General features: G+C 38.2%; 1 protein-coding gene across 1 annotated transcript; it reads left to right on the top strand.

Moving 5' to 3' along the window:
• Positions 1–51,186: 51,186 nt before the first annotated feature.
• On the top strand, positions 51,187–65,577 carry LOC104216325 (vacuolar protein sorting-associated protein 35B-like). Its single transcript, XM_009766345.2, has 22 exons — positions 51,187–51,383; positions 51,474–51,570; positions 52,502–52,625; positions 54,941–55,126; positions 55,423–55,510; positions 55,705–55,761; positions 55,858–55,947; positions 56,025–56,147; positions 56,926–57,000; positions 57,085–57,144; positions 57,307–57,423; positions 57,714–57,953; positions 58,035–58,100; positions 58,286–58,375; positions 59,869–59,958; positions 60,631–60,720; positions 61,145–61,213; positions 64,018–64,098; positions 64,202–64,309; positions 64,391–64,494; positions 64,699–64,812; positions 64,908–65,577. The coding sequence occupies exons 1-22, from the start codon at positions 51,288–51,290 to the stop codon at positions 65,116–65,118; spliced, it is 2,376 nt and encodes a 791-aa protein (XP_009764647.1). The 5' UTR covers positions 51,187–51,287; the 3' UTR covers positions 65,119–65,577.
• The last annotated feature ends 6,512 nt before the right edge of the window (positions 65,578–72,089 follow it).

The raw sequence follows: 72,089 nt of genomic DNA, 5'->3' as shown, positions 1-72,089 counted from the left end.
ATATATCTCGTTAAGATATTAACTGAAAAAGTTATGTTAGGCCTTGTAGTATTAGCAAGATACATTCATGCACCAATTGTACTAAGATATGACATTTCAGGATCAAGAAGTTCTTCATTCTTTTCTAGAGGTCGGAACGGGTCCTTATTCACATCAAGTGGCCTAACAACCATCAGAGTACTTAACGGAGGTGCTTCATCCATGTAAAATTATTTCAATACCTTTTCTATGTAGGCAGATTGATAACAAAAATCCAGTTTGTCAAATGTTCAATTTGCATATCAAGACATCATTTTGTCTTTCCGAAATTTTTCATCTTGAATTCCTTCTTTAAAAAATTAATTGTCTTTTGGAGTTCTGTAGGAGTTCCAATAAGGTTTAAGTCATCGACATATATGAAAAGTACAACAAATTTTGATGTTGTTTTTTTTATAAAAATACATGGACAAATGACATCATTCATATAACCTTCCTTTAATAAATACTCACAAAGACGGTTATACCACATTCGTCTTGATTTCTTTAAACCATACAAAATCTTTGCAATTTAGTTGAAAACATTTTTCGAGACTTTGAATGAGGTGCCTTATACATTTTAAATACTTCGTAAATTTTCATGTATATCTCATTATCAAGGGAGCCATAATGGTAGGGTGTAACCACATCCATTAAATGCATGTCAAGTTTTTCATGGACAACAAAGAGATAACGGAGTGTTATTGCATCCACAACAGGTGAATATATCTCTAAATAATCGACACCGGGCTTTTATGAAAATCCATGTGCAACAAGGCATGCATTATATCTTTGTAACTCATTTTTATCATTCCTCTATGTACAAAGACTCATTTATAGCCAACAAGTTTAACACCATTAGGTGTTTGGACTACATGCCCAAAAACTTCATGTTTCGCACGTGAATCTAACTCTGATTGGATTGCTTCTTGCTATTGATGACGTCCACAACACACTTCAATAAGAGATATGGTATGGTCGTATATAATAATAATTACCTAACTATAAGTCGAGGTCGAATCCACTGGGAGTTATGAAGGGTGTTAGGAGTATATATTTTAAGCAAGCTAGTAAACTACCTAAAATTTCACTTCCACAATAGAGTTTTGTTTTCTACTTCTACTGTTACTTTAATGAATGAAAGCTAAAGAAAATAAACTAGAAATAAATATTTTTGAGGTTTTTTCAAATAGTTTAAAGGCCTAGGAATGTGACCATAACCTAGGTGTTTGCTAATGGGATAAAGACGTTAATGCTTGTTTTGTTGATTGGGATGCATTATAACTCTCAATTCTACATTACCCACTCTATACCTCTCGGTCAGAGAATGATTTTGCCCAATTTATCTTTCTCAAGTCCAAATGGGTATCAATTAGAACAGTTGACATGAGCTCAAGTCGGGTCCTTACTATCGCTAGTTTGAACCTTTTAATTAGGTTAATCAATCTCTCAATTAACCCAGTTCCTTATAGCCAAGTTATCCTAAACTAGGTCCATCTTTCTCAAGTAGAGACTAAGTCAAATAGGCATGAATTAATATTTGCAACCATTAATTCTAAAATTGAAGCATGAACTAAGCTAAATAATAGTCACCCAATCATAAACTAGCACTAAATTAAATACCCATAAGGTTTATACACTGAGGTTGGGTCACAACCCTAGTAAAAATCTAACTACTCATAATGAAAATTGCAGAAAATAAAGAAGAAAAGCTAATAAAACTCATAATGGAAGATTAAAATGATGAAATCTAATGTTAAAACACTCAAATAAGCTAAAACTTCTTAGAATAGCAAAAAGAAACGGCTACAGCAGCTTTGAATTTTCAAACTTAACCTAATTTTGTGAAACTCGTCTATTTATACTAGACTAAAAATCACTAAAAAATGCCCCTTGGGAGGTTCTGCAGTTGCACAATTCCATGTGCGGTCCACAGATTTCTTGAGTTGGTAGGCAGGCGAAATTTGCAGCCGCACATTTTTGGACTGCGATTGCGAAGCAACTTCTGCGGTCGCACAATTCTTGTGCGGTATGCACTTCTGCAAGGCGTCAGGATTTGGACTTCTACACATTCTATGAACTTGAAAATATTAGTTAGTGCAAGACTAGTTCTGAGGCCGCACAATTCAAGTGCACTCTGCATATTTGATAATTTCCTGTTGGGCTATTTGACTTGGGTTGCGGCCGCAGACAAAATTCTGCGGTCTACAATTTTTCTGCGGTCGTAGAATTCCTTCTACGGACCGCACATCTATGCATCTATGCCCTTTATTGCCTTGTGCTGCGGAACACTCCTTTTTGAGTCGGAATTCATCATAGGAGACCAAACTTCCAGCATTCCTGCAATTTGCACAATTTCATTAGTTTCGGAACACAATTCGATACTTTCGGACTAAGATAAGAGCAAAAAGGTACTAATAATGTCACGATCCTAAACCCAGACACAGTCGTGATGGTGCCTCTCGTGAAGACAAGGCCAGCTGACACAACACCCAATTCATTTTTAAATAATTAAATAACACAATTTAAGTCATTATCATGTGAATAGTCCCAAAATAAAAGTGAACTAGTACAATTTGCGGAAACCGAAGCTACCTAAGATAAGATAAGATAAGATAAGAGGGAGAAGCACTAAGCTGCGAACGCCGAGCAACTACCTAGTGATCTCTGAACCGCCTGCTGGAAGCAATCAGCACTCGCTAGCAGGACTCAAAGCTCCTGAATCTGCACAGAGGGTGCAGAGAGTAAAGTAAGTACTCCAACTCAATGAGTAATAAAAATAAATAAAGACTAAGCGATAAGAAATCACGTAAAACACAGGAAAATGCTACAAGAGGCAGTGAAAAATCAATACACTGCAATAAAACCGTGAGATCTTATAAAATCCTCTTAGTTCAGTATAAACTTCTTTAAAACACCTATTTAGCAGTTAAACAAGTAAATGAAAAACAGCGAGAAAGATAAACACATAAATCTGCCCCTTGGGCAATAACATGGAACAACACCAGCCCCTCGGGCTATATCACATATCACACTGGGTACTCGCGCTCACTGGGAGTGTACAGACTACGGGAGGGGCCCCTTACGGCCCAAGCGCAATATCAAGCCATCTCGTGGCATAATCAATAGGTTCTCTGCCTCATATCAAGCCACCTTGTGGCATACAACTCAAACCCTCTCCCTCATAATCATAATCAGAACAACACTACTGCGGCGTGTAGCCCAACCCCATAATAATCCTTGCAACACAAGCTCTCGGCCCTACTCAGTCAGAAATCTCTAAAAGCCACTTGGGCACAGTAAAATATGATGTTCAGCCCAAAATATTATTTAAAGTGTTAAAATAGAGTAAACATAGCTGAGTTATAAAAATAACATAATATAGCATGACTGAGTACAGATATAAAATTAAAACAGTAAGGAAATAGTAGTAAAAATCTCCTAAGAGTCCAAATAGTTGGCATGAGGCCCAAATATGGTATTCAGCCCAAAACATGATGATAACAAGCAATTTTCAATCAAATACGTGGTAAAACAGTCATACGGGATGGACTAAGTCACAATCCCCAATGGTGCACGACCCCACGCTCGTCATCTAGTGTGTGTCACCTCAATATAGCACAACGATGTGAAATCTGGGGTTTCATACCCTCAGGACAACATTTACAATCATTACTCACCTCAATCCGGTCCAAACTCTAGCCCGTGATGCCTTTGCCCCTCGAATCGGCCTTCGGATGCTCCAAATCTAACCAAAATCAGAATCACGACGTCAAAATATGCTAAGGGAACAAAACTCATGCGAAAATAATCAATTTACAACATAATCCCGAAATTAACCAAAACCCGACCCCCGGGCCTACGTCTCGGAATTCGAAAAAATTTCCATCAATAGATTCCTTATATCCCCACGAGTTCATACATGTCAAAAGTCCCAAAATCCTACCACAAATGGCCCATCAAATCCTCAAGTCAAGGTCTCCAATACCAAGCCCTAATTCCCAATTTTTAACCCTTAATTTCCATTAATTTCAAGCCAAATCAGTGAAATAATGCCATAGGATTGATTATTAGGTTCGAAAATCTTACTAAAGACATTATCCCTTCAATCCCTCTTCAAAATGCCTCCCCCAAGCTCAAACCCGAATAAAAATGGTGAAGAACAACTCAAAATTCATGAAGGGAGTCTTTTATACCTTCTGGCCCATGCTTTTTGCACCTGCAACCCAAATCCCGCTCCTGCAGTCCCACTTCTGCGATCTAGAGGACCGCACCTGCGATTTTCACTAAGTCCCCAACTTCCGCATCTGCGATGCACAATCCGCACCTGCGCTATCGCAGGTGCAGTTCCTTAACCGCTTCTGCAATTTTTGCCTTCCTTGGCTCCTTCCGCTTCTACGACTGATCTTCCGCATCTGTGGGGGTCGCACCTGCGGCCTCCCAACAACAGATGTGGTTATGAAAGCAGTCCTACAACTTCAGCTGCCATTTCCAAATTTCTATCTTTCCATCAACCACCCGAAATCATCCCGAGGCCCCCAGGACCTTAACCAAAAGCACAAACAAGTCACATACCACCATCCAAACTTATACCACTCTTCAAAACACCTCAAACAACATCGAATCAACCAAAACACATCGAATTCAAGCCTAAGGTTCCAAAATCTTCCAAATTAAGCTTTTGATCAAGAATTCTACCAAACCATGCCCGAATGACCTGAAATTTTGCACACATATCCAAAATGACACAACGAACCTACTTCAACTTCCGGAATTCCATTCCGACCCCTATATCAAAATCTCACTTATCAACCGGAAAATGCCAAAAATCCAATTTTGCCAATTCAAGCCTAAATCTACTTCGTACCTCTAAAACACATTCCGATCACACTCCTAAATCCCAAATCACCTCCCGAAGCTATCCGAACCATCGAAATTTACATCCGAGCCCTTTAACACATAAGTCAACCTCCGATTGACTTTTCCAACTTAAGCTTACTCAAAAGAGACTAAGTGTCTCAAACTTTATCAAAACCTTTCTGAACCCGAGCCAACCAACCCCATAACATATGTAAGCACGTGATTTTTGCCCTATATGAGAATTACTCCAAAAAAATTCAAAATAAAATGATTTTACTTGGTGTGCAATTTTGAGAATTTTTGTGACAATTTTGGATAATTATTTGTATTTGTCTGTGCATGTTTATTTGTTAAATTAATAAAAAATACCAAAATATGTCGCATTTTTTCATGTAGGATTTAATTCTACAATTGTTAGTAATTAAATTTGTTTTACAAAAATTAAAAATTACAAAAATAGGCATCTTTTGTATTTTTAGCATTTAATGTCCAAATGTACAATTTTATGCTTAATTATTACTTAATTGTGCGTTAATTGTTATTGGGAGTTAATTTGCGCTTTTATAACTTAATTTTAGTTCTTAATAATAATTTAAGGATTTTTAGAATTTAGTTTTAGGAAAATAAAAGAAGAAAAGAGAGCAAAAATACAAAGAAAAATCGAATTGGGCCACTTCTTCAATTGTAAGCCACATGCCCAAAAAATTGTCCAACCTTCCCCACGACCCGGTCCATTTCAAACCGGGTCAACCCAATCCATAACCCAAATACCCAACACCCCCTACCTTGCATTTCAAAAAAAAAACAAAAAAAAAACCCAAACCCTAAAGCTAGACTAACCATCCGCCCCCCCCCCCCTTCCTTATCTTCTTCTCCAAAATCCAAAACCACCCACCTCCCATGGCTTCCCCTTGCAGCTTCGTCCAAACGACCATGGTTGCCCGTACCAACCTCCATAGCCACACCAAACGACCCTGCTGCCATTGCTTCGTCATCTTCGTCGCCAAGCTCAAGCTTGAGCTCCGATGGCGATTTTCCTTCTCGACGACCCGCGTTGTCCCCAGTTGCTTCACTACTACACAACCATGGTGAGCTGCTTCACTCAAGCTTCATCACTGCTGCATCTTCATCTTCTCCATGGCGAGCTCAGGCTCGTCCATGGCTGACCCTCCTACTTCTGTCGCTGCTTCGTCTCCAAATGACCACCATCTTGCTAAACAAAATAGTCCCCAATGCTCGTCGTAGTCTCACCGAAACCAAACAACCCCAGTCCTTAAAAACCCTATCTCCATCATCGATGACCATCGTCGCACCCCACCAACCAACTGAAAATCAGTAGCGACAGCCACCTAGCCCGCCGGAAATCCATCCCTTCAACAATCATCGACCTTCTTCGTCCCGAGCAGTGACCAGCTATTTCTGCTTTCTTCTTCCTCAACCTCACGTCCAAACTACCAGATGTTTCTACTGCTGCTGCCCGTCGAGCAGCTGGTTCGAACCCACCCCGTCGTCGCTGCTTCGTCGTCAACCAAGCAGACTGCTATGGCTGCTTTCATCTTCTTCGTACAAACAAACCAAACACACCCCAGCTGCTTCTGTTTCTGCTTCATCGCTGCTTCAGTTGCTTCTTAAATTCATCTTCGTCGTCGTTTGTTCGAGTTTTGGTTGGCGTCGTCAAAACAGTCCATACGAGTTCGTCGTTGGTTAGTCGTTGTTCGTCGTTTCAATCCGGTTAGTAGATTTTGAGTTTTATTTTTGTCCGTATTTTGTTTTGATATTTCTCGAATCTAAAATCGGTAGATGTTTGATTTTTGTTTTGTTCATGTTCATTGTTTTGTTAATTTTTCAGTTGTTCATGTGAAAATGTTTGTTTAATGTTTGTTAGATTCAAATTAAAGTTTAATTAATTATTTCTTCAGTTTGTTTCATGTGTTATTGAATCCGTCATGTTTGTTATTGAATATGGATTTAATTCATGTTCATCTTTGTTTGAAATTCATTTTTAATCCAATGATTTAATGTGAGTTTATGTTTTTGATTTGTTGATTTAGTTTGAATCATGTATTTTGTTGTTTGTATTATTGTCTCTTTGCTCATTCATTTTTGGTCTAAGTTAACTAGGATTGGTTCCCAATATGGTTAATTTATTTCCATTAATTTTAATTTGTTGTTCATCTGTGTTCATATGATTTGTTGTTGAAGTTGTTGAGAAATTGGTCATATTGGCTATATTTTGGTTAAGTTTGATTAATTGTTTGTTTAGAGCTGATGGGGGTAGTTTGGTAAATTGCAGTACGTTCAGGGGTAAAATGGTAATTGCAATAAGGTCGGAGGGGTAGTTTGGTAATTGAACATTTTGAATAATTCTTTGTGTAAGTATGGGGGACAAAATGTAATGGGGTGGGGTTTGATATGATTATTTAGTTTAATGGGGGACAAGACATAATGTAGTGGGGGGAATATTGTAATTGTTTATGTTAGGCATGAGGGACAAAATGTAATGGGTTGAGATTAATATATTTATTTAATGTAGTGGGAGACAAAGCATGTAGGCATGGGGGACAAATGTTTAAAATAAAGAAAACATTAATTTGTGGGGACAAAGCATGCCATTGGGGGAATATTTTGGGCTAGAGGTTCAAGACAAGAGTCTTGCTATAAATAAGAGTCATTCTTGACATAAGAAGAGAAGATTATGAGGATTATTTTCTAGAGAGATTTTTGGGGAGAATATTTTTTGAGAGTAATACATTCTAAAAATCTGAAGAAGTGTGGTAGAGTTTTGAAAAGAGAAAGACAATTTGAACTTTCACTTGAATAATTTTCGTTTGCCTTTCCTCGAGTGTTATTCAAAATCAGTAAACTACTGCATCTTGTATCCGTCTCTCTTCTGCTTTGACTGCGATTGCACTTTGGTACTGCTGATTTTTCAATCTGTTACTGGGTTATTCTACTGGTCGTTATTGGTTTTGCGGTGTTGCTGAATCTGCTGCTGTTGTGTTATTATTGTTGCTGACTTCTCCTTCTTTTGTTCTTGTACTGCCATTTCCAAGTACATATTTGTACACTCTCGGCTTGAAGCGAAATGAAATATTAATCAGACTTTGTTCCTGTTGAATTCCTCCTGTTTAGATTTGTGTTTGAATATAATTTTCCTTTCTTTGTATAAAAATGTAGTTGATTGATTAATGAGTAATGATGTTGCATATGTATAACTTCTTCATCTAATAATGTTAGTTTAAATTAATCAAAGAATAGTTAATCTGTTTTGATATTATTGTGCGTCAATCTCATGTTCCAGTGTTATTAAATAATAGAATATAGAACGGAAGCAATCTCTCTTTGTACAAACTCGATTGCAATTTTCCATTTGCATTAGCCGTAAATTAATAACTAATAAGTTTGACTTTTTCAGCATATAATTAATTGAGGGATTTCCTTTTATTTTTAGAGACGAACTTAATAGAAAAATGTAGTCACTATAGGTTTATCCTTTAAAATAAAAATGAGACGAGCCTCGCCAAATAAATCACACATCGCTGGGGCCCTCAATAAATACATAACCATTGACTAGACTTTGGATTTGGCCGTTTAATGAACCTTCACGGCCTCTTCCTAAAATAACAATACGTTAGTCTCTTTAGGACGCGCCTTAATAAATCTTACCTTCTTAAACTCGGGTGCACATTTATGTGACCCAAATCCAAATCCCAACGGAGTCGAAATGTGTCTCTAATCACGGGTACATTGATTGTGACGTGGTTCGAGATGCGTGTCCATGACGTTGCAAATTCCTTTCAAAAAATAAGAATGAGATGAGCCTCGCCAAATAAAAATACAAAATTGTGGGGCCCTCAGTAAATATTTTCTTTAAAATTGCTTAGACTTCGGGATGGACCGTTTAGTAAAATTCCACGGCCCTACCCAAAGTAAATGATACGCTAGTCACTTTAGGCGCGTATTAAATAATGTTATCTTCCTAAACTCGGGTGCACATTTATGTGACCTAAATCCCGATCTCAATAGAGTTCAAATGTAGCTCTAACCACGGGTACATTGATTGTGACGTGGTTCGAGATGTGTTTCCACGATGTTGCAATTCTTGATAAAATAACAGTAAATGATAAAAGCGGTTAAAAGTTAAATTTTGCACATAGGTTCAACATGTATTAAATCAGATAATCAAGCCAAATATGACAGTTGAGCGACCGTGCTAGAACCACGGAACTCGGGAATGCCTAACACCTTCTCCCGGGTTAACAGAATTCCTTATCCGGATTTCTGGTGCGCGGACTGTAATATAGAGTCATTCTTTTCCTCGATTCGGGATTAAATTGGTGACTTGGGACACCCTAAATCTCCCAAGTGGCGACTCTGAAATAAATAAATAAATCCCGTTTCGATTGTCCTTTAATTGGAAAAAACTCTTTCACCCCTTGCGGGGGCGGAAAAAGGAGGTGTGACAGCTCTGGCGACTCTGCTGGGGAATAGTACCCAGAACCACTGGTTCAGGGTTAAGAATTCGAGCTTAGAATAATTGTTATTATTTGGCTTTATTTATTATCTGATTTTATTACATATTTTAGCCTAAATGTGCAAAATGTTGCTCTTACCGCTTTGATATTACTTGGACTGTATATATAAACTGTGCTGGAACCCCTCTCTTCTCTCTCTTGAGGAGTGCACGTTGGTCGTGACTTCTTTATGTTAGTGTCATATACCAAAATAGAACGAGGATTCGGAGGAGTCGCAAAGCCGGATGGCCTTTTGGTTACCGGTACGCAGCTCCCATCCTCGACTCGAGTTGTCCGCTCGGGTAAGCCAGGTCTAGAACAAACACCCAGGTTCTGAACCTAGAATAACTCAACTTCATGCCGGATCCCTAGTAGGAACGCTTATCTGCATCACGTTGCAGTTGACTTAAGGGACTCAACACAGGGGTTGGGTTCGTCTAGGACAAGCAACCTGAAAATAATAGACCATCCTAAGGCATCCTATGTGCTACATGTTGTATTTATTCAAGGGTAAAAGGATCATTTGGCGGACCAATGATGGTTGAGGACAAATGGCACTCCTTATCATGCTGATCACGTTAAATAAAAAAGTTGCACGATTTTTTAGATAAGCATGATATTATGTTAATTAAGCACATGGGGAACATTTGTGGAATTCAAGAAGCCTTGGTATTCCATATGTCCCCCACACTTCATTTTTGGGAAAAGCACATGGAGAACATTTGTGGAATCCAAGAAGTCTTGGAATCCCCTATGTCCCCCATGCTTCATTTTTGGGAAAAGCACACGGGGACCATTTGTGGAATCCAAGAAGTCTTGGATATCCCTATGTCCCCCACGCTTCATTTTTTAGAAAAGCACATGGGGAACATTTGTGGAATTCAAGAAGTCTTGGAATTCCCTATGCCCCCCAATGACACATTTTTGAAAATAATAATAAATAAAAAGGATCATTGAAAATTCAAAAAGATTTTGTATGTTGTCATCATTTTCCACAAATTAGAAAATCGTGAAAAAGAGGAGAAAATAACACTGTAGAGATATAACTACTTATTTTTAGAAAAAAAACCAGTGTCCAAGTAGTGTCGAAACTCTGCCGGAAAAAAAAGGAAAAGAAGGAATGTTTTATGTTTTACGTTTGTTTGTTTGTTTGTTATGAATGAAAAATAATAGTTTGTTTGTTGTGAAAAAAATAGAAAATGGAAAAGGGTCTTCTCAAAAATAGTTTATTTGCCCGAACTACGCGGGTTTGATTCTCACCGGATGTGAGATACGTAGGCAACCCTCATCGGGTCCAACCCCCCTTTTTGCTAAAATAGCCAAAAAAAATATGTCAAATTTTAATTTTGTCATAAAGAAGTCGGGTGACGCTGTTTTATCAAGACATAGCCGAATGTTCCCGAAGAGGACGCCGGAAGGCTGACTTTGCATAAACAGCCACCTTTGGGTCATTTTTTAAGATTTGGTCCAGTTGACCCACACAGCCTTAAAAATTTTCGTCCCTGAGACGTTGAAAGGCCGTGTTTACAATATTGAGTTTGCTAATTTGAAAAACGATAAAAAGAATCATAAATAAGTCAGGTGATGTTGTTTTGTCATAAATAGCCGAATGTTCCCGAAAGGGATGCCGGAAGGCTGACTTTGCATAAACAGCCACCTTTAGGTCTTTTTTTTTTAGGATTTTGATCCAGTTGACCCACACAGCCTTAAAAATCTTCGTCCCCGAGGCGCTGAAGGGCCGTGTTTGCAACACCAAGTTTTTATTGTAATTTGAAATAAAAAAACAAAGAGTCAGCGGTCAGGTGAATACCATTTGGATTTTAGTCAAAAATAAGCCAAAGCCAGCTTCGGCAGTGTCTTAAACCGTTCTTGCCGAAATAGCCTTAGAGTATCTTTCAATTGTCAAAAGGTTATTTTTGTAAAAGAATGGACAAGTTTGTAAAGTGTCAAAATAATCCTCCTCGGCCTCAAAATTCATGTGAAAGTTGGAAGGGGCCACGTTTGCAAAAACAACCATTTGGTTAAAATTAGCAAACGGAGGAAGGAAGTTGGCCATTTGTTTTAAAGTTTGTAAATCTTTTAATTAGAATATGTGGGTTGTTTGATTTTCGAGTTTGTAGGTCATCTTCAAACCTTTGAAACCCAGTTTGTTCTAATATGAAAATTGAAAAAAATATTTATTATTGTTTATCTTTTATTGCACGAACTACGCTCGGTCTGATTCATGCGGGGTCATGATACGTAGGCAATCTCCATAAGATTCGACCACCACTGATAGAACGGTCTAACTGCTTTGGTGCATTCCATCTCTGATATATGATTATCTGTCAAATGACCTAGCACTAACGTAATGGCTTCCCTTTGCTGTGTTCATATATAGAAAAGTGGTTGGTTGTGGTCACTCCTCCCTGCAAAGCAAATGACACAGAACCTCATAACATAGTGGGTCGGTACCAATGACCGACAAAAATTGGTCGAACGGAACAACGGGTTGGTAGAAGAAGTGAAGATGCTGAGGCAGCATGTGGCAGACATGTATCAGTCATGGATAACGGGGAAAACATCGCCCCCTCCACCGCCAAGCCTCTTGAACTCTGTCATTACCCAAGCACCCAACACCATAACGGAAGATCCCCCATACTCTCCATCCCAACCCACTTATGGCAGCTTTCCCAGCTACCCGAGTAGCTCCATCACTCCTCAATGCTTCTCCGCTCCCCAACACCACTTCTTTCCCCGCCACTTTAAAAGCCATACTTCACTTTCCAGGTACCCGGCTCCACGAAATGTCTACCCACCCACACAAGCCTACCAAAAGCCATCTGGATTAGGTTTCCGGCCCTGTCAACATGCAAGAATGAAGAGGTTGCTGAAATGAGGAAAGGCTCTCACCCCTATCGGAGTATCTTATGCCAGTCTGTTTGAAAGGCTAAGGCATGTTGGCTTGATTGAGCCACTCCCCGCATGTACTCCAAATCCACGTGCAAGGAACTTTGATCCTGCAGCACGATGCTCATACCACTCCAATGTCAAAGGACATAGCATTGAAGACTATCATTCCTTGAAAAAGGAAATAGAAAGGATGATTCAGGGAGGGGCAATTGTGATCAATGACAGTGACATGGAGCACGCGAACTCGCTGACCAAGGTTGATGATGTTGAAGCTGGTAATGGTTTTGGCAGTATCGACGCAAAGCTCAGTGGCTAAGATGCCAGGTTTGATAATTGGGAGGGCGCTTCATTCCATGGTTATCAAAAGAGAAGTTTTTGATGGCTTATTTTGTTGTCATTTCTGTTGACCGGATTATTCTTAGGGTTGTGTCAAACTTTATTATCTTTCCATTTGTCATAGCGGTTCGTTTAAGTTTTGTCCAGTTTGTTTTTTGGGTTTTGTTCTGGTTTGTTTTGTTTTGTTATTCAAACCATTTCACCGGTAGTCTAATGCAAAATCCGGTCTTTTATTATTTCCAGTCATCTTTTTTAGTCCTTTTATCATTTTTGTTCAATGTCGATTCTAGTGACATGACATGCGCACACAGTTCGGGCCTAATCTTAAAAGTTAATCATAAAACCCTAGAGAGGTGATCAGAACATTTAAAGAAAATAAGGACGGTTTGAGATTATTCAGAGCTCGAGTCATATGGAACTGGGGCAAGTAAAACATAAAGAAAACCGTTAAAAGCAAGATTCGCCAAATTGACATAAGGGTCTTCATGATAATGAGAAGTGAGAGTGTCGCCCAACGGTGCTTTAGAAATGACAGATGAAAAAGCAAATGTGCGAATATAATTGTCAAGTCCAGCACCATCAGAAGAGGCTACAAATCTTTGTTTAATTGTGTTGTTTGCACTTGGCATGTTTTGAAGACTGGAATGATGAAGGCATTTTGTTCTGCTACCTAAACACTTTATCCTTCGTTACCCCTTTTGAGCCTTATTTATTTTTCTTTCATTCCCCTCATTCGGAATTGGTAACAACAGGGTAGAAACACAAAACATGGAAGATAAAAAGAAAAAAAAAAGAGAAAAAGAAAAGAAAACAACAAAACGAAAAAAAGAGAGAAAAGAAAAGAAAAATGATAACAAAAAAAGGTCAAATGAAAAAAGAGGAATTGGGAACTACGTTTGACCTGATTCCTCAAAGAGGATACGTAGGCGCTTCACGGCTCGGTCATAGGGTGCATAGTGTGCATAGTGTGCATGGTGTGCATGGTGTAATAAAAAGTAAAAAAATAAAAAATAATAGTAAATAAATAATCCCCAAGCAAGAAACTGGGGCAAGGGTTGCGCTTGTTGTAAACAAATATGATTTCGAAGGTTGTAATTTTGAACCCCAAATTTATTTTGTTTGTCGAGCCTTTAATAGCCTTTATTTCTAGCCCTATCCAAAACCCACATTACGGTCCAAAGAAAGACCTTCTGATCAGTCTTCAGAAGATGCCAAGTCAGACAAATGAGATTCTTACCGGCGAACATAACATTTTGTTCCACAGTAGAAAGGACTCTAATCTCTAGCAGAGAGAGTCATACCGGCAACACTCCGAATCCCCAGCTAGAAAGTGATACAAATGAGAGAGAGTCTTATCAGTGAAAATCTTCACAGACACCATAAGGTGATGAAAGCTGAGAGAAAAACCAAAATGAGAGAGGCTTGATAGTGAAAACCCTTCGGGCACTACAAGTCGAATAAGATTAAGAATCAGATGGGGAATTACCAATTGAAGATCTTGAAAGATGATTGACGGCAGAGGATAGGCCACATGTGCATGTCATGACCATTAGAGTCGGTATCTGCGTTTGATAGGTTTTTATTTATAGTTTCTTTTGTTAAAGAGTCATCTTTTTCCTTTGTCTTTTTATTCTGTTCCCTTTTATCTTTTCCTTTCATAGAAAAATTCCCCAGTAGAGTCTGTTTGGTCAGAACAAGTGAGAAATGACTTCAAAATATGCCATCAGCTTTACTATTATGCAAGATGAGATCTGGCTAGTACATCCAAGTGGTATAGTCAGCAAGGAACAAGCGCGAGGCCAATGTCAAGAAAGATATCCCCAGCAAAAGGGAATTGACAAAAGGATTGACAAGTGTCAAGAGGGATACCCTTGCCGAAATCAAAGGTTATAAACCTCAAGGCCAAGGCCCGTGAACAAAGCAAGGAGAGCAGTGAGCATGATTTGGGAAATTCATACTAGACTAAAAGGTCGGGGAAATGCCAGTTTCCGAGCTATGCCACAAAAGAAGAGGGATATCCCCAGCAGAAAGGGATTATCCCCAGCAAATAATATCATCCCCAACAAGTTGTGGAACGCAGAGCAAGGAAGGAGAAAGGGAAAAGCCATCCCAGTAGGAGTATCACAACCAACCACCGTGTTTTAAACTAACAAATTTTATTTGATTTGAAACAGGTAAAGGAAATGGCATTGATGATAAAAATGCATGCCACAGGGGATATTATCAAACTGGGGAAGAAAATTTTCCTTTCATTTAAAAAATTTTCTGGAAGTCAGGTACCCATTTGGGGAAGAATAAAGATAACACCAGTCTCAAGGGAAGTGGTCTTTGAACCAGTGTTGCCCCCAACCTAATAAGTTTCAATGGAGGAAGTTGTTCCCCAGCAGACAGAACAAAGGGATGACACTTGTGCTCAGAAAAGCAAAAGGCCAGTATCATTCCCAACAGCCTTCCGAAGAGTGAAGCACTAGTTCTGAAGGAGTCAGAATCCCTCAGCAGTGTTATCCTCGACAGCATTATCCCCAGCTGATAACATTTTATCCCCCAACAGGTAAGTAAATAATTCCCCAAACAGTGTTATCCCCAGCAGTTTCGAGGAGTCCAACACAAGTTTGGTGAAAATCGATATCTTCAGCGGTTCCTTTCGGGGAAGGGCAAAGCGAGTCTTAAAGGAGGTAGTCTTCGAAGCAAGAAGCTAAAAAAAAAAAAAGAAAAAAAAGGGGGGGAGGAGTAGTTTGCAGAGGAATGAAACATCCTATTTAAAAGGAAGTAGTTTTGGAAGGAGTAAGATAACATATTTACTCAGCAGAGTTATCCTCAGCAGTGTTATCCCCAGCAGGGTTACTCAGCAGTTCGCAGTGTTATCCCCAGCGGATCATCGAGATGTAGAAGCATCCTCGACAGAGTTTCGACCAAGTTTCAAGAGGGTCGGACAACCCAGAGTGGGTAAGGAAGAAAAGGAAAATTCATCCCCAGCAAAATAATCCCCAGCAGTTTCGAGGGAAGACAACACAGGTAAGTAAATAATTCAGGAATAAGGAAATGGTTCACGCATAGGAGACGCACTTCCTAAGTTTATTTTACCAATAGGAGACGCACTTCCTAAGTTTAGTTTTACCAATAGGAGACGCACTTCCTAAGTTTTGTTTTACCCATAGGAGATGCATTTCCTCCTAAAGTTTATTTTACCCATAGGAGATGCATTTCCCCCTAAGTTTGTTTTACCCATAGGAGAGGCATTTCCTCCTAAGTTTAGTTCTTACTCATAGGAGAGGCATTTCCTCCTAAGTTTATTTTTACCCATAGGAGATGCATTTCCCCCTACGTTTGTTTTACCCATAGGAGAGGCATTTCCTCATAAGTTTAGTTTTACCCATAGGAGAGGCATTTCCTCCTAAGTTGTTTTTACCAATAGGAGACGCACTTCCTAAGTTTTAGTTTTACCAATAGGAGACGCACTTCCTAAGTTCATTTTACCCATAGGAGACGCACTTCTTAAGTTTAGTTTTACCCCTAGGTGACGCACTTCCTTAGTTTAGTTTTGCCAATAGGAGACGCACTTCCTAAGTTTAGTTTTGCGCATAGGAGACGCACTTCCTAAGTTTAGTTTTACCCCTAGGAGACGCACTTCCTAAGTTTAATTTCATGCATAGGAAACGCACTTCCTGAATTAAGTTTTCATTAGTAGGAGACGCACTTCCTAGTCCGAAATCATTAAAATTCCACCCATAGGAGACGCACTTCCTAAGTTCATTTTACCCATAGGAGACGCACTTCCTAAGTTTGTTATACCCATAGGAGATGCATTTCCTCCTAAAGTTTATTTTACCCATAGGAGATGCATTCCCTCCTAAGTTTGTTTTACTCATAGGAGAGGCATTGCCTCCTAAGTTTAGTTTCACCCATAGGAGAGGCATTTCCTCCTAAGTTTAGTTTTTACCCATAGGAGAGACATTTCCTCCTAAGTTTAGTTTTTACCCATAGGAGAGGCATTTCCTCCTAAGTTTAGTTTTACCCCTAGGAGACGCACTTCCTAGTTTAGTTTTACCCCTAGGAGACGCACTTCCTAAGTTTAGATTTGCCAATATGAGACGCACTTCCTAAGTTTAGTTTTGCCCATAGGAGACGCACTTCCTAAGTTTAGTTTTACCCCTAGGAGACGCACTTCCTAAGTTTAATTTCATGCATAGGAAACGCACTTCCTGAATTAAGTTTTCATTAGTAGGAGACGCACTTCCTAGTCCGAAATCATTAAAATTCCACCCATAGGAGACGCACTTCCTAAGTTCATTTTACCCATAGGAGATGCACTTCCTAAGTTTGTTTTACCCATAGGAGATGCATTTCCTCCTAAAGTTTATTTTACCCATAGGAGATACATTTCCTCCTAAGTTTGTTTCACCCATTGGAGAGGCATTTCCTCCTAAGTTTAGTTTTTGCCCATAGGAGAGGCATTTCCTCCTAAGTTTAGTTTTACCCATAGGAGAGGCATTTCCTCCTAAGTTTAGTTTTACCCCTAGGAGACGCACTTCCTAAGTTTAGTTTTACCCCTAGGAGACGCACTTCCTAAGTTTAGTTTTGCCAATAGGAGACGCACTTCCTAAGTTTAGTTTTGCCCATATGAGACGCACTTCCTAAGTTTAGTTTTACCCCTAGGAGACGCACTTCCTAAGTTTAATTTCATGCATAGGAAACGCATTTCCTGAATTAAGTTTTCATTAGTAGGAGACGCACTTCCTAGTCCGAAATCATTAAAATTCCACCCATAGGAGATGCACTTCCTAAGTTCATTTTACCCATAGGAGACGCACTTCCTAAGTTTGTTTTACCCATAGGAGATGCATTTCCTCCTAAAGTTTATTTTACCCATAGGAGATGCATTTCCTCCTAAGTTTGTTTTACCCATAGGAGAGGCATTTCCTCCTAAGTTTAGTTTCACCCATAGGAGAGGCATTTCCTCCTAAGTTTAGTTTTTACCCATAGGAGAGGCATTTCCTCCTAAGTTTAGTTTTACCCATAGAAGAGGCATTTCCTCCTAAGTTTAGTTTTGCCCCTAGGAGACGCACTTCCTAAGTTTAGTTTTGCCAATAGGAGACACACTTTATAAGTTTAGTTTTGCCCATAGGAGATGCACTTCCTAAGTTTAGTTTTACCCCTAGGAGACGCATTTCCTAAGTTTAATTTCATGCATAGGAAACGCACTTCCTGAATTAAGTTTTCATTTGTAGGAGACGCACTTCCTATTCCGAAATCATTAAAATTTCACCCATAGGAGACGCACTTCCTAAGTTCATTTTACCCATAGGAGACGCACTTCCTAAGTTTGTTTTACCCATAGGAGATGCATTTCCTCCTAAAGTTTATTTTACCCATAGGAGATGCATTTCCTTATAAGTTTGTTTTACCCATAGGAGAGGCATTTCCTCCTAAGTTTAGTTTCACCCATAGGAGAGGCATTTCCTCCTAAGTTTAGTTTTTACCCATAGGAGAGGCATTTCCTCCTAAGTTTAGTTTTACCCATAGGAGAGGCATTTCCTCCTAAGTTTAGTTTTACTCATAGGAGAGGCATTTCCTCCTAAGTTTAGTTTTACCCATAGGAGAGGCATTTCCTCTTAAGTTGTTGTTGAAATCAGGCGCCCACCTACATAACGAGAGGAATACTTTTCAGTCTTTACATTTCATGTCTCAGGCGCCCACCTACATAACGAGAGGAATACTTTTCAGTCTTTATATTTCATGTCTCAGGCGCCCACCTACATAACGAGAGGAATACTTTTCAGTCTTTACATTTCATGTCTCAGGCGCCCACCTACATAACGAGAGGAATACTTTTCAGTCTTTACATTTCATGTCTCAGGCGCCCACCTACATAACGAGAGGAATACTTTTCAGTCTTAATTTTCATGTCCCAGGCGCCCACCTACATAACGAGAGGAATACTTTTCAGTCTTTACATTTCATGTCTCAGGCGCCCACCTACATAACGAGAGGAATACTTTTCAGTCTTTACATTTCATGTCCCAGGCGCCCACCTACATAACGAGAGGAATACTTTTCAGTCTTTACATTTCATGTATCAGGCGCCCACCTACATAACGAGAGGAATACTTTTCAGTCTTTACATTTCATGTCCCAGGTGCCCACCTACATAACGAGAGGAATACTTTTCAGTCTTTACATTTCATGTCTCAGGCGCCCACCTACATAACGAGAGGAATACTTTTCAGTCTTTACATTTTATGTCCCAGGCACCCACCTACATAACGAGAGGAATACTTTTCAGTCTTTACATTTTATGTCCCAGGCGCCCACCTACATAACGAGACGAATACTTTTCAGTCTTTACATTTCATGTCTCAGGCGCCCACCTACATAACGAGAGGAATACTTTTCAGTCTTTACATTTCATGTCCCAGGTGCCCACCTACATAATGAGAGGAATACTTTTCAGTCTTTACATTTCATGTCTCAGGCGCCCACCTACATAACGAGAGGAATACTTTTCAGTCTTTACATTTTATGTCCCAGGCGCCCACCTACATAACGAGAGGAATACTTTTCAGTCTTTAAATTTCATGTCTCAGGCGCCCACCTACATAATGAGAGGAATACTTTTCAGTATTTACATTTCATGTCCCAGGCGCCCACCTACATAACGAGAAGAATACTTTTCAGTCTTTACATTTCATGTTTCAGGCGCCCACCTGTATAACGAGAGGAATACTTTTGAGTCTTATACTGCAGATTTTGAAATCAGTAACCCCACCGAAAGGCAGAAGGTTACAACAGGAATCTCCAGCAGGAAGCAATAAAAATCCCAGCACCGGAAAGCAGAAGGTTGCAACAAGAGGTCCCAGCACAAATTCAAGCGCTTGAATCAAAAGGATGAAAAGATGCGTCTTGAAAGAAGCGGCTTGTGAACATTAAATTATGCCCAGCATAACAAATCTGATGAAGAGAGCCGTATCCTTAGAGGAACCGCCGAGAAGCTTAATGAAGAAAGCCCTATCCCCAACGGACCAAACAAAATGATGAAAACTGGTATTTAGAAAAGCAAAGGGCCAGTGTCATCCCCAAATTCACGGAAGAAAAGCACCGGAGGAAACACAATCCGACAAGAAAGCATGGCAACAAAGACAAGCTGAAAATAGATAAGATCTTGTGATCTGTAGGCTAGCCTAGCTTCTTGTTTTCTTTTAAACACGGTGTAACAAGGAGATCGGTAAGCAGTAATAACAGCATGCAACAACAGTAACATTGCAGTCCCACGGTAGTCCCAGCTACCAAAACTTCCCGAACTACATTGACCTGATTCCTGTTTAGCCTAGGATATGTAGGAAACCTTTGAAGCAAAGGTTCGGTCAAATCTTTTTCAAAAAAATGCTTCACACGGAGTACTCGGATGGGCAAAAATCGCTCACTTTATCTTTGCACGAAAACCCTTCGTGTCTTCGGGCAAAGAGGGGCAGCTGTAAGCACGTGATTTTTGCCCTATATGAGAATTACTCCCAAAAAATTCAAAATAAAATGATTTTCCTTGGTGTGCAATTTTGAGAATTTTTGTGACATTTTTGGATAATTATTTGTATTTGTCTGTGCATGTTTATTTGTTAAATTAATAAAAAATACCAAAATATGTCACATTTTTGCATGTAGGATTTAATTCTACAATTTTTAGTAATTAAATTTGTTTTACAAAAATTAAAAATTACAAAAATAGGCATCTTTTGCATTTTTAGCATTTAATGTCCAAATGTACAATTTTATGCTTAATTATTATTTAATTATGCGTTAATTGTTATTGGGAGTTAATTTGCGCTTTTGTAACTTAATTTAGTTCTTAATAATAATTTAAGGATTTTTAGAATTTAGTTTTAGGAAAATAAAAGAAGAAAAGAGAGCAAAAATACAAAGAAAAATCGGATTGGGCCACTTCTTCAATTGTAAGCCACAGACCCAAAAAATTGTCCAACCTTCCCCGCGACCCGATCCATTTCAAACCGGGTCGATCCAATCTATAACCCAAATACCCAACACCCCCTACCTTGCATTTCAAAAAATAAAAAAAAAACTAAACAAAAAAAAAACCAAACCCTAAAGCTAGACTAACCAACCCCCCCCCCTTCCTTATCTTCTTCTCCAAAATCCAAAACCACCCACCTCCCATAGCTACCCCTTGCAGCGTCGTCCAAACGACCTTGGTTGCCCGTACCAACCTCCATAGCCACACCAAACGACCCCGCTGCCATTGCTTCGTCGTCTTCGTCGCCAAGCTCAAGCTTGAGCTCCCATGGCGATTTTCCTTCTCGACGACCCGCGTTGTCCCCAGTTGCTTCACTACTGCACAACCATGGCGAGCTGCTTCACTCAAGCTCCATCATTGCTGCGTCTTCATCTTCTCCATGGCGAGCTCAGGCTCGTCCATGGCTGACCCTCCTACTTCTGTCGCTGCTTCGTCTCCAAATGACCACCATCTTGCTAAACAAAACAGTCCCCGACGCTCGTCGTCGTCTCACCGAAACCAAACAACCCCAGTCCTTAAAAACCCTATCTCCATCATCGATGACCATCGTCGCACCCCACCAGCCAACTGAAAATCAGTAGCGACAGCCACCTAGCCCGCCGAAAATCCATCCCTTCAACAATCATCGACCTTCTTCGTCCCGAGCAGTGACCAGCTATTTCTACTTTCTTCTTTCTCAACCTCACGTCCAAACGACCAGACGCTTTTACTGTTGCTGCCCGTCGAGCAGCTGGTTCGAAGCCACCTCGTCGCCGCTGCTTCGTCGTCAACCAAGCAGGTTGTTGTGGCTGCTTTCATCTTCTTCGTACAAAAAAACCAAACACACCCCAGCTGCTTCTGTTTCTGCTTTATCGCTGCTTCAGTTGCTTCTTAAATTCGTCTTCGTCGTCGTTTGTTCGAGTTTTGGTTAGCGTCGTCAAAACAGTCCATACGAGTTCGTCGTTGGTTAGTCGTTGTTCATCGTTTCAATCCGGTTAGTAGATTTTGAGTTTTATTTTTGTCCGTATTTTGTTTTGATATTTCTCGAATCTAAAATCAGTAGATGTTTGATTTTTGTTTTGTTCATGTTCATTGTTTTGTTAATTTTTCAGTTGTTCATGTGAAATTGTTAGTTTAATGTTTGTTAGATTCAAATTAAAGTTTAATTAATTATTTCTTCAGTTTGTTTCATGTGTTATTGAATCCGTCATGTTTGTTATTGAATATGGATTTAATTCATGTTCATCTTTGTTTGAAGTCATTTTTAATCCAGTGATTTAATGTGAGTTTATGTTTTTGATTTGTTGATTTAGTTTGAATCATGTATTTTGTTGTTTGTATTGTTGTCTCTTTGCTCATTCATTTTTGGTCTAAGTTAACCAGGATTGGTTCCCAATATGGTTAATTTATTTCCATTAATTTGAATTTGTTGTTCATCTGTGTTTATATGATTTGTTGTTGAAGTTGTTGAGAAATTGGTCATATTGGCTATATTTTGGTTAAGTTTGATTAATTGTTTGTTTAGAGCTGATGGGGGTAGTTTGGTAAATTGCAGTACGTTCAGGGGTAAAATGGTAATTGCAATAAGGTCGGGGGGTAGTTTGGTAATTGAATATTTTGAATAATTCTTTATGTAAGCATGGGGGACAAAATGTAATGGGGTGGGGTTTGATATGATTGTTTAGTTTAATGGGGGACAAGACATAATGTAGTGGGGGGAATATTGTAATTGTTTATGTGAGGCATGGGGGACAAAATGTAATGGGTTGGGATTGATATATTTATTTAATGTAGTGGGAGACAAAGCATGTAGGCATGGGGGACAAATGTTTAAAATAAAGAAAACATTAATTAGTGGGGACAAAGCATGTCATTGGGGGAATATTTTGGGCTAGAGGTTCAAGACAAGAGTCTTGCTATAAATAAGAGTCATTCTTGACATAAGAAGAGAAGATTAGGAGGATTATTTTCTAGAGAGATTTTTGGGGAGAATATTTTTGAGAGTAATACATTCTGAAAATCTGAAGAAGTGTGGTAGAGTTTTGAAAAGAGAAAGACAATTTGAACTTTCACTTGAATAATTTCCGTTTGCCTTTCCTCGAGTGTTATTCAAAATCAGTAAACTACTGCATCTTGTATCCGTCTCTCTTCTGCTTTGACTGCGATTGCACTTTGGTACTGCTGATTTTTCAATCTGTTACTGGGTTATTCTACTGGTCGTTACTGGTTTTGCGGTGTTGCTGAATCTGCTGTTGCTGTGTTATTACTGCTGCTGACTTCTCCTTCTTTTGTTCTTGTACTGCCATTTCCAGGTACATATTTGTACACTCTCGGCTTGAAGCGAAATGAAATATTAATCAGGCTTTGTTCCTGTTGAATTCTTCCTGTTTAGATTTGTGTTTGAATATAATTTTCCTTTCTTTGTATAAAAATGTAGTTGATTGATTAATGAGTAATGATGTTGCATATGTATAACTTCTTCATCTAATAATGTTAGTTTAAATTAATCAAAGAATAGTTAATCTGTTTTGATATTATTGTGCGTCAATCTCATGTTCCAGTGTTATTAAATAATAGAATATAGAACGGAAGCAATCTCTCTTTGTACAAACTCGATTGCAATTTTCCATTTGCATTAGCCGTAAATTAATAACTAATAAGTTTGACTTTTTCAGCATGTAATTAATTGAGGGATTTCCTTTTATTTTTAGAGACGAACTTAATAGAAAAATGTAGTCACTATAGGTTTATCCTTTAAAATAAAAATGAGACGAGCCTCGCCAAATAAATCACACATCGTTGGGGCCCTCAATAAATACATAACCATTGACTAGACTTTGGATTTGGCCGTTTAATGAACCTTCACGGCCTCTTCCTAAAATAACAATACGTTAGTCTCTTTAGGACGCGCCTTAATAAATCTTACCTTCTTAAACTCGGGTGCACATTTATGTGACCCAAATCCAAATCTCAACGGAGTCGAAATGTGTCTCTAATCACGGGTACATTGATTGTGACGTGGTTCGAGATGCGTGTCCATGACGTTGCAAATTCCTTTCAAAAAATAAGAATGAGATGAGCCTCGCCAAATAAAAATACAAAATTGCGGGGCCCTCAGTAAATATTTGCTTTAAAATTGCTTAGACTTCGGGATGGACCGTTTAGTAAAATTCCACGGCCCTACCCAAAGTAAATGATACGCTAGTCACTTTAGGCGCGTATTTAATAATGTTATCTTCCTAAACTCGGGTGCACATTTATGTGACCTAAATCCCTATATCAACAGAGTTGAAATGTAGCTCTAACCACGGGTACATTGATTGTGACGTGGTTCGAGATGTGTTTCCACGATGTTGCAATTCTTGATAAAATAACAGTAAATGATAAAAGCGGTTAAAAGTTAAATTTTGCACATAGGTTCAACATGTATTAAATCAGATAATCAAGCCAAATATGACAGTTGAGCGACCGTGCTAGAACCACGGAACTCGGGAATGCCTAACACCTTCTCCCGGGTTAACAGAATTCCTTATCCGGATTTCTGGTGCGCAGACTGTAATATAGAGTCATTCTTTTCCTCGATTCGGGATTAAATTGGTGACTTGGGACACCCTAAATCTCCCAAGTGGCGACTCTGAAATAAATAAATAAATCCCTTTTCGATTGTCCTTTAATTGGAAAAAACTCCTTCACCCCTTGCGGGGGCGGAAAAAGGAGGTGTGACACATATAACACAACTGAACGAGCAATAAAAAGCTAAAATGGAGGAAACGGAGCGGTAACTCATGAAACTACCGGTCGGGTCATTACAAATAAGCAGTAAAAATCCCTACTTATCAACTCCCCCAAACTTAAGTCTTTGCTTGTCCTCAAGAACATAAATTAATTCTCACCTCCAAGAGTTAAAAGTCATTTCAGCGAGTCAAAGGTGAGCCTTTCACACATCAGTTGAGACCAACAATTACCCACACTACTTATGCATTATCAACAAGGCGACAAGTTAAACATTCTTGCACGTATAGTTCTAATGTGACATTTGAGCTTAAAGAATTGACTTTACTCATCAAGGACTCTTGATCTATCATGTAGGCCATGGTGGACTCCAAACTCTTCCTCTTCTAGTTTCCATTTTCGAAGCTCACTTAAGAAGTTAGTACTCAATCCAAAGATTCATGAAAGGTTCACTCATCTCTCATAAGAGAATGTCACAAGTACGGCTTCAAGTACCATAGGTTTGCCCCTCATGTAGATCTCCACTAATGTAAGCTCACTCGGCTTGAAATCAAGTGGGATTTCTTTCGGGATGTAATGAAGGATTTTGGATTAGGGTAGGATATAGTATGGGTAAATGATTATACCTTTCCTTAAGTACTCCATTTTTCATTTCTCGACTCACACTTGCCAATTCTTAGAGGCACTTTCTTTTCATTGGGGCCAAGAGAGACTTAACATCACCCTTTCTCGATTATTTTATTCTTTTTATCCCTTTTTGATTTTTCAATGTTTGGGATCACTACCTCTTTTTGAATCCATTCAACCCTTCCACTTATTCACTTTTGCATATTTCTTCTTGTTATTTTCTTTTCTTGCCTTCTCTTCTCATAAAGATCATTTCTTTTCTCTTTTTGTGCTTTGATACTTTTTTCAACTTCCTCATCCCCCTCCCCAACTTACGTTTTAAGCCATTTGATTCACAAGAGTGTTAAGGAAAGCTCGGGTGTCGGGTTCCAAGAGAGGGTCATGATAAAACGGGTAAAGTCTTGTAACATGGTTATCAAATGAGAAAGGCTAGAGGCCCGAAGGGTTAACTAGGGATAATGGCATTAGTTGGCAATAGAAAATTCAACGGGCCAAGGAGAGCCTACATTCACTTCTCAAACTAAGCAAAACTTAGGATTTTGCCTTGAAACACATTCAGGGCAAGTTCTAGACCTTTCGCATGGATACTTGGACTAGAAACAATTCATCTCACCCCTCACGCACATAAATTGTAAAAGAGGATAAGTCAAGAGCCTACAACAGCCACATTCAAGTTTAAAGATCACTATGGTCCAATCAAACCACTCGATGATTACCAAAGTCAAAACAAGAGTCACAAAGTCACTAACTAGAGCTATTTCTTTTTAAAAACTTGTCTCTAACCATAAGCATGTAGTTAAGTTTGTTGGTGCCAAATGAAGCATGGTTGACTCTTCTAGCATGACTTAATTAAGTTTTTTTATTCATTACTACTACTACTATTACCTAAACATAAAAGGGACTCATTCCCTTAAGAAGGTTGTCACACCATTCATCGTTGGGACGAGTCACCCAGTTCACACAACAATTACCTTTGGAAAGAACCATGACATTAAAAAACCAAAGGCTTATTATCTATTAAAGCATAAAAAGAAGCTACTAAATCAAACAAGAACTAATAAAGAAGCTAATAAGCAAAAACTACTAAAGATAGAATAAATACACATAATGAGAGAGAGAGAGAGAGAGAATATATATATATATATATATATATATATATATATACATACAAATAAGAAAAGAGAGAATATTATCAAGTTATTACATGCCAAATGTCTCCGAATGTATCAAACATAACAAATAAACTCAACCCCCTCCGAATAAAGATAAGCATTGTCTCCAATGCTTAACAAAATAAGAGTAAAGGAGGAAAAGGTGAAGAAAACTCCCTATGGCTCCTTGGACATTTCTATGTCTCCAGCAATGTTATCGCCCTCCGGATCAGTCAACTAGATCACATCATCCTTGACTCTAGGTGTGGCTGGGTTGGCGAACATCTGACGCACTGCCTCAGTAGTGTTAGGAGCAAGGTCTAGCTCTTCAAACTGGCCAGCTAGTGCTACTGGTGCAGATGGGGCTAAAGGATCTGGTGCCGACTAGTGTGGGTCAAGTAACATGTCAAATAGAAGATCTCTGGCTATAGCAATTCTGTTCATCTCTTTCTGGAACTTATCCACTGATTTCTTGCTGGCCTGGGACTTCCTCATATTCTTTACTTCCTTTCCCAGCTCTTCGATCACTGACTCGTGTTGTACCTAGCTAGGTGTTCATGATTGTCCTCTAGTTCTACAGAATCTTCTTCAGTGTCTCCTTAATGGTTAGGGGAAGTTGAGGTGCCTGTGCAGTAGACTGCACTGCAATAGTGCTGGATAAGTCAAATACCATACAGTAGCTGTCTATATCCAGTTGTTGAGACTTGCTAATGTCTAGGAGACTCATAGTGCAGAGAGTGGGATAGTAGGCATGGGCACTGGCTTCAAAATCGAGGTGGAAGCCGTGGCAGGAGCTGTAGTAGGGGCAGTAGATGATGGCGGAGGCATGGCTACAACACTGGAGGAAGGCTCGGCCAAAGTGGATGGAACATCAATTGTCTCAACAACTACCATGGCTGGATCTTTAGACTGGCCTGTGGTGGTAGAAGGCTGAACTTTCCTTTTCGGGTTGTTCGCATCCACTAGTGAGTACTAAGAGAAAGGCTTCTTTAGCTTCACCTTTGTATCATAATCAATCGGTTCCACCTTTGCATCTATGAGATATTCTGTAATAGTGTTGGGATACAGGTAGGACAAGTCATCTTGCCGAGCGATCACTGGACATAATAGAAGCAACCAGAATTGCCCGAGGAATCGGAAGATGAGTCTTATTTTGGCTTGGGTCCAGTCTGCTGCAGACAATGGTTTGCCACCCCTTTGATTCGAAACTCAGAGTTCTCCGAAGGATAGGAACCCCAACAGCAATCCATGGTGGTGGTGGCCCTGGTGTGCTAGAATCTCCGCTAACCAAGGTCGGACCTCGTCCCCCATTGCACACTTATCCAAGTATTCCTTCAGCTCAACATCATTAAACCCCAAGCACGCATTGAGCGTATGCTGATCAAACCTCACTTTTAGGTCACATACTTTGGTTACTCCCCCCCCCCTAGATGTGAGCCATATTGGCATAGAATTCACGGACCAGGTACTCTTTGGTGTCCACTACACTCTAAGTGAACCACATCCACCCCTTGCGTGCCTTAAACTATCTCAACATGGTTGGGTTGTACCTCTCCAAATCTGTCAATAGGAACTGTCGCTCAAGGGTTAGCGACCTCATTAGCCACCATGTAAAGAAGCTAGTGAAAGCAGCTAGGTTGAGGAAACGGTCCTCCCAAACCTCTCTCTTCTTTGTTCTTTCAAGCCCGGCAATTGTGGCATCTCCCCCTTTGCCATCATCTGAGATATTTTGAACTGGTTCATCCTGTGCCTCAAGGACTGGTGTAGCCGATGGCTTAGAAGCCTGACTAGCACTTTCTGATCCCTCGGAAGTGCTATGAGATAAGGACGACTTGTCCCTAAGTTGGTATCTCCCTTGTGGCCTTAATTGTACGGTCGGCTGCTCCTGAACAGAGGTTGAGTTACTGTCTGATACTTCCCTAGACGGGACATATGAGCTCATCTCGGAGAGGTTTGCACCTCTCCCTCTCCCTCTCCGGGTTGTTGTCTTCTTTCTAATTTCATTTTGTTGGCAAAGAGGTAAGACCATCTTGCCTCGTCCCTGAGAAGGTTCACCCCTCCCTTTAGAAGTGTCGCCTCGTCCCCTAGATCGAACCATTGTCTGTATCAAGAAAAGGTGATTGTTAGTTGCAATTCAGTATTCAAACATACACAAGAGACATGTAAGTAAGATATAAACTAGAAGACACAGTAAGGGTACACCGTCAAAGCATGCTTGCAAGAAATAAGATCTGCGGTACGCACAATTTTCTTGTAGTCGCAGATGAAGACTTGCGGAACGCACATTTTTGTTTTGCGGCCACAAAAGTGAAGTGTGGTCTGCACAATTTCATTTGTGATCGCACATCTGAGACCTAGAAATGCCAACTCTCTTATGACAAAGAATTGGTCAATGTGCAGCCACAACATGATTTCTGTGGTCCGCACAATTAGACATGCAGCCGCACATTGGAGTCAAAAAGTATGGACTCTATGATGATAGTAAATGGGTTGTTCTGAGGCCACGATGGGAATTCTGCGGTCCACACATTTTAACTTGCGGATGTAGATCCCTTCTTTCACTATGGTTCCCTAAAATCAGTATTTGCAAACCGCACAATTCAAGTGCAGCCGTAGATAAAGTTACGTACATATCAATTTTTTTCTATCTAATTTTTTTCAATTTCATGCACAAATTGACGTGGAAACATCATAGAAACATGTAAATATGCTAACCTAGTCCCCATAGAGCATGTATTAGTTAACAAAGTTCAGATTTTTTGCCATATGGATGCACAATTGAATTCTAATGACAAATGGTCTAAAAGGAACTAAAAATCTACAAATTAAACTAAAATAAAAAAATTAACATGACGTTGAAGCATACCAGATGAATGAGTGTAATGAGTGAATGATCAGGTTGGCTATGTGTGTGGACAAATAGAATCACCAAGAAATTCTAACAGAGCACCAATTGTTTTCGTTCAAATGGTGAAAAAACGTAACAATAGGCCATATTCCTCTATTTATATAGTTGTTTGCTAAGGGGAATAAGGTCGATCACGGCTTCACATTTTCATGTATGGTTCACACTCTATTACCTGGGGGCCTTATCACACCATCTCATTTGCGGTCCGCACAATTTCGTGTGCGGCCACAAATTTCCTATGCGGTCATAGATTTCTCATGCAGTCACACATCGACCTCTTCTCTGACAGGATAAACTTCAGAGAGTTGGTATTTTCAACCTCTCATTTGTGCAGTCCGCAAGCTAATTGAGCACCCAAAAATGTGTGGTCCGCACAAATCAACTACGATCCGTAATTTTTGCAACACTTAGCCCGATTTTTGTCCACAATTCCTGTAAGTCACACTCAGCATGTAGCACACTTCAAATCAAGTTAGAATAACAACAACACCTAACTACAAAATGGAAAAGGAAAAGAAACATGGGTTGCCTCCCAAGAAGCACCGGATTTAACATCGCGGTATGACGTAGAATACCATCAATTGAAATGAATGACTGCCACGACATGGCTATCTCCAAATTTTCCCAAGTATTGCTTTACCCGGTGACCATTGACTTAGAATATTTCATTGTTTTTGTTCTTCAAGTCTAATTCACCAAAAGGTGTTACACCCACAATTTCAAAAGGACCACTCCATTTAGACTTTAGCTTCCCGGGAAATCTCCTCAACCTTGACTTAAACAACAATACAAGATCGCTCACCTTGAACTCTTTGTTCCAAATGTATTTATCATGAAAATATTTTTTTTTTGTACAAGGACGAACTTGCATAAGCATGGTACTGGAACTCATCCAATTCGTCCAAATCTGCAACCCTCAAGTTAGCGGCTACATCCCAATCAAGATTCAACTTCTTTAAAGCCCACATGGCCTTGTGCTCAAGTTCCAGTAGAAGGTGACAAGCTTTACCAAATACCAACCGGTATGGTGACATTTCGATAGGTGTTTTGTAAGCTGTCCGATAAGCCTATTATGAATCATCAAGCTTCTTAAACCAATCCGTTCGATTAGCATTCACTATTTTGGATAAAATACTCTTTATCTCCTGGTTGGAGACTTTCACTTGACCGCTAGCTTGTGGATGATAGGGAGTTGTGACTTTGTGCGTAACACCATACTTGCTAAGTAAAGTTTTGAAAGCTTTTTTGCAAAAATGTGACCCTTCATCGCTTATAATAGCCCGTGGAGTACCAAACCTTGTGAAAATATTCTTCTTCAAGAACGCCACCACACTTCTTGCCTTATTATTGGTTAGAGAAAATGAGTTCAACCCATTTGGACACATAATCCACCGCGACCAAGATGTAGGTCTTTCCACAAGAACTCACAAAAGGACCCATGAAGTCAATACCACATATTAAAAATATCAATCTCCAAAATGGTAGTGAGAGGCATTTCATTTTTCTTTGAGATTACACCGGTTATTTTTCTGTAACAACCCGACTGGTCGTTTCATGAGTTACCACTCTGTTTTCCCTATTTCTGCTTCTTATTATCTTGTTTGGCTGTATTATGTGATATCAGGTTGGTTGGTTCGGGTTCGGAGAAGTTTTGGAAAGGAATGAGACACTTAATCTCTTTTGAGTAAGCTTAGGTTGGAAAAGTCAACCGGATATTGACTTATGTGAAAAAGGGCTCAGATGTGAATTCCGATGATTTAGATAGTTCAGGAGGTAATTTGGGACTTAGGAGCATGATCGGAATGTGTTTTGGAGGTCCAGAATAGATTTAGGCTTGAATTGGTGAAAATGGATTTTTGGCGTTTTCCGGTTGATAGTGGAGATTTTGATATAGGGGTCGGAATGGAATTTCAGAAGTTGCACTAGGTCCGTTGTGTCATTTATGACGTGTGTGCAAAATTTCAGGTCATTCGGTCAAGGTTTGATAGACTTTTTGATCAAAAGCGGAATTCGGAAGTTTTTGGAACCTTAGGCTTGAATCTGATGTTATTTCATTGATTTGATGTTGTTTTAGGTAATTCAAAGTTTGGTATAAGTTTGGATAGTGGTATATGACTTGTTCGTGCTTTTGGTTGAGGTCTCGGGGGCCTCGGGATGATTTCAGGTGGTTGACGAGAAGTTTGGAGTTGGAAATTTGCAGCTGAAGCTGCTGAAGTTCCTGTCATAACCGCACCTGCGGCTTGGGGACCATAGGTATGGGACCTCAGAAGTGGACTATTAGCCGCAGATGCAAAATTGGGTGTGAAGAGCTGAAGGCGCAGGTGCGGAAGTTGGGTCGCACCTGCGAGACCGCAGGTGTTGTAGTTTATGCACAGGTGCGGTTTTTTAGGGTTTAAGTGGAAACCACAGAAGCGGACGTCTGACCGCAGAAGCGGCTTCATAGGTGCGGAAAATGGGTCGCATGTGCGAAAACCCTAGGCCAAAAAGTATATAAGGTTTCCTTCGCGAATTTTGGTTATTTCATCATTTTCTCAAACGGGTTTGAGCTTGAGGGAGCAAATTGAAGAGGGATTTCAAAGGGATTTCGTGAAGGTAAGGTTTTTGGACCCTAAACTTGTTTCTATGATGGTTTTTAACTGATTAAGCTTGAAATATATGGAAAATAGTAGCAAAATTGGGGGTTTAGGGCTTGGAAATTGGAGACCTTAATCTAGGGATTTGAGGGGTAATCTGTGGTCGGATTTTGGTATTATTGGTATGTATGAACTCGTGGGAGGATAAGGAGTTTATTGATGTAATTTTTATCGGATTTCGAGATGTGAGCCCGGGGGTCAGGTTTGGCCAATTTTGGGATTTGTGTTGTAATTTTATTATTTTCGCATGGGCTTCATTCCCTTAGCATATTTTGACGTCATGATTCTGATTTTGGATAGATTCGACGCGAGTTGAGGCCGAGTTGAGAGGCAAGGGCATCGCAGTGCAGTAATTCATCCATTTTGAGGTAAGTAACCATTGTAAATCTGGACCTAAGGGTATGAAACCCCGGTATTTTGTATTGTTTTGGTAAATGAGGTGGCGCACATGCTAGGTGACGAGCGTGTGGGCGTGCACCGGTAGGGATTGCGACTTGGTCCGTCCCGTAGAGACTATTAAGCCGCGTATTTTGACTTAAAATCTTATGATATTCCGTGTTTTAGAGATTGATACTATGTGTTGGGTTGTACGCCGTGTTTAGGGCCTTGTGCCGACCTGTTTAGACCCTTAGGGGTATTTTTACTACTTTCCTCACTCTGTTTTGATTTGAAAGCATATCCTCGGTTATGTTTTACCTATTTATTGTTTAAAACTGGTTCATCACTCTATTTCTTAATATATGAAAACTGTTTGGGCTGAGTTCCCTGATTTTTCACTAATATGCTCGAGTGGCCGTGAGGGTATTGACTTAGAGAGGTTTAGGACCTAATGGTGAGGATTATATATTTATTATGGATCGAGCTGCACGCCGCAGTGATATACATATGGATTGGGCTACACGCCGTAGTGATATATATTGGATCGGGTTGCGCGTCGTAGCAATATGACTGTAAGCACGTGATTTTTTGCTCTGTATGAGAATTACTCCCAAAAAAAACTCAAAAAAAATAAAAAAAAAAGGTTACCTTCGGGTACAATTTTGAGAATCTGCGTGACATTTTAATAATTGTTCTATCCGTAAATGCTCACCTTGCTATAGTTAAGAATACAAAAAATATGTGTCACATGCGCATTTACGATTGAATTGTGCATTTAGGAATTAATTAAACTTTAATTTGGTTTTAAGGAAAATCACAAAAATATGCATCTTTTATTCTATTTGTTGTTATTAAGTGATTTTATTTTATTTTAATGATTAATGTGTGTGATAATTGTTTGTTTAAGTAATAATCAATATTTGTATAAGTTTTACTTTTGATTTTACAACTTAGTTAGGAATTTTGTTAAATTAGAAATTAAAAGAAGGAAAAGAAAAGGGTTTTAATTGGAGGAAAATCCGGATTTGGGCTCAAATTTAAGACCAAAATTAGGCCCAAAACCAAAACAGACACAGCCCAACCCAGGCTGCCCAAGCACGGCCCCCAAACGACGCCGTATCGGTGTCCTTGTTTTGATCCGTTGATGTGATTCAAATGAACGGTCTCGATCAGGCCGCTCATTTAACCACAACGACGCTGTTTCAAGGCGTTTGATCTGAGCCGTCCAACCCCATTGATCCAACGGATCCAGGCCCTCCCCTAGGCCCGTTAATCTGACCCGATCCATTCCCCTACCCTGTCTCACCCACCATCACACCCAAACGACGTCGTCCCTCCTGAATGAATAGATCCTGGCCATCGATCTCACTTGATCCAACGGCCAGGATCTAAACCCTTAATCCGTATATAAACCTAACCTTTTTACCCTGCCCCCCTATCCAAGCCCCCACCCCGTTCCTTCGTCTCTCTCAGAAAGGACCCCAAAATACCCTGAACCCTAGCAGCTGCCATAGCTCCCCTTTCACCTGAACCCGGCGGCAACAACGCCGATGACCACCAGACTAACACCCTTAAGACACAAGACCACCCTCAACCCCGATCTGGTAATAGTTTGGCTCGAATCTTCCTGGAACGTCTCGAATAATCATTCGAAGGTTCGAGCCTAAACCCTAAGTCACCGGATGAGTCCCAAATTCACCCTAGTCACTCCCCTGACATCCCTCATACCCTAATCAACTTTGGTTCCGGTCAAATATAAGCAGAACTCTTCGAACCCCAAATCTGAGTTCAAGAACCCTAAAAGCCAAACCTGGTTCGTTTTGAGGTAAGCTTACGGTTTATTTTTCTTTTCTTTCCTTCTGTCTATGTGTTATTCATATGTTCGTAGATTTGTTTCTGGATTTTTGATTATTTTCTGCCAATCCCCCCATCTTCAAAGACCCTTTTATTTGGTCGATTTCTTTTCCTTCAGTGTTAAGTATATGTTATGAGATGTCTATTCGCTTCGATTGATATTGTCGACTAGTTTCGTAAACTCCATGTTAAATATCCCGAATATGGAAATAATTTGGTGCCCTGTTTAGTCTATGTTGTTTGTCGATTGTTTGTTAGGTGTAATAGTCCGTATAGTCGACCTGAGTAACGTCGTCAAATAATTAAGTTTCGTAAGTTCCATTTTGTCCGAAAAATGCCTGAATCACTCAGTTGTTCTGTTTTGATTCTAGTTGATTAGCGACTAATTAGTATACGTTATAACTCGCGAAGTCGACTCGACACATGTTGTCGTTTGTTTTGCAGTATTAAATGGCAACGACTTGACTCTTACTGGCTGATTTTGTTGAATGGTTGTGTTGGACTGATTATATAGGTTATGGTTTGTTAGATGTGGGGGTTCGAACTAGTTCTCAAATGGTTATAACTGGGAGATTCAATAGAATGGAAAAGGGGGGCAAGGCAGTAATGATCAAGGGTCTGTTGGGTAATTTTGGTTGGGCAAAGGCTGATTAAATGTTCAGGATTAACGGGCTATCAATTGTTTAAACAAAAAATACTATTAATCTAGTATTAGTGGGGACAAAACATAAGAGCATGGGAGTTTAAAATGAATACTTAAATGAACCCATGACTCTTGATTAGAGCAATAGGCCAAGCATGGGGAACCAAATGACTTGCATCAAGAGCATGCTTAGGCATGGGAAGTGAAGGGTATGGGCAGACCTGGAGGCTGTGAAGTTCTAGGCAGACCTTAGGGGGGTCTCTTTCAGATTATAAATAGGGCTATTTTTGGCTAAGGGCTGACTGGACAGTTTTAGGTTGGAAAAACTGAAAGAAAACAAACAGAAAGAAAATTACAGAACACTGTAACTAAACACTGTCTGAAAACTGCATAAGATATTAAGTTGGTCAAGCTGTCTTTGCCAAGTCAGTTATTCTAGTTGGGCTGTTACTATTCCACTAGGATATTCTGATTTTCTTTGCGGGATTACTACTATTCTGGGCTTCTATATGCTGCTAACTGGTTCTGGTCTTATTGCTATTTGAAGTTGTTGTTGGTTATTTGCCGAGCTTTTATGATTATTGAACTGTTGTTGCTATTGCATTGAGTATTCTGGGTTTTTATGCTGGTTTGCTACTCTGTTTCTGGGTTTGTTTTGTGGTGCTCGACCACCTGCGAGTTATCGTTATTGAACTGCTGTTGGGTGTTCTTGAGCTAGAGGTTGCATTGTTGCTGTTTGCACTGTTGTTTTACTGTTGCTTGGTTGCCTACTGCTGATATTCTTCCTCTTCTTCTTGTTCTTGTTGACTGAATCCAGGTACACATACTAAGTCGATGTAATTCCATGTTTGAAGTTGACATTTGAAGCATGAATACACACATGAAGAATTCGAAGTTATAAATTGAATTTAGTTGTTTTATTAATTGTACTTGAGCCCTTTTGTGTATCATTGATATGTAAATCCTGCCAAGGAGCTGTATAATTAGACCGTCTTTTATATATGCCGTTATTTAGCTTGTGAACTCCCTATGTAGGTCCTTAGTTAAAAGAAGGATATAATGTTAGAAAGCACCCTGCTTACTTCAATTTGTTATAAAGATGCATGTTAAACTAGAGTTGGGTAAATGGATTTCTAATTATCAGGACAGTCTAATCTCAGCATGCAAACGGTTCGAATTAGGATTAAAACTTGATCTTAAAGTCCTTTCATGACAACAGATCGCCTATTTTAAACTTACAACAGACTGTTAAATAAAATGGTATCATTTTTATCTGTCAGCTTTGCAAACTCACGAATAGGCGTAGAAATAAGCAATTAGGCTAATATCGGAATAAGGGCAGCCCAAGTCCAGTATAATACCCTACGCATTGGACTCAAGCACACAATTGGGCAAACGGATGGCCCATACGTGCCCTTGCATTTGGAATCTCATAAATTTTGTCTTTTGTTTGGAGTTCGACCATAACAACTTTAAGTATGTAATGGGACTAGGATCTTTTTTTCTCTTTCATTCTAGAGACGGACAAAAATAGAAGAATGTAGTCGCTTTAAGATATCCTTTAAAAAATAAAAATGAGATGAGCCTCGCCAAATAAAAATACGAAATTGCGGGGCCCTCAGTAAATATTTGCTTTAGAATTGCTTAGGCTTCGGGATGGACCGTTTTAGCAAAATTTCACGGCCTTTCCCAGAATAATGACACGCTAGTCGCTTTAGGCGCGTATTTAATAATGTTATCTCCTTAAACTCGGGTGCACATTTATGTGACCCAAATCCAAATCTCAACGGGATCGAAATGTGTCTCTAATCACGGGTACATTGATTGTGACGTGATTTGAGATGCATTTCCGTGACGTTGCAAATTTTTTTTAATGAATGAGACGAGCCTCGACAAACAAAAAAAATGCACAAGCTGCGGGGCCCTCTAAATGTATATATTAAAATACTTAGAATTCGGGACAGGCCGTTTTAGCGAATTTTACGGCCTTCCCCAAAATAACAATACGCTAGTTGCTTTAGGCGTGCCTTTAATAATTTATTTTCCTTAATTCGGGTGCACATTTATGTGACCCAAATCCAAATCTCAACCGAGTCGAGATATGTCGATAACCACGGGTGCATTGATGTAACGTGGTTCGAGATATGTTTTCACAACGTTGCAATTCCTTATAAAAAAAATAATAATAATAATTATGAAAGCGGTAAAAAGTTAAAATTTGCACATAAGTTCATATTTGTATAAAATCAGATAATCAAGCCGAATATAACAGTTGAGCGACCGTGCTAAAACCACGGAACTCGGGAATGCCTAACACCTTCTCTCGGGTTAACAGAATTCCTTATCCGGATTTCTGGTACGCGGACTGCAATATGGAGTCATTCTTTTCCTCGATTCGGGATTAAATTGGTGACTTGGGACACCCTAAAATCTCCCAAGTGGCGACTCTGAAATAATTAAACAAATCCCGTTTCAATTGTCCTGCAATTGGAAAAAACTCTCTTGTACCCTCTCGGGTATGGAAAAAGGAGGTGTGACAATGACGCTTGGGTTGTAGGAGCCCATCCGGAGTCTGTACACCCCCAGTGAGCGTAGTCGACTATAAACTATGGATCGGGCTACACGTCGCAGTGGTTATTGTGATTATTAATAGTATGAGTTATTATTGAGCCGGAGTGCTGAGTGTGAGTACTGTTTGACAAGAGCTGAGTCACGAGTGACTGAGAGAATTGCCCGAGGGGCTATATTTATGAGTGATATCTGGCCCAAGAGGCTTGTTTATGACTTTTGTTGTTTTCACTCTTCTTTTATACTGAGCCTCTGTTGAAAAATGTTGAATAAATTATTTCAAAGTATTTTAACTGAAACTGAAGTTTTTATGAGATAACTGACTATGGCACTATTGGTTTTGATTTGATATTTCTATTGAAAACTCTTATATGGTTTAAATTGCTCGTCACTGCACTCAGACCTTATTTACTTTAGTTACTTACTGAGTTGGCGTACTCACATTACTCCCTGCACCTTGTGTGCAGATTCAAGTGCCCGAGAAGCAAAGTGAGAGTTTCCAGCACTTTGAGAGCTTTATCAGAGACTGCAAGGTAGTTGCACGGCGTTCGCAGCCCTGCTTTCCTCTTTCCTATCTTAGTATTCTGCTATTTTAGACTTATGATGTATTATTCAGTCAGTTTGAGTTGTATTTAGAGGCTCTTGACTAGTGACATTAGATTGTTAGGCTGTGTTGGTATTCTGTACTGGTTTTTTCGCATATTCTATTTTACTCATCTATTTCATATGACGAAATTGAGACTTATTCGATACTAGAAAATAATTTTTATAAAAGATTTTGTTGCGGTAAATATTTGGTTGGCTTGCCTAGTACTGTGATAAGCGTCATCACGACCGGGGCATTTGGGGTCGTGACAACATTTTTCACTAACTCACTTGCATCCTTATAAAGAGTGGTCCGATAGAAACTACGACTAAGCACTTTGGTTGTCGTTCTTGCTCACCATGATGACCACTATATGGCGAAGAATGACAAGCCTTTCACCTTGCTCTTTTTCTAGTATAAATCTTCTAATAACCCATTCTGTACAAATTCAGAAGAGGTATGGTTCATCCCAATAATAATCTTGACAATCCCATTTGAGCTTCTTCCTTTGATTTAAAGAGAACTCATCCGGAATGATTCTACACACAAGAAAATTTGCTAGATCCGTAAACCATGGCACCTCCTTCATTGAAATAGCAAAGAGTTGCTCATCGCTGAATGAGTCATTGATTTCAAGGCCATCATGTGGTCTCCCCTCCTCCGAACAAGACAAGTGGTCCGCTACTTGATTTTCACTCCCTTTTTCTATCTTAGATGTCAATATCAAACTCTTGCAAAAAAAGTACCCATCTCATCAACCGAGCTTTGGAGTCCTTCTTGCTCATAAGATAACGTAGTGCCGCATGATCCGTGTGGACAATGACTTTTACACCCATCAAGTATGGCGGAACTTCTTAATTCCAAACACAATGGCAAGGAGCTCTTTCTCTGTAACAGCATAGTTGACTTGAGCACTATTCATGGTATTACTAGCATAATAGATCGGATGAACAATCTTGTTGATGTGTTGCCCCAAAACAGCCCCAACCACTACGTCACTTGCATCGTACATGAGTTCAAAAAGGACACTCCAATTTGGAACGGTGATGATGGGAGTAGTTGTCAACTTGAACTTTAAAAATTTCAAAGCTCTCATGCAATCATCATTGAAGTTAAACTTAGCATCCTTCCCAAGAAGCTTGCACAATGAGTTCACCACCTTAGAGAAATCTTTGATGAAACGCCTGCAAAATCCCGCGTGGCTTAAGAAACTCCGCACACCCTTCACCGAAGTTGGAGGTGGAAGTTTAGAAATCACCTCAATCTTTGCCTTGTCAACTTCAATTCCATTTTTTGAGATTTTGTGGCCAAGGACAATGCCTTTCTCAACTATGAAATGACATTTCTCCCAATTGAGCACCAAATTTGTTTCTTCACATCTTACCAACACTTTATCCAAATTTGCATGACAATCATCAAAAGAATCTCCAACCACCAAGAAGTCATCCATGAAGACTTCAAGGTAGTCCTCTACCATGTCCATAAAAATAGCCATCATACACCTTTGAAAAGTCATCAGTCCATTCCACAAGCCAAATGGTATCCGCTTGAAAGAAAAAGTATCGTAGGGACATGTAAAAATTGTTTTGTCTTGATCTTCCGGAGTAATAAGAATTTGGTTGTAGCCCGAATAACCATCAAGAAAGTAATAGAAAGCACGGACGGCCAATCTATCAAGCATTTGATCTAAGAAATGAAGTGGAAAGTGATCCTTCCTTGTGGCTTTGTTGAGCTTGCGATAGTATATGCACACTCTCCAATCAGTCACCATTCTTGTAGGAATCAACTCATTCTTGTCATTGGTGACCACCATCATGCCCCCTTCTTCGGGACACATTAAATCGGAGAAGTCCATGAACTATCGGAGATAGGCTAGACAACCCTGGCATCCACCACTTGATAATTTCCTTTTTGACAACTTTTTATATAGTCTCATTGAGTCTCCTTTGATGTTCAATAGATGGTTTGGTTCCATCATCCAAGTTAATCTTATGCATACAAAATGCGGGGCTTATCCCCCGAATATCCGCCAAGGTTCACCCAATAGCCTTCTTCCTCTTTTGTAGCACCATCAAAGTGGAATCTACATGCACATTAGTCAAAACAAGAGGAAAGAATAACCTGTAAAGTAGAACAAGGACCAAGAAATTCATACCGAAGATGTGGAGGCAATGGCTTCAACTCCAAGGTAGGAGGCTCTTCAATAGAAGGCTTTGTAGGAGGAGTTATCCTATTTTCAAGATCCAAGGACAATTTTCGATGTGAATAGTTGTACGGCCTCCGAAATATCACCAACATTGATCATAGTACTTGTTTCATCAATAATAACATCGGTCACCAAGTCCACAAACGAACATACATCATTTCTATTTGGTTGTCGCATGGACTTACACACATGAAAAATCACTTTTCATCACCAACCCGCAAGGTAAGTTCTCCGGCTTCAACATCACAAAGAGCCTTCCCCATAGAAAGGAAAGGTATTCCAAGAATAATCGGCACCTCATAATCAACTTCACAATCTAGAATGACAAAATCCGTCGGAAGAATGAATTTATCAACACGAACCAAGACATCTTCAATCACTCCCAAAGGTCTTTTCATAGTACAATCGGCCATTTGCAATCTCATAGAGGTGGGTCTTGGTTTTTCAATTCCCAAAGTCTTGAAAACCGAATAGGGCATCAAATTGATACTTGCCCCAAGATCACAAAGAGCTTTAGCAAACTCAGCACTTCCAATTGTACAAGGAATGGTGAAAGCATCGAGATCCTCTAACTTATGAGCCATTGAATACACAATTTCACTCACTTGATGAGTGACTTTGATGGTTTCAAAATTCATTGACTGCTTCATTATCACAAGATCCTTCATAAACTCCGCATAACCGGGCATTTGCTCCAAAGCTTCAACTGATGGCACATTGATTGAGCGACTCTTCATCATTTGAATAAACTTCTTGAATTGATTCTCACCATTTTGCTTGGCAAGTCTTTGAGGGTATGGAGGTGGAGGCTTAGGCAATTGCGCCTTAGCTTTTTGCACTACCGGCTCCGGTATGTCAATAATATGATCCCTAGATGGGTTCACCTCCTCTTGAATCTCTTCCATACTATCACCAATATCAATCCAAACTTCATCATTTGATTGCACCATATTGTTTGGGACCTCTTCTTCTTGCACCTCTTGCTCATCATCCACAAATTTCCTTTGACTTGAGGTGGGTGCATTCCCACCTCTTCCACTTCTTGTACTAACAGCCATGGCATGTCCTGTGTTGTTTCCACCCTTTGGGTTTACTACTCTGTCACTTGGTAGTGCCCTCTTAGGATGAGAATTAAGAGCTTGAGAGATTTTCCCCATTTGAACTTCTAAGTTGCGAATTGATGTGTTGTGTGAGGCAAGTTGCGCATCTGAATCAACATTCTTTTCCATCATTTGCTTGAACATATTCTCAATACGCGCCCATCTCATTGGTTGAAGAACTTGGACCATGGAAAGGATAAGGAGGTGGGTTATTCGATTGTTGATACATCAGGGGCATTTGAAAACCCGACCCCCAATTGCCTTTATTGTTACCCCCCCCCCAATTTCATTGATTATTTCCATTCCAATTTTCTTGATTGTTGTTGTTATGCCAATTTTCTTGATTGTTGCCACCACTCCAATTTCCTTGATTGTTAGAATTCCAATTGCCTTGATTGTTTTAAGGTCGCCATTATTGTTGGTTTGGGCCTTGGAAGTTATTTCTTTGCCCTTGAAAGTTGTTCACATATTGCACCTCCCTTCTTATTCATTATAGGAATCATCTTGATCAAAACCACTATCCTCTTGTACATAATTCTCCACTTGATTTTGCACTTGTGGACCCTTAGTCCTTCTCTTGTTTACCATCATGTTCACCCCTTCCATGGCATTGACTTGCTTAGTATTTTGTGCTTGATGAAGTTGAGCCTTTGCTAGTTGATTCATGGTGGTAGTCAATTCGGCAATGGCTTGCCCATGGTCATGCAACTCTTTGTGAAGGTGGATCATGTTCGGATCGCCTTGTGAAATATTGGCCCGGGATTGCCACGCTTATGATGTTTCCGCTATTTCATCCAAAATCTCACACACGTCCGCATAAGGTGTTGTCATAAAGTTCCCACCAGCAATGTTATTCACTACACATTGTCTGGTTGTGTTAATCCCACGATAAAAAGTTTGTTGAATCATATTTTCCCTCATATCGTTGTGGGGACATTCCTTAACCATTGTTCTATATCGCTCCCATATCTCGTGTAGTGGTTCATTCAACTCTTGCTTAAATGCCAAAATCTCACCTCGAAGTGTAGCCACGTGCCCAAGAGAGAAGAACTTAGTAATAAATTTTTCCGCCAACTCATCCTAAGTGTAAGTGGAATGGTTCAATAATCATTCCAAGTAATCTAAAGCTTTCCCCCGTAAAGAGAAGGGAAAAAGACTTAGCCTTAATGCATCCTCTGAGACATTTATTTGTTTGATCCCCCAACAAGTATCCACAAACTTCTTCAAATTTTTTGTACGCATTTTGCCTAGGAGCACCGGTAAAGAAACCCCGTTGCTCTAGAAAAGTGAGCATCACATTGGTGATTTGAAAGTTGCCCATCCTAATACCGGGAGGGACTATTGCACTAGCTTATCCTTCATTGGGTAACACCCGGTGTGGAGCTGCTCGTGGTAGAGGTGGGGGTGGAGCGGGGACATTGTCATGAGGCACTCGGCCTCTTCTATTGGCTTGAGGTTCAAGAGGAACCTCCTCAACTTGCTCATCGTCGACGTTCACATCCCCCAAAGGCATATTTCTGAATTCATTGTTTGCTGCCATAATTGTACCTAAAATTGTTTCACACAAGTTAGTAACAACGGATGAAAAAGAAGATATTCCAAAAACAAACCCAAATATATAGCTAACACCGTTTTAACTCCCCAACAACGGCGCCAAACATTGATAACGTCCACAACACACCTCAATAAGAGATATGATACAGTCGTATGCAATAAGAATTACCCAACTATGAGTCGGGGTCGAATCTACTAGGAGTTATGAGGGATGTTAGGAGTATATATTTGAAGAAAGCTAGTGAACTACCTAAAATTGCATTTCCACAACAGAGTTTTGTTTTTTTACTTCCACCGTTACTCTAATGAATGCAAGCTAAAGAAAATAGACTAGAGATAAATGTTTTTGAGGGTTTTCTAAATAGTTTAAAGGCCTAGGGATGTGACCATAACCTAGGTGTTTGCCTAATGGGATAAAGACGTTAATGCTTGTTTTGTTGATTGGGATGTATTATAACTCTCAACTCTACATTACCCACTCTATACCTCTTGGTAAGAGAGTGATTTTGCCCAGTTTGTCTTTCTCAAGTCCAAATGGGTATTATTTAGAACAATTGATATAAGCTCAAGTCAGGTCCTTACTATCTCTAGTTTGAACCCTTTAATTAGGTTAATCAATCTCTCAATTAACCCAATTCCTTGTTAGCCAAGTTATCCTAGACTAGGTCCCTCTTTCTCAAGTAGAGACTAAGTCAAATAGGCATGAATTAATGTGTGCAACCATTAGTTCTAAAATTGAAGCATGAACTAAGCTAAATAATCAACACCCAATCATAAACAAGCACTAAATTAAATACCCATAAGGTTTACACACTAGGGTTGGGTCACAACCCTAGTAAAAATCTAACTACTCATAATGGAAATTGCAGAAAATAAAGAAGAAAAGCTAATTAAACTCGTAATGGAAGATTAAAATGATGAAATCTAATGTTAAAACACACAAATAAGCTAAATTTCCTAAAATAGTAAAAATAAATGGCGACAACAGCTTTGAATATTCAAACTTAACCTAATTTTGGGGACTCGTCTATTTATACTAGAGTAAAAATCGCTGACAAAAATGCCCCTCGGTAGGTTCTACGACCGCACAATTCCATGTGTGGCCGCAAATTTCATCAATTAGTGTGAAGGCGGATTCTACAACCGCACATTTCTTGACTACGACTACCAAGCAACTTCTATGGCCACACAATTCTTGTGCGGTCCGCACTTCTGTAAGGCGTCGAGATTTGGACTTCTGCACATTCTCTTAACTTGAAAATATTAGTCAGTGCAAGACCATTTATGCGGTCGCACATTCATGTGCGGTCCGTACATTTGACAACTCCCTGTTGGGCTATTTGGCTTGGGTTGCGGCCGCAGAATACCTTCAGCGGACCACACATTTATGCTTCCGAGCCCTTTATTGCCTTATGCTGCGAAACACTCCTTTTTGAGTCAAAATTCATCATGGGAGACCAAACTTCTAGCATTCCTGCAATTTGTACAATTTTATTAGTTTTGGGAATACAACTCGATACTTTCGGACTAAGACAAGAGCAAAAGGTACTAATAAGTAGTCAAAATCCCTACTTATCAGCTATTTTGGCCAATCATGTCTTTGTCACCATTCTCCAACAGATTGAGGTTCAAGATACCCACTCTCTTGCATAATGCTAGATGCAACATTATATTCAAAGACATAATCCACTACTATATCCAGTCGATTCAAATTTGTGTAAATATCGATTGGATTTATTGATGGTTCTTTATTTTCTTGAGTCTCAGGCTCAGTGATTTTCTCATGAATCCCAAGATTGGTTAAATCATGGATTTATTTATGAGACTCTTTCATAGTATCATCTTGATCATTTGTTTTTCTTTTTCTAGGATTTAGATCCTTAGAGCCCAGTGGTCTACCACTCTTTAGGCGTGTTTTTGACTCATTAGTTATGACATTAGAAGATTGTCCAACGGGGACATCAATACGGGTTGAAATATTATCTACAGGGATGTGTGATTTTGTTATCTTTTTCAGATCCGTAAATACATGTCATTTGATTTGCTATTTTCTGTAAAAATAAATAATCTTTTGCACCTCTTTTTCACAAATAGAAGCACGTGGATCAAGATGCGACAATGATAGATTTTTTCACAAAATCATTCATTTTGTCTCACCATTTTCTCCCCCTAATTTTGGGAAAATATCTCATCTAATTGACAATCTTCAAATCGAGTAGTGAACAAATCTCGCATTAATATTTTGAGGTAGTGAATAATAGAGGATAATTCAAACCCAACATATATGTCTAACCTTCTTAGGGACTCATCTTGGTGCGATATGACTGTGCAACAGGAACATTTACTACGCGTATCCAAATTTTTTTAAATAAGATATATTAAGTTAAATGAGACATTGCTGCATGCAAAATAGCATGACCCCAGACAGAAATAGGCAACCTCATTTTCATGAGTAACAGGCTTGTTATCAATTGCAGACGTTTAATCAAAGACTCTACAAGGCTATTTTGAGTGTGAATATAAACTACAAGATGTTTCACTTTTATCCATCAATAAGCAATAATCATTAAATATTTGAGATGAGAACTCAGCAGCATTATCAAGTCGAATAGACTTAATTAGATTGTCGGGGAACTATGCTTGTGATCAAATTATTTGTGCCATTAATTTTACAAATGCTAGGTTGCAAGATGACAATAGGTACACATGAGATCATCTAGAAGATGCATCTATTAAGACCATAAAATATCTAAACGATCCACTAGGTGGATGAATAGGAGCCCGTTTGGATGGGCTTGTTGTAAGTGACTTTTAATCCAAAAGCCATAAGTTAGGAATCCTAGCTTTTGGGTTTGCCTTTTGGCTTATTTTTATCATTTTAGCTTTAAAATAAGTGCTTAAAAGCACTTTTTTTTTTACTTTATCCAAACACTATAAAATGGCTTAAAAGCTATTTTAGCTTAAAAGTAATTAAAATAAGCCAATACAAACGGGCTCTAGGTCTATAAATGTCCCCTTGTATACGTTCCATAAACGCAGAAGACTCAACCCCAACCTTTGTTGGTGATGGTCTAATAATTAACTTGCCTTGATAACAAAAAGTGCAAGAAAATTCATTATTTAAAGGAATCTTTAAATTCTTTTATGGATGCCTATTTGAGTTTTCTATAATTCGTCTCATCATAATTGATCCAGAATGTCCAATCGATCATGACAAAGTACAAAAGTATTGGAATTAGTAACCTTTTAGTTTACGATAGAATGTGCTTCAATTGCAGTAAGAGCATGTTTGGCCAAGCTTCTAGGATGCCAAAAGTATTTTTTTTCCCAAAAAAGTACTTTTTAAAAAAATTGAGTTGTTTGGCCAATACAGAGAAGTACTTTTGGCCAGCAGCAGAAGCAGTTTTTCTACTTTTGGGAAGAAGCAAAAAATTCTAGCTTCTTCCAAGAAGCAGAAGCAGAAGTAGAAAATTAATTTCTTCAAGACAAAACTATCCTCACCATAAATTTATAATTTTCAAATTATCCCTTATTAATTTAAGTTTTTTATTTTTATTTTTGTTTCTAGTTTTTACCATTCTATTAAAATTAAAGATATCATATATATGAATCATATTGTAACTTTTCAAAAAATTTATTGACATTTCTTGTTTTTGATTTTTTCTTTGTGTAATGTCTTGTAACTTTCTAAATCTTCTTTTTTCAAACTAAAGCAAATTATCAATTCTCTTCCTACAAATAATCATTTATAATTTCTTCTATTATATGCTATTAGCTCCCGAATCTTTAAAATAATTATCAAATCTAATTTGTGAAAATGACCTACAAATAAGTAATAAATTTATAATTGCATTTCATAATCTATCTATATATTATCAAAAGAAGAAGAAAATGCATCCACATTAAGTCAAGTGGCAGCCTCACAATAGATCACTTGGCATTTTGGGACAAAGTTAGCAAGGTAAGGTAATAATTAATTTGTATTTAGTTTAATTTTTTTTAAATAAATAAATTATACATTATGTGTTGTTAATAATTAGTTACTCTTTTAGAATTAGAATTTAAGCATACTTAATGTGATGACCCGGCCGGTCGTCTTAAGAATTTACGCCCCGATCCCCTATTAACTACTTTTCCCGAGTTTATTTCTGCTATTTTGATTTGCCGGGATGTTCGATTTTGAGTTTCGGAGAGTTTTGGGACATTTAGTCCCTAAATGAGAGCTTAAGTGTTGGAAAGTTGGCCATAATCGGAACAGTATGAAGACGGCCTCGGAATAGAAATCTGATGGTTCTGTTAGCTCCGTTGAGTGATTTTGGAGTTAGGAGCGTGTTTTGATTGTGTTTTGGAGGTCCGTAGCTAATTTAGGCCTGAAATATCGAAAGTTGAATTTTTGAAGTTTCTGGTCCGATAGTGAGATTTTGATCAGAGGGTCGGAATGGAATTCCGAAAGTTGGAGTAGCTTCGTAGTGTTGAATGTGACGTGTGTGCAAAATTTCAGGTCATTCGGACGAGGTTTGATAGACTTTTTGATCGAAAGCGTATTTTTAGAGTTTTTGGAATTCTTAGGCTTGAATCCGATGAAAAATATGTGTTTTGATGTTGTTTTGACCGTTCCGAAGGTTGGAACAAATTTGAGTGATGTTTTAGGATTGGTTGGCATGTTTGGTTGAGGTCTCGGGGGCCTCGGGTGTATTTCGGATGCTCAACGGACCAATTTTGGAGTTGGAAAGATTGCAGATTTTCTACTGTTGTGTTGCAGAGAAAACATTCATCGCATTCGCGAGGGGGTCTCGCATTCGCGTAGAGCCTTTGGGAGAAACAGCTGAAATATGCTTCGCGTTCGCAATGATGTCCCGCGTTCGTGAAGGTAAGGACCCGTTGGTCTTCGCGTTCGTGACATGGTCCTCGCGTTTGCGTAGGGTCTGCCAGTGTAAGCTACGCATTTGCGAGTGGACCTCGCGTTTGTGAAAGAGGAAATTGGCCAGTAGAACTTTTGTGCATCGCGTTCGCGATAGTAGCCTCGCGTTCGCGAAGAAGAACACGCCTGGGCAGATATAAGATTTCAAAATCGAGGGTTTAGCCATTTTTATCAAAACTTAAGCTTGGGAGCTCGGATCTGAGCGAGATTTTGAGGGATTTTTAGAGATATCGATTGAGTAATGATTCTAGACTCCTTTTTTCTTGTAACCCATTAATCTAAATATGAATCCATCCTTTAATTTCAAAATTTGTATGAAAATTGGGGAAAAGTTCTTAGACCAAGAAATTAAGTTTTGATTGGGGATTTGACATCGGATTTGGATAATTTTGCTATGGTTAGACTCGTGAGAGTTTGAGGATTCTGAAACTATAAATTTTACCTGATTCCGAGATGTGGGCCCGAGGGACATTTTGGTTATTTTACATAATTTTGCATATTAGCTTAGAATTTCTTTATAGAATCAGTTACTTGAAGTGTTATTTACGTTATGAAATTGAATTGAATAGATTTTGGCCATTTGGAGTCAAGTACTCGTGGCAAGAGCGTAGTTTCGAATTGATTTTGAGCCGGTTCGAGGTAAGTGGCTTGTCTAACCTTGTGTGGGTGACCTTCCCCTTAGGATATGATATATTTGATAATTGAAATGCCTTGTACGTGAGGTGACGAGCGCGTACTTGAGCTAATTGTTGAAAATCTGATTTTTCCTTAAGTATTTTAACTGAGTTCTTTTTCCTATTTTATTCTACTTGTGAATTTAGCATGTTGCTAGTTTAGAAAACATGTTTAGCTGACTTAATTACCTATTTGCTTCAACTGCCTTAATTGCATTACGTGAAGCATGTTAGGCTAGAATTAACTGTTTACTTGGTACAAAATTTAACTTAATTGGGTATTCTTATGTTGCTGCTGTGTGTTTTTACTTTGGGACTACGGGACGGCATCCCGAGAGATCCCCTGTACATATTTATGATATGAACTGAGGTGCGGGATACCAAGAGATTCCTGGCACGTATATTGAGGATTCTAAGAGATCCTCGGGATACCAAGAGGTCCCTAACATATATTGAGGATACCAAGAGATCCTCGGGATACCAAGAGACCCCTAGCATATATTGAGGATACCAAGAGATCCCCGGTTATCATCCTTGTTATGAGTGGTACTTCCTTGTGATTTGCCTTCATCTCTATTTCTGTTATTGTACTCTTATTATCCTATATAGATTCTTATTGTAGATTCTTAATTGTACTGCTTATCTTATCTTGTTATCTTTATATTTATTTAATCTCAGTAGGGCCCTGACCTTTCTCGTCACTACCCAACCGAGGTTAGGCTTGGCACTTACTGAGTACCGCTGTGATGTACTCATGCCCCTTCTGCGCATGTTTTTCATGTGCAGATCCAGGTACCTCTACTCAGGCCTATCATCCTTAAGGAGGCGACTACTCTATAGACTTCGAGGTACATCTGCCGCGTTCGCAGACTGAGAAGTCCCTTTCTATTCCTTCTTTTAGTATTTAGCTCTTCTGTATTTTTGTATTCTTATTAGACATTCCGGAGTTAGAGCTATGTAGTATTTATCTTAGCTTGTGATTCGTGAGTTTCCGGGTCTGGGATTTATGTTTTGGTATTGAGAGTTGAATATGGTGTATGCCGAGTGGCACATTTAAACACTGTTATTACTTTATTACTGTTTAAAGTTGTTTTACTTTTCGCAAAATTTTGGTTTTCTTCTGCAATTTAGGCTTACCTAGTCGTAGAGACTAGATGCCGTCACGATGGTTCACGGAGGGCGAACCAGGGTCGTGACACTTAACTATTTCTTTTATGATTTTTTATATATTTAAAAGTATTTATATATTACGCTCAATACCATCTTTCAAGTTTGACACTCAGAATCATCTAGTTACAACTATCATGGCTATACATAATTTCATCCGACGACATTCTTCTACCGATACAGAATTCAACTATTATGTTAATAAAGTCATTACTGCAGAGATTGATGAAGGAGACGAGCCTTCTGATATTCCTTTAGAAATGCGAGGCTAGTCTTCCACTAACGTGGAAGCGTTGTGTGATAGAAGTAGAGATAAAATTATTTAAAAATATTATCACATGTGAGTGACTTTACTTATTATTTTATATAGTAATTCGTGGATAGACTTCTAATTTATACTGAATGATATTATTTTAATTATTCAAATCATCATATAACAATAAGTAATTATACTAGATAATATCATATGCTTTGGTATAATTATACTATATGTAAAATTAATTTTAAATCTTTAATATGTTTGTTTACTTTATGCTTTATATTTTAATCAAATAAAGCAAAAAATAATAAAAGTCTGTTACGATAAATATTTAAGTTTATTTTTCTATTTAAAAAAAATTATAAGACCTTGGTACTATTCTTTTTAGTAATTTGACACTCAAAAGCACTTTTTAGAAAGATTGGCCAAACACAATTTATTTACCAAATGTTGCAAAAAGTACTTCTTAAAGGAATTGGCCAAACACAAACAGTTTTGTTTCAAAAGTACTTTTAAAAAAAGTACTTCTGAAAAAACGTATTTTTCAAAATAAACAGATTTTGGCAGCTTGGCCAAACGGGCTCTAATAGCCTGTTTGGCCAAGCTTATTTTTGGCCAAAAACACTTTTGGCCAAAATTTGAGGTGTTTGGCCAAGCTTCTGGAAGGAAAAAAAGTGTTTTTGAGGAGAAGCAGAAGCAGTTTTGGAGAAGCAAAAAAAAGTAGTTTCTCTCCAAAAGCACATTTTTGAGAAGCACTTTTAAGAAAAATACACTTAGAAGTAGTTTTTAAAGCTTGACCAAACACTAATTGCTGCTCATAAGTGTTTTTTCAAACTAATTAGCCAAACACAAATTGTTTCTCACCAAAAGTATTTTTGAGAAAAGCACTTCTCAAAATAAGCTGATTTTTGCAGCTTGGCCAAACGGGCTATAATTCTTGTCCAATATAGGCCACAAGACAAAGATTGAAACTTCTCAATAACTCTTTTCTGGCCAAAGACATTCTTCGTAACGATGAGATATTCAAGATTATTCTCATCTATTATCTCAACAAGATATCCATTTCAGCGAATATATCTTTAAAAGCCAACAAGTTCATCCTAGACTTGGGGAGAATATTGCATTATCTATGATAAGTATTGTTTCCCTAGGCAGAGTTATAGTAGCTCTTCTAGAGCATTCGATTAAATTATTACTATCAGAAATTTTAGTAACTTCTGCCTTACACATACTTAAATGAGAGAAATATTTCTTCTCTTTGAATATTATATGTGTCGTATATGAGCAATTTTTTTAAATAAATATTTTTAGAAGTGAACTTTGATCCAAGTTTGTTTTGAGATATATCCATATTTGCTTAGTCTTCTCAAAGAGCTTCTTGAGTCGGTAGAATTTCGTGCCGACAACGTAAAATAAAATAATAAAAAATTGCAGAGAAAAAAAAGATAATTCTTATTGATTTGAGATAATGTGTAATGGAATATAACTCCTGTACAAGGGAAAAATTACTTAGCACAAAGTAATAACTTCCCATTCAAATATATTTCCATAAATAAAATAATATTAGACACCAATAAGTATCCGGTTTTGGAAGGCACCTGGGTCGATGAGTTGTCAGGTAAACAAATTCACGCTGTCACACAAAACTGAATCAATTTGAAACTGAACCCAAATAACAAGCAACAAAGAAGAAGAGAAAAAGAGCAAATGATAGCAACCGAAGGAATCGAAGACGAAGAGAAATGGCTAGCGGAAGGCATCGCCGCTATTCAACACAACGCATTTTACATGTCTCGTGCTTTGGTAAAAAATTCATTTTTTTTCCTCTAAAAATTCAATCCAAAACCCTAAACTACTCAAAATTGACAAAACAACACTCTGATTTTCCTTCAGGATACGAATAATCTTCGAGAAGCATTGAAGTATTCTGCATTATTATTATCTGAGCTCCGGACTTCGAAACTTTCGCCGCACAAATACTATGAGCTCTGTAAATTTCTAGTCAACACATCTTTTTTGATCGACTTTTTTCTTTTCAATTTTTTGGCAGTTTTTGCTTATGAAAATTCAATTTGACTAATTTCTAGCTAAATGTGATCCTATTAATTCATTTTTACTGAATTAATTCAGTTTCGAGCTGAGTCTCTTCATTACAATTTGTTTGGCATTTGCTTATGATGAGTAAATTTTACTAATTTTCTTGCTAAATCCGACGTAATTCAGTTTTTAAAAATTACATTTGGATATTTGAAGCTAAACTGTACTAAGTTAAATCATTAAAAAAATTAAAATTTAACATTATCAAAAAAAAAAAAATTAAATATTTGGAAACTGCACGAAATGTACAGTTTTTTCTTATGGAAAGTCAGATTGACTAACTGTCAAGCTAAATCAGGTCATACTCATTCACTTTTTAAACGGATTTTATAAACGTGTACTCTCTTTATTCTAATTCGTTTGGCAGTTTTGCTTATGGAGAGCCAATTTTACTAACTTTAATCAGACTATATTAATTCAGTTTTTAAAAATTAAATTTTAGATATTTATAGCTAAATCGGACTTAGTTAATTCATTTCAAAAACAATTTAAATTTGAATATTTGGAAAGTACACGAAAAGTACTATAAGTTGCATATTTCACTTAAGAAAGTTAAATTGACTAACTTAGGTTACTGGACTGGATTAGTTCATTTCTGTTAAAAATAAATAAAAACTTAGATATTTTACTATAAGAAGAGTTACTTAAGTTGCAATTCTCCTCATATCAAAATGGTGATTTTTTTTTTCTTAAGAAAAAAGATGTTGGTTAGTTTACGCAGTTTGAATGTTGGAAAATAAAAATTGTCAAACATCTTGAATTGGAGAAAGATTCTATGTTCGTTACTTCATGTTTGTTCTCTGGCTTTGTGCTCTTTGTGGTAGATATGCGAGCTTTTGATGAATTGAGGAAGCTGGAGATGTTCTTCAGAGAAGAAGATAGACATGGTTGTTCAGTTATTAACTTATATGAACTCGTTCAACATGCTGGAAATATATTGCCTCGGTTGTAAGTCTCAGATGAAATGTTCAGTGTCTTAAATTCTCAGTTGCTCGGTTTTGCTGTGTGCTAATTGGCTACTTATGTTGTTCCATAGTATCTTAGAATCAAATGAACATAGTTAAGAAGTAAAATTGGTTATTCAAATATGATTTTTATGCTCAACTTGAAATTTAATATTGTGGGATAAATTTGATGTCATTCTTCTTTTATGTGCTTCTCTTTATTGGTGTATTTTGTGTTATTGAGAATGTTCAGTTTCTTATAGAGTCGATGATCTCTGACTATGCACGGGGCAGTGGCAGGCTTTAGGATGTGAAGCCAGTGGATACATCTGTCTTTAAGATAAGATCTGCCACAGAGTTTTAGTAGGAGTATCGCGTGCATTCAGTCAGTACTCAGTACAGGCAACTTTTTGGTTCGTAGATAGATTAACCAATCACCAAACAAAAAAAGCTAGGCTCAGTTCCGATATTTTAGTTAGGATAAAAAATATTTTACAATCACCTACAAAAAACAAACAGAAAGAAGAAACACTTACCAGGGAAGCCAGAGAGTTTTCCAGAGAGAGATGTTTTGGGCAACACACTTAAGCACCTTTAGTTCCCATGAAAGAGAATCTTTCATGCTAGTAGAAAAAACTGAACCTATTGCATTCACAGATCATACAGAAGCACGGGCTCGAGAGAACCACTTTCATGAAGTTCTAGCGAAACTAACATATGTTGATGCCACCATACATATAAATATCAAGCATTTCGGAGTAATCTTAAGAGGTGCTGATGCACTTACCATGCTGATTAACTTCTAAAACTAAAACATGGTACAGTATTCAACTTAACCAAATACATGTCCAAACTCAAGTAACTGGGGACGGAAAGTTTAAAATCATACAGATAATTTTGATTTCCTCTTCAACAATTGTCATTCTTCCCCATTTTCTATAAAATGATTTTGCGTTTTCATTCTAGTCTTTTGATTAACCAATCGGTACTTTTCTCTTTGCAATTTGCTTTACATATGAAGTTAGATTACCCAATCTATTGATGACTGGGTATCTTTTGTAGAGCATCATGTTTTAATGTGGATTATCTACTTCTGGTGTACTTCTTGTATATGGGAGTTTTTTTCCCTTATATCAATAAAATTATTTACCTTGTCAAAAAAAAAAAAAAAATTATTGGTCAACAGTTTTTCATTTCTTTTTTCTTTATTCCTCAAGAGTATTTACGACCATTGGTTTGCAGGAAAGAAGCTGATTAAAGGACTATGAAAGAGACAAAGAGTAAATAAACACTTTTTTTAACTAATAGCAATTTCAATGCTTAAAAAGTGGAACATGTGTTCTTTAGCAAAACTTGCAGTCTTGCAAATGATACTAACAATAGAAGAATGCAAAACTTCACAAGAAAAGGCTAATTTAAAAGCAAAATCATTTGCGTTATCATAGGTGCAAAAAGAAACAAAAACACAAAATTAAGCAATAAAATCCTAAATCACCTATTTAATAAATTAGAAGAAATAATTGTGTTGTAACCTGATGTTGATGAAGAATAGTTGGTGCGAGTGTCACTGTGTCAGTGATTCTAAGAAAGAAAAACACAGAAAAATGAAATATAAGAGAAGAGAGAAAGGTGAGCAGCAAAGAAGGGAGAGCCTTATATTGATCTGATATGAGAGGAGAGCTGAAGACCTTATCTGATCTGAGTTGGAGAGGTGGTTAGCTAGGGTAGGGTTTTCTTGGAATCTGATCCGAAGGCGTGGAATTGATAACTGTATATGAAGCCGTTTACATTTTAGAACATGTCCCACTGATGCAGGGCAGTGGGAATATGTTATATAAAGAAGAGCAGCCTGGTGCACGAAGCATCCCGCGTTCACGCGGGGTCCTTATGAATTGAATACTCCTTATGAACCATTTTCAGTCCTCGACATATCCTTCTGATACAGGGCAGTGGGTATATTAAGGTGATGTAGCTACCAAGAATTTTCACAAACACCATTATTTAAAATCTTCAAATTCCAAGTGAAGGCAATGCCCACATCACCCGGTTTTTAATGAGGTCACCCCCGACATCTAGGTAGGCAACAGCTATATCGGTAAATCTGTTTTTCCATCTCCTGTGTGGTTGTGAATTGCTCATGCCACGAGTTAATATTGTTTTGGAGTCGAGTGATAGCGGCTCGATATTTCTTCCTTTTCTTGCTCTTTGTTTCCTCTCTCATACGCCCTTGTTATTCTTGAAGAATCAGATGTCTGATGGAAGTTTACCTTATATATATAAAAAAGATATCTGATGGAAGTTTATCTTGTAATATTTCAGGTATCTCCTATGTACAGTAGGATCTGTATACATCAAATCAAAAGAGGCTCCTGCTAAAGATATTCTCAAGGATCTTGTTGAAATGTGTCGTGGTGTTCAGCATCCGACACGTGGTCTCTTCTTGAGGAGTTATCTTGCTCAAATTAGCAGAGACAAATTGCCAGACTTAGGTTCTGAGTATGAAGGGTAAATCTGTTGATTACTCATACTTGGATTGCGTGATGTTTAGGTTGCCCATCATATCACGTCAGCTCTGCAAGTACATCTTTGTTCACTTGCTTGAAACAAACACACAAGAGCTGCATGCACACACATTGCTTATGTATATTGTTACCTACCTATTTAAGTATGCGTGTAGAGCCAATGTATTGCATCCATCTCTAAGATCCTTGTCTTTTGTTTAATTGAGTATTTTTTTTTCACTTTTCTAGTTTAACCTAGCGGATGATCTTCTGAGATGCTTCACACTGTTCTTCATGCAGAGAAGGCGATACCGTCATGGATGCTGTAGATTTTGTGCTGCAGAACTTCACAGAGATGAATAAACTTTGGGTTAGAATGCAGCATCATGTACGTTGGGATCTTCTGAACTGTTACTTTGCTTTTACTTTTGACATGCATGGCATCTGTGCATTTGCATGCTAGGAAGGTAAAATGAGTCATGGAGGCATGTTTTGGCCATGCAGGTGTTATAGTGCTTGTGATACATTCATTTGCTTTGGTGATCCTGAGTTGAGGCATTCTTCGCGCTTTATGGTCTGCAGGGACCTGTCAGGTTGAAAGAGAAACTGGAAAAAGAAAGGAGCGAACTTCGTGATCTTGTAATACCAATGTGCTCAATCATTTACTTTCTCCTTTCAAGATCCTTATGGCTTGGTTCAGAAATACGATCTTCAGCTGTACCTCTCATATTTTAGGTCGGGAAGAATTTGCACGTTCTTAGTCAGATAGAGGGTGTTGATCTTGAAATGTACAAGGATGTGGTTCTGCCCAGAGTTTTGGAGCAGGTAAATTTAACATGATTAAACTTTTCTTATTTTCTTGTAGCAATTCGCTCTCAAGATGCAGCTAAATGTTCCCACAGGTTGTCAATTGTAAGGATGAGATTGCCCAGTATTATCTGATGGACTGCATAATTCAGGTCTTTCCAGATGAGTACCACTTGCAGACACTTGAAACCTTATTGGGTGCTTGTCCGCAACTCCAAGTAAGTCACCAAAAATATACACAACTTCTTTGGCAGGATAAGTTTTTGTGTCCTGTCCTTTGCTACTCTTTGTTGCATCTTCATATCCATTCTTCTCGCAAATATAAACTGTATATATAAAACATATCTTACTAAAGGAAATGAAAAAGGAAAAACACAAATAGGCAGCATTTTTGTTACATCACTTTCTGTCTTTGTCCACCTTAACCTATTTTGACTGCCTTTCAGTTCTATTACTGTTGTGAAAGAAGAATAAGATTATATACATGGTGTATGCTGGTGGCTCCAACTTGTTTTTAGTTAATGTTTTACAGCTGTTCTTATTTGTCTTACGAGAGCGGGGAAGGGGGAAGAGCTTTTTGTTTTTCGTCCTGCTCTAACCTAAGTGGACAAGATAGGCTCCTCATTCACTAGAATAACTGTATTACGTTGGAAAGCGGCTTGCAGTTCTCGGCTTAATTTTTCCTTCTCGGAGGAGAATGTGTGCAAATAGAATTAGAGTTTCTGTGATCTACAAAGTTTAGTGTGTTCTGTAAGTATGGAGCTTAAACATTTAGGGGTCTTGGTAGTAGTTTTAACAGTTTGTTCAAATCTTCTGGTGGTTGATGTTGTAGGAGCATGTGGATGCTTATATGTTATCATCCCCTTGCTCGACATGTTATCCCATCTCCCAGACAAGAAGGAAGAAAGAACAATCCACAGCAGATGGATTATATTACTTCATTAAATTCGATGATAAATTTGAAAATATACTTCTTTATTTCATTTTTTCATTTAGCCTGCTGTTGACGTTAAGACTGTGCTGTCACGATTGATGGAGAGATTGTCAAACTATGCTGATTCAAGTCCCGAAGTAAGTAAATAATTGTTTAATGGCTTCTGCCTTGAGATTTTCCTCCTTTCTTCTCTTATTTAGGTGTAAGTTTTGATTATTTAGGTGTTACCTGACTTCCTTCAAGTTGAAGCATTTGCCAAGCTAAGCAGTGCCATCGGGAAGGTAAATCTGATTTCTGAACAAAGTTGACTACTCTCCAGTTTTGTAACTTGTAGTTGGATTTTTATTTATAGGCAAACTTCAGTCTGTAGCAGGACTAGGATTTATGATTTAGAACACCTGACATTAGCATCTCAACTGGTTAACAGGTTCCTTAATATGCAGGTCATTGATGCACAAATTGATATGCCAGTTGTTGGAGCCATTTCTTTGTATGTATCTCTACTGACCTTCACTCTCCGTGTTCATCCTGATCGACTAGACTACGTGGATCAAGTACTGGTATGTTCTTGTCAATTTGGTAATCAAAGTTACAAGACACTATGGAATTTTGGAGGTTATAGCATCGAAACTGCTGTTGTTATTCTCTGAGCTCTATGAAGCCAGTTGATGCGTAACATGTGGTCACTTTTTTTGGTGAGAGGAGGGCAGTTATTTCTTTGATCAATTTAGTGGTCGGTAGGAGCATTAAACACACTAGATTAGGAAATCCTAGCAGAGTTGGTAGCTACAGGGGGAAGAAGTATGGGATAACATTTCTCTGCTTGATTTACTTTCCTGATTGTTGGTAGGGAGCATGTGTCAAGAAACTTTCTGGTAAAGCAAAGCTTGAGGATAGTAAAGCGACAAAACAAGTTGTTGCTCTCCTGAGTGCACCGTTGGAGAAATACACTGACATTGTGACAGTTCTAACTCTTTCAAATTATCCACGTGTCATGGATCACCTTGATGCTGAAACAAATAAGATCATGGCGAAGATAATCATTGAGAGCATCATGAAGAATGACACCTGTGTATCAACTGCTGACAAGGTAATAATCTGCAATGTGTAGTGATTGATCACTAGTTCAATTATTTTGGTTCTCTCTTTAATTGATTTACATCTTTCCCAGGTTGAGGTTTTGTTTGAATTGATAAAAGGGCTCATCAAGGACTTGGATGAAACTGCTACCGATGAGGTGGACAGATTTTCAACAATTTTGATTACTTCAAATGTCTGAATTTTTTGTACTTTATTCTGACTCCTATTGATGACTTCCATTTCCTTTGACTTTTACTCAGTACTCATACATGTGAGTTTTTCCTGATAGTTTCTACCAGTGGAATGACTTCTTTTCCTGTTTGTTGTGGTATTGGCCAAAAGCTCGATGAGGAGGATTTCAAGGAGGAACAGAATTCTGTTGCTCGTCTTATACACATGCTATATAATGATGAACCTGAGGAAATGTTAAAGGTAATTAATTTATTGGAGAAGTTTTTCTTTAGAAAATTATTATTGAGCAACTTTCTAGGGATTTGCACTAGATCTCCTTAAGATTGGTGCTTCATTTAGTACTTTTTAAGTTCTGGAAATAATCCAACAAAGTGAGTTATCTGCTTCTTGTATACTGATGAACCCTGCCTTTATCACAGCCTGAGTTTAGGGAAACACTTATACAATCATATGTAGTTTGATTTTGATAATGAAACTGAAAGGTCTCTATTGAAAGAAAAATGTGCTCTACCATATACCAGTTGATGTTATTCATTTGTGTTCAAACTATTCATTTTACTCTAGACTAGATGGATGGACAAGTATTGAAAGTTGATGGAAGCTTGAGTTGAAAGGAATTGTTAAAATGGCTTTTCATTTGACAGAATTGAAAGGACTCTCACCTAAATGGTAAAAGTGGATAAGCTTTAAGAGAGTTCCAATATTATAATTTGTTGCCAAACTTCCTCTTTTGTAGACAAACAACTTAACTATTTTTCTGATGCATTTTCTCTCTAATTTTATGAAACATGTAACAATGCTGAAACTAAAGCACTTAAATGTAATAGATTGTAGTACATTGTTAATACTCTAGACCTCTGTAGCTCCAAATGGAACTTCTGTTTCTAGGATGATAGCATGATCTATCCTCTCTTTCTTTGTGTTGTTACCTAATTTCTTTGTGGAGCTTTGGGATTACTCCCACTACTGATGTTCATATATAAAGAGAAAATGATTTCTAGATCATAGACCTCAATCATTCCTGGAGACAATTAGCTGGAAAAAAGCCCATTTCATTAAGATGGCATGCGTGACTCTGCCGGTTATGATAGAACAATATTACTTATTAGGTATGTGATTGTAGGTTCACTAAGTTGTTTTTATTTGGTTTTGTTTTTCCAAGTAAAACTTCTTTGGGTGGAATCAGATAAAACTATCTTCCAGTAATATATACCAACACACAGTTGTTTTCACATTTCTTTTCTCCTTTTAGTATTCTAAACCAGACTGTCATTATTATGATATTGGACTAGTGATGTTTGATAAGGGGATGCTATCATGGTATATGATTTAAATACGCAAGGATATTCCAATGGAAAATATTGGTGCTGTGGGTTACTTAGATTTGTTCCAGCATGGTTAGATAGATATTAGATAGATACTCTACGTAGTAGGAGCAAGAAGGACGAAGTGTTTAGAAATCGTGGATTTGCTGGAGGTTGAAAAGTAAAGTTCCTTGGTTCATACTTAGCACTATTGATTGTGTCAGTACTCAGTGCTTTAGATAAATGATTTGAGAACAGTTAGTTCGTCCTACTAACATGTGGTTATCAGTTCTAAAAGTGATTCTCTCATATAATAACCGAACACCAACAACGATTAATAAAATTTTCCAATAAAAAAAGTACTGACTAAATCAGGTGAAATACTACAAACGGAAGCTCATAATATTCTTTTTTCCCCCTCTAAATCAGATAATATGCACTGTTAGGAAGCATATAATGGCTGGAGGTCCAAAGCGCATAACTTTCACAGTTCCTCCTCTAGTCTTTTCTGCACTGAAGGTTTGTTGTTTTCAGCACTTATGTTCTCCCTACCCCCCCCCCTCTCCCCCTTCCCCTTTTGGTAGTTAGCGATTTATGCTGATGTCTATATGCAGTATGCATTTAGTAGAATCCCCTGATCTTCTGACATTAATTCTATTAGAAAAAGATACTGAATAATTGTAATACCATTTACCATTGCATGCCATCCCATCAGCAATATTTTTGGGCATTGTCATGCAAATAAAGTAAATAAATAGATGATTTTCTTATCAAAATAGATAAATAAATAGATGATATTTAGCATCTATAGGCAGTTTCTGCTGGTGCTGAAAACGACTCCTCTCTCTCTCTCTCTCTCTCTCTCTGTCATCCAGCGCACTTGCAAAAAAATTTCTAGTTGTCTTTGGAATTATATACAGACATTCGATTTACAAGAACTGTTCTAGCATGGGCAGGTAAGCAGGAATACCACATTTGCCCCTTCCACTCCAGTCTGCAAGTCTATTTGTTTCTTCTAGAGATAATGGGTTACGCTTCAAAGCGTAACTTGTAATGAAATCTGAAGACTTAACATATAATTGAATGTTTCAAATGCTTCCAGTAGAGTTTGTACAGTGCTACTTTCTTCTTTCCATCCACCCTGAAATTTCAGGATCATAATTTTGAAATATTTTCTCGATCGAATGGAAGTTGGTTAGGAGACTGCAAGGTCAGGATGGAGATATGGCTGGAGAAGAGGTTCCAGCTACACCAAAGAAAATTTTTCAGTTAATGAATGAGGTAATATCAGCTATTGGATATTGCCACTTATAATTGTCGTTATAATCAGTCTGTGGCATTCTTTTGTAGCCTTTGATTTTTATTCATTGTTGATCTATTTCTCACCATGGTTATGAGATGTGGCACACATGTCCTCTCCTGGATGATCTCTTTACTGGTGATGCAGTACACTAGAATGCTTTTTTCTTTAATTTGTCTTCTGAGAGAAGGTATTATAAGTCATGACTGCAGACTGGTAATTCCTCTCCACTCCACTCCTCATATCGGTGATCTTCAGGTGTAAACTTTGTTGGTCTTTTGTGTTCAGTTTCATTCATGGTATTAGGATACAATTGCTTCCATTTGATTCCTGTCTTTTGTTTATTAACTACCAGATAACCCCTTGTGTGTTGCATTTTGCTGATTGAGCTAATCCTGTATGCAGACTATCGAGGCTCTTTCATCAGTTCCATCGTCAGAACTGGCATTGAGGTTGTACTTGCAGTGTGCAGAGGTGAACAATTGATCATTTTATATGCTCTGGAAATGTTGTGTATGATACTATTGAGGAAACCCCTCTAAGAGGCCAATAAGTAAACTACTTCCTGAAAGTATAGATAATAAACTTTTTCTATTTATTAGTAACAAAAAGTCCAGGATAACTACTTTAATTAGAAATAAACAATATAAAAACATAAGGTTTTACAAGCTCTCTGCCTCTATACATTCTGAAAAGATGGCCTGGTTTGTGCTCCAAATTCTGCTATTGCAAGTAGAATAATATTTAATAGAGACTAGGGGTGGCAAAATAGTTAAAAGAAAACAATTAACCACCCATATTATGTACTGGGTTGGATAATGAACTTTTTAAAAAGGGGTCAAATATGGATAAGAACCATATTATCCATTTAGAAAATGGATAACCAATGGGTCTAACTTTTACATTTGTAAAGCCTCAAATTGGGGGTTCCTCAAGTTAGAGGACTAAGAATTCTCCCAAAAATGATCATATGCAAGAAGTCACGGATAATATGGTTACCCATATTATCCGCCGGTTAACACGTTTTTTATCCGTATTAAATATGGGTTGGGCCGGATGATTTATCTGTTTTTTCATTACCCGTTTTCGACCCGAACCATATCCGACCCGACCCGTCCCGTCCGTTTGCCACTCGGCCCACTCCTAATAGAGACTAATATAAGCCATCAAACAGATAAGAAGTAGACTAATATTTCATCAACAGAAATTGAAGGGTTTGTGAAACTGCAAAAAACAAACCTTTTAATTTGCCTTAAATGACTAATTTTAGACTAGGTTGAACTTGAATACATACATGGTCCCTTAAACTTGCCCGAGTTTTTCATCTAGACACCTCTCCTGATGTTAGTTGATAATGTGTCTATTGAACACATGCTGCCGACATGGCGTGGAGAGTGTATCACACCTCCTTTTGAGAGAGTGAAAAGACTTAAGTTATCTTTTTAATTTTTTTTTCTATCTCATTCCCTTCCTATCTGCTGCCACCCCTCTACGCTGGCCAACGTCCCCTCTTTACTTTTCGGAGATCTTAGGGATTCGCTTTTAGAAAGTAATTAAGCCTAGTGTTATAGCCACGAGGAATGAAAACCAAGCCACCTGAACAAGCTCAGTCTCATAGATTAGAGATGGAACAGAATTTTTTTAACATAGCATAAGCCAAACTGATGAGCAATAGGATACTTCAGTGTGGTTTCTACTGATCAAGAAGAAGTTGGAATCAAATTAATAGCAGCACTACTAGTTGGATATGTGAGAATCTGAAGTTAGCAAGTACAAGAAAAATCTTGAAAAGATGCAATTTATAAATTCCAGAATTTCAAGACATATGGGAGATTTTGACACTACCCCACCGCCATCTCTTTGCCCACCTCCACCATAGCCACTACCTCCACCATTTCTGAACCACCAAAAAGGCCACCTTGCACCAGCCAGCTTAAGAACCACCTGAAACAACCACCAATACCATGACACTGCTCCACCACTACGCTTCCATCTCCACCACATTCCCCAAAAATTCCCGTAGCTATATGCCGTCGAAGCCAGCTGCTACAAGTAATCCTTATCCACCAGTTGGTCGAAGAATCGAAAATGGGAGAGCTGGTGGAAGCAACAGAGGAATGGTTGTTGGTTTAGCTACGGTGAAGAGGTGGTTGAAGAATTAAACAGGGATTGGAGGGTGGCGGCAATTTATTCCGATTAACTTTCTTCGTCTTCTTGACCCAGCAGATTTGATTTTTCATGTTAAGAGGAAGAAGAAAGACCACAAAATGAGAGATAATAAATTGGAGAAGATAGAACATTCAGCGGAAGTCCTCTTTTCCGGTCAATGTTTCTTTCTTTCTCTTTTTTTTTCCTTGAGATTTTCATTTTTTTATACTTTGTTGATGTGTCTTTTTCTGATCGGTCGTATTCTCCACGTCAACAGCGAGTAGCATGCACACACTTTGGTTTGTGTAGAATTGTTAAATATGTGTTTCAATAGGCACACTTGTGAACAGGTTCAGGTGTTCAATTGGAACAACTTTTAGTATAGGTGTCTAAATGAAAAATTCGGGCAAGTTTAAGGGGCCACATATGTATTCATCCTTTAGACTATAAATGAAAGACTGTTCTGTTTTAGAATCTGTCCAACATTTACAAGAATTTTCAGACATCTATGTCATGGAATATCTCCTTAAAATTCTAAATTATGCCGTAAGATTATTCTGAGATTTGAGGTTTCAACCACCTCACCCCTTCACTGGGTGGATGGGCAATGATTGGAAGAAAAAGATAATCATGGCTAAAAGATTGGGAGTACAGTTAGAGCAAAAAGTGGATATGTGCTGATGGATTAGACCTATTTCGTGTTCTCTTTTCTTCCTTTTCACCTCATTCGTGCCCTCAGAATCAGCTCAAGTTTATAAGCATAGCACGAGAATTACCTAGTGGAATCTATTTGAATTGCCTAGGAAACTGTCTTCCTTTGCAATTTCATAGGCAATTCAAAAGATTCCATTAGGTAATTGTCCATTTATGCTTTACAAAAAAAAAAAAAGATAAGGAAATTGTCTTTCTTCATTGAAAAAAAGAACAAAAAGTGTCTCTCTCTGCAATATGATGTTCACTGAGAAATGCCTTCCAGCAGCACCTGTGATCTATACATGTTTGTGTGAGCGCATCTATTTTATATATTTCACGTGAAAGAGTCTCTTCTTCGCTTTCTCTAGGTGAGCATCAAAACTTTACTCAATCCATTAGTTTTTTATTTATTTATGAAACTTGCTTTTGTTCCTCAGGCTGCCAATGATTGTGATCTTGAACCAATTGCGTATGAATTTTTTACACAAGCTTTTGTACTATATGAAGAAGAAGTTGCGGTAATTGCTCAACCATAAACAATGTGTTTATATAGTATGCTTCTTCGCATTTACCTTGTCATCTGCTCAAAGTTCTACTTAAGCTTCTTGCACTTGGTATTAGGATTCAAAAGCGCAAGTGACTGCAATACACTTGATAATTGGAACTCTTCAGAAGATGACTGTGTTTGGTGTTGAGAACAGGGATACCTTAACTCATAAGGCCACAGGGGTAATTTTTACTTCTAATCTCTTTGGGTCCGTCTATCTATTTAATTGTCATCTAACAATGGGAACATTTTTTGATGTATAGTATTCAGCAAAACTTCTAAAGAAACCTGATCAATGTAGAGCAGTTTATGCTTGTTCACATCTCTTTTGGGTTGACGATCAAGATGGTATTAAAGATGGAGAAAGGTTGGCAAGAGTGATCCTCAAATTCTCATTTTTAATTGGGTTATATGCATATTCAATTGATGCATCTTCTAAGTACACTTGAACTTTTCGTTTCCATAGCTTTGTCCATTCAGGAGTCAAAGTCTTGCATTTTGCTTTAATTTATAGATTTCCCTTTTATTCTGTTGCCCTGAAATATATGATGTGCTGCCTTTGGTATCACAGGGTCTTGCTTTGCCTAAAGCGTTCGTTGCGGATTGCTAATGCAGCACAGCAACAGGCAAATGTTACAAGGGGTAGCAGTGGACCTGTCACACTTTTTGTTGAAATACTTAACAAGTTAGTAATCAGAACACTAATGCTGTAAACTGAAACTTGGGTTCTAGATTGCAGGCATAGGTTTTATATTGTAATGAATCTATTTCTGGCCTCAGGTACCTCTATTTTTTTGAGAAGGGGAACCCTCAAATAACACCTGGTGCAATTCAGAGCCTTATAGAGTTGATTAAAACTGAGATGCAGAGTGACACCACGACCCCAGATTCTGCTTCGGACGCTTTCTTCACCAGCACATTGCGCTATGTTCAATTTCAGAGACAAAAAGGAGGGCTAATGGGAGAGAAATACAATCCAATTAAGGTGTGATACTTTCATGTTTCTCGTGGCATGTCAGATTTGTTGTGCTAAACACATTGTGCCTAAGCTCTGAAAGTGGAGGATTCAGTGGTATCTGAACTACCAAAATGAGCGTTTCTGCATTGCTGCTGACCATCAATTATTCTATCAGCAATAAATGCAACAATTTCCTACAATCTTACTACTAGACGGTTCAATGTAAAATTCTCCTTTTACAGTAAGCTATTCTTTACCCTACAGGAGGTTGCCTGATTTCTTTAGGTTGGTGCATGGAAGGAGATCTCAGTCTTTGGAGTGTATATTAGGAGTTCCTTTTGATTTAAACTTATTGTACAGGGCGGGGTCTCTAAATGAATAAAGAAATGTGTATTTTCTGGTCTTAAAATGGATATTATTGCTTTGATATGGTATTAACTTTTTGGGTGGAACCAGGCTGTGAAATAGTAAAGATTTTACTATTTGTTGGAAGGCGTTACTGTACAGATCTTGATACTACAGGAAGGCCTTTCGTTTCTCTCCCTTAGTCCCTACATTGATTATTAGATGATATTTTGATCTGATAATGATGTTTCACATCGGACTGAGCAGCTAACCATAAATTTTCCTACAAATCCATGTAAAGACGAGAATTTCTCGTCTGAAATTGTTGATTTAGCATAAGGTGTGGTTGTCGTGAACTTCATTGTGTTTCTCAACGCGTGTATAGAAACTTGTAGTTTTTATCCTATTTTATTAACTAATTACAAATTTGACTAAATCTAACAAGCAATGAAGACAGTCGTATGATTGCACATTTTACATTCTAGCCTGCATAGTGATAGTCAAATAAAATCATCTGAGGGACTCAAACAGCAACCCAATTGGCTAATTGACCCAAGCCTGAGGCCTGAGGGAAAGGTACTGAAGGACCTTCTGAGGCCTGAGGGAAAGGTACTGAAGGACCTTCTGAGGCCAGTGCCCAGTGGGCCAATTTTGAAAGACCACACATTATTAAAACGGCCAACCATGTTCTTGGTTCATGGAAAAAATAGCACGGTATAACCAATTTTCGGACTGATCATTTAAAAATAGTCAGCGTTTATCAAGTCAATGAAAAATAGTCACTATTTTGCTGCAACAGGGACCGGTCCAGCATAATATACTGGAGTTCGGTGCACCTGTGTATGAACTCTAGCATATTATGTTGGACTGATATACTTTGCTGGCTCCAGTATAATATACTGGAGACTGGAGCACCGATGCTCCAAACTCCGGTATATTATGCCGGAGCCAACAAAGTATACTTGTTGGAACTCCAGTATATTATGCTGGAGTTCTAGTGTACTTATGCTGGAACTCCATCATATTATGCTGGAGTTCTAGCATACTTATCCTGGAACTCCAGTATAATATGCTGGAGTTCAAGTATACTTATGCTGGAACTCCAGCATAATATACTGGCGTATTTTTCGGGTTTTGAACAGTGTTTTCGCTCAAATTTATCTTTACATGAAAAGTGGCTAAATTTCGATTACTTTTAAAATTGGGCTATTTTTAAACGACCAGTTGTAAATCTGGCTATTTTGGAATTTCTCCCTGGTTCATCTTCAAGCACAGTACTCAATGTTGTTTCGACCCTCAAGTGATGCTGACTTCAACTCAATAACTCAATTTTTTGGTTTGTGTAAATGTAGCTTGAATTTCAGATAATTTTTGTCGACCCCTAATCATAAAGACCCTAAAGTCTAAAGTGTGATCCAGTAAAGATTGTACGGGCGGCCTATTTGGTTGTCCCTATTTAATTTATACCAATATTTTTAAAATTATTTAATCTATACCGTAATTTTTAAAACTTCAGGCGGCTCCTTCTTCCAGCTACGTGTGCGCTCCTTTCTTCCTCTTTTCTTTTCCTCTTCCGCAAATGAAACTCTCATGTTTTGCCTAGCTGATCAAGGCGACACTTTTCGGGGGATTTGCAGAAAGTTAACTATTAGTACCAAGTTACCACAGTTGAAAACTACTCCATAACTATCCTACCTTATCCCAAATAAGGTATGCGTACAGATGGATTCTGAATACTATCACATGGCTACCCAATTGAGCAGTAAAGAAACTAATTATAGAACAAAACTTCAGCTAAAATATGCTGAAGTTGAGCAAATAGAGAACAAAACTTCAGCTAGTAGAATGCTTAAGTTCAACACTACAAACAAAAACTTCAGCCAACACTAGGTTTACGCGAAAAACTTAAGCTAAAACATGTTGAAATTCAGCAAATAGAGAATAAAACTTCAGCTAATAGAATGCTTAAGTTCAGCAATTACAAACAACTTCAGAAAGTCCGAAACCTAAATGTTGTGGTTTTGGACTCAAAATACGTTTCTACTGCTAAAAAAAAATAAGAAGATACTTTTACATATATAACGCGGTATTACACCGTGCTATACTTTAACGGTATTTCTGCCGTTAAAGTATAGCGCGGTGTAATACCATATTATATATAGCGCGGAGTAATACCACGCTATACCTGTTCATTAAAAACCCCATCTTCCCCCCCCCCCCCCAATGACAAAACCAGAATTGGCCTCCCCCACTTTTAAAAACAGAAAACAGCGGTCCCCCTATTTCCCCCCCCCCAAAAAAACCGAGTGGACCCCACCCGTCACACAAAAAGATAAGTTTGTAGGTCCCACATCCAACCCAAGCCTTCTATTATTGTGGTTTCCTCGTTTCGGACTCAAAATTTCAATTTTTTGACTTTTCTAAATACATAAAGCGAGGTATTCCGATTTAGTTTATGTCGAAACTCGTATAATAATGCATATTAGTTGTCTTGAATGTGTTTCCATGTTGTTTTGTGTTTTGTTTGCGATTAAACTAGTATGTTATTTTTATCTGGATTAAGATTAGTGTTTTAAAAAAATATTTAAAAGTTGAGAAATTATTTTTTTTTAATAAAAATGTTCATAAATTTCTTTAACTGTGTTATATGTAATTTTGTGAATGTTATGTTGTTAAAATATATTTGTTATTTTTATTTAGTTTGGATTATTTATTTGCTTAAAGACTAGTGCCCTTTTAGCGTAATAAAATATAGAGCCTTTTAGCGTAGTAAATGTAGAGCCTTTTAGCGTAGAATCCTTGTAGTTTAAGTATCTACTATATTGATAGATCAAACACAAACTCTGTCCAATTATAATTTATAAAAATTAATTATTTAATTTACAAAACAAATACACAAAATTATAAAAATATTAAAATTGACACATATAAGAATTCAGGAAAGGTTGGTGTTACTGTGACTCAAATATCGAGCCTGGAACCCATAGACATATACGTTGTACAATTAAAAATTAATTATTTAATTTTCAAAACAAATACACAAAATTATAAAAATATTGAAATTGACACATATAAGAATTCGGGAAAGCTTGGTGCTACTGGGCATCAAATATCGAGCCTAGAACCCATAGATATATACGCTATACAATTAAAAATAAATTATTTAATTTTCAAAACAAACACACAAAATTATAAAAATATTGAAATTGACACACATAATAATTCAGGAAGGCTTGGTGCAACTGGGCCTCAAATATCGAGCGTGGAACCTATAGATATATACGCTGTCCAATTAATAATTAATTATTAAATTTTCAAAACAAACACACAAAATTATAAAAATATTGAAATTGATACACATAAGAATTCAGGATAGCTTGGTGCTAGTGAGCCTCAAATATCGAGCCTGGAAACCATAGATATATACTCTGTCCAATTAAAAATTAATTATTTAATTTACAAAAAAAACACACAAAATTATAAAAATATTGAAATTGGCACACATAAGAATTCATGATAGCTTGGTGCTACTTGGTCTCAAATATCGAGCCTGAAACCCATAGATATATACTATATCCAATCAAAAATTAATAATTTAATTTACAAAACAAACACACAAAATTATAAAAATATTGAAATTGACACACATAAGAATTCAGGATAGCTTGGTGCTACTGGGCTTCAAATATCGAGCCTGGAACCTATAATTATATACGCTGTCCAATTAAAAATTAATTATTTAATTTTCAAAACAAACACACAAAATTATAAAAATACTGAAATTAACACACATAAGAATTTAGGATAGCTTGATGCTACTGGGCCTCAAATATCTAGCCTAGAACCCATAGATATATATTCTGTCCAATTAAAAATAAAAAATTATAAAAATATTGAAATTGATACACATAAGAATTCAGGATAGCTTGGTGCTACTGGACCTCAAATATCGAGCCTGGAACCCATAGATATATACTTTGTCCAATTAAAAATTAATTATTTAATTTATAAAACAAACACACAAAATTATAAAAATATTAAAATTGACACACATAAGAATTCAGGATAGCTTGGTGCTACTGGGCCCCAAATATCGAGCCTGAAACCCATAAATATATACTTTGTCCAATTAAAAATTAATTATTTAATTTATAAAACAAACACACAAAATTATGAAAAAAATTAAAATTGACAAACATAAGAATTCAGGATAGCTTGGTACTACTGGGCCTCAAATATCGAGCCTGGAACCCATAGGTATATACTCTGTCCAATTACAATTTACAAAAATAAATTATTTAATTTATAAAACAAACACACAAAATTATGAAAAAATTAAAATTGACACACATACGAATTCAAGATAGCTTGGTGCTACTGGGCCTCAAATATCGAACCTGGAACCCATAGATATATACTCTGTCCAATTAAATAATTAAATATTAATAATTTACTAAACAAACACACAATTAATATTGTTTAATTTACAGTAGACGACATGGACGTGCCGCCTGTGCATCCTGGACCTGTCTCCGATGAGCTATTAGTGTTACAGGGTGATCATAGGTCTGCCTACGTATGGGAGGAAGAGCTACTGGCCCAGACTCTTCGCGCCAGGAGAGTGGACGACTTGTGGAACTTTATGAGGGGCAAAGATTTCCATCCCCGTGTAGTCCAGCGCCTGCGGGATACGGGCATCTATAGGATTTTTTAGATTGGGCGGTTGCAGCTCGACTGGTCTCTGATCACGGCCTTTATAGAGCAGTGGCGACCGAGACACACACTTTCCACCTGCCCATTTGCGAGGCCACCATCACGCTGCAAGATGTTGAGGTTTTATATAGGATGCCTGCTGATGGACTGCCCGTTGCACTGCCTCAGTGTATGAGATATATGTCGCGTGGCTAGTATTTGGACTTGTTGCAGTAGCTTACTGGTTTCAGGCCACAGGATGAGACTGTACGTTCAGGGGCCAGTCGCATTGGTTTGACAACTATTAGACAGTATTTGGAGATATTGCACCCCGACATCACCGACGAGACATATGATCTACATATTCACTATACGAGGTTGGTGTTGCTCCTTCTTTTTTGGGGGGGGGGGGTCTTGTTCCCGAACACTTCGGGAAATCTAGTGAGTTTGCGATTTCTACATCATCTTCAGCTACTAGATGCTTTACCCTAGTACAACTGGGGTGCTGCTGTTTTCACTTACATGTACCGGCAGTTGTGCCGGGTGAGCATGGGCATCCAGAGCGACATATGTGATTTTCTGCCGCTTCTACAGGTGACAACATATTCGAATACTCTGTTCATTACTTCCAGTTCTATCTAGTCAAAATTTATCTTAAACTTTATGTCAACTTTGTATGTTAGGTTTGAGCCTGGGAGCGGTTCCTGGTGTTGCAGCCACCTCTACCACCATTACCTCCAGATGTACTACCTCCGTTTCTCCCTCTAGCTAGGAGGTGGTTTCTCCGGCATGGAAATTACCAAGTTTATGATGCTCATCATAATCTCCCCCTTGCCAGGAATGTGTTAGATATGCTGGAGGGCGCACAAGTAAATGTGTACCTAAACTTACTTGGTATAGATTCACTTGTGTTGCGCATACTCACTTTTATGTTCTTATTTCATAGTTCATCTGGATGCCATACAACGATGACTTGATAGGTGGCCTGCTCGATTATTGCTCGGCCGGCCGACTGATTTGGAGCACTTCCGTCCAGCTGATGTGCCTCGATATTATGGAGCATCATGCCACAGAGCGGGTACTTTTCCATTTTGGCCGCCCGCAGTATATACCAAGGGGGACAACATGGGAGGCTACACATTATCAGTAGGATGATTGTCGAGGGCGGATGACGCATTTGTAGCATGGCTAGAGGCGCAGGTCCATACTTGGGACCATCGAGCTGACCTGATTTCGCCCCTACCTTCACAGATCCAGACGATGACTATTCAAATGTATACGTCTTGGTACCGCCGCATTACCCGACTTTTTATCGGGAACCCCATTCATCAATCTGGCAGTCGGTATAGACCATACGCCGGGAGGCACGAGGCACTGATATGTTATTTGGTATTCTTACTTATAACTGTGACATAGCGTTTTGTAATTAATATTTAAATGTTTTGTAGGCTATTGGTCATCATTTATTCTACCAGTTGGGATTGCAGATGCAGCAGCAAGCCAGTGATCCTGCGGTCGTTGAGTATGGGCGGCAGGTGACAGAACTGGCTCTCCGGACACTGCAGCGAGCCAGAGAGGGCGAGCGCTTAGATAACGAGCTTGATTATCTGGTGCCACAGCACCACCATCGGGGTAGGCTTGTCGCACGCCCGAGGGGACGGGGAGGAGGCAGGGCTATCCCACGAGGCAGGGCTTGTTAATACCCAATTTTTCCCTATAATAGTTTTAAAATGCATATATATCTTTAAAATCATGCATTAGCATCAGCTGGTATTTTTCATTAATTTCTACATTTGTTAAATTAATTTGCCTAGTATTTTACCTTTAATAAATAATTGCAAAATTACATCATAAATGAATTTAGAACATGTATTGATTTAATATTACTATTATGGTCCTATTGAGTCCAAATTATTTCACAAATAGCCAAATTGACACCTTTTGGCTATGATTGCAATAACTTTGCA

The sequence above is a fragment of the Nicotiana sylvestris genome, chromosome 10 (assembly GCF_000393655.2).
Source record: "Nicotiana sylvestris chromosome 10, ASM39365v2, whole genome shotgun sequence".
Classification (NCBI taxonomy): domain Eukaryota; kingdom Viridiplantae; phylum Streptophyta; class Magnoliopsida; order Solanales; family Solanaceae; genus Nicotiana; species Nicotiana sylvestris.
The sequence above is the reverse complement of the archived record's forward strand: the minus strand, read 5'-3'. Positions and strand labels throughout refer to the sequence as shown.

Excerpts from the sequence above, each read along its gene's own strand:
- LOC104216325 (XM_009766345.2), top strand. The coding sequence starts at position 51,288 with ATGATAGCAACCGAAGGAATCGAAGACGAAGAGAAATGGCTAGCGGAA. Across the intron at positions 57,954-58,034 it reads GTGTATCAACTGCTGACAAG|GTTGAGGTTTTGTTTGAATT; the intron begins GTAATAATCTGC and ends CATCTTTCCCAG. Across the intron at positions 59,959-60,630 it reads TAGTCTTTTCTGCACTGAAG|TTGGTTAGGAGACTGCAAGG; the intron begins GTTTGTTGTTTT and ends ATCGAATGGAAG.